A 72,089-nucleotide genomic window follows, 5' to 3' on the forward strand; every position below is an offset into this window, starting at 1 on the left:
AGACTAAATACTTTACCTCTGAAATCAAAGCTAAAGAATTCCTAGATAGCCTCTCTTAATGACATGCTAGTGAAAATACGAGAATACATGATTCTATCAGTAGATACTGAGGGGGGAAAAAGAGGAAATGGAGAAGTCTGATATTCGTTGGTGGCTAACCCAGAGGAATATAGAAACTATATGGGACTATTCTGAAACTATATATATATAATTTCTCTTATTCTTGTCTTTCTTGTCTTTCTTTCTTTTCATTATTATCTCTTTTCCTCTCTTTCTTTTCTTTTTTCTCTCTTGTCTTTAATGACTTTATTTTGAATTTGAACCAGGCTTGGGAGTGTCTCTCCATCACCAAAGACTCTGATAGAGTCTAATTGCCTCACATCGTGGGGGGAGGGGGGGTGGGTTGCAGGGAGTTGGAGGGAGTGGGAGGGGGAGGGGGAGGGTAAAAGGGAGGGGGAAAAAAATGAAAAAAAAGTGTGATCTGTAGAGCGATTTGTAGTTCCAAAAATTGTGAAGAATATTTTGTGTTTGTGAGTAACCGAAGTAATGTATGCTATATCATGACTAACCTAAATTGGGAGAGAAATGGCAATCTAAGGTATTGGTCTAAAATGAACTATAGAGATGACACAGGTTTAATTGGTTTATATATTAAATGGGGAGAGTAAAATTGAGATGAAAAAAAAGATTTAAAAAAAAGAAGAGAAAAGAAAGAAAAAAAAAAAAAGAAAAAAAAAAAAAAACAGGTCTTTCTCTCATAAAAATGAAAGTCGGAGTGAAGAAAAAAAGTGGGACTTTCATCATTTGGGAAAATAAAATGTTGTAAACCAATGAAAAGTGAATATTTTACGTCATATGATCAAACGTTCCATCATTAGGAAACTAAAAGTAAAATGAACCAATGAAAAGTTTTATGAACTAGTCACATGACCTGTTATGCTTACGTTACGTGCTCCGCGCCGCGCCTCGGATCGTTTCCGGGGCTCTGCGTTTCGCGCCTTGGTTCGCGTTCCAGAGCGCTTCCGGGTGCGCTAACGAAGGGTGTCATAAGGCGCATTACGCACTAACGCGATACGTTGTGATTACGCGACGCGTCACGATGTGGCTTTCTAACGTGGTCAGTGGGGGCTGTTTGAGGATCTGACTGCATTGGAAAGCAATGTGATGCTGTGCGTCGCCCCCAAGATGGAGGTTCCTCGGCTGCAGTGGGGCGCCCCTTGGTGTTTCACTCGCTATGCAGCTGAGTTGCGTGCGCACTTGCGGCGAATAGGCCGAAGGCAGCACAACGCGCCGAGATCTGGATGGCACCGAGGTGGTGTCCAGCAAGTTGCCGCACTGGTGTGGCCATCCTACAATGCTGCGCCGAAAGTCGGCGTGGGGTGCCCCATTGGCCTGTGAGGTGGCGTCAGTAGCGGACCGATGTGTGAATAGGCCGGAACCAGCACAAGGCGCCAAGATCCGGATGGCACCGAGGTGGTGTCATAGTTGAGAGTTCTGAGCAGCGCTTGTAACACTGTCTGAAGCTTATTTGCACCTGCTGCAGCTTCACTATTGCCCTGGTGTGGCCTAAGATCGCCCATGACATAGGCGGCCGCCTCCCGGGGTCCGGCGAAACTTTTTTCCTTTTCCTTTGTGCATCTTGTCCCACAATCCGTTTGACCTGAAGACACAACTAGGTCCCTGAATGTGTGCAGGGGGACGCTATTGATTGAATCAAAATGGCGGCTTCACACAAAGCTGACTCAAGCGTTGCTGCTGATGCTATACAGACAAAAACTGGTTTTCAGTTTGTACATTCTTCAGGATTTTTCCATCCAAGGCTGGTTGAGAGTTTGTAGAACAATGGCTTCAGATTTTCAACATACTACTCTTCAACATTCTTCCTAAATGTAACAATGTGAGACTCACTAGGAGAACGGTGTAGTGAGGGCCACAAACGGCTGTTTATCTTTCCTTTCAAAATGCTGCCAACAATATTTTCGGAATGGAAGACACCACAAGGCGCTGAGATTCGGTTGGCACCGAGGTGGTGTCCAGCAAGTTGCCGCACTGGTGTGGCCATCCTACAATGCTGCGCCGAAAGTCGGCGTGGGGTGCCCGAAGGGGGGGGGGGAGGCGGCGCAAACGAGCCTCTCCCGCCTCTCCAGGTTGAGGCACTTCATCTGCAGTGGAGCGCCGTCTAGCTGAGTTTCGCCCGCTCTTGCTGCTACAGCGACAGGCGGCTGCAACAGGACTCTCAAAATGGCGGCCTGTTCTTTGGATTTGGGCCTGGTCCACTAAAATGGCCCTGGGACACCTTAGAACTCGGACGCTCGAATTTTTTTTCCTTTCCTCTACATGCAGAAAAGGTAAATGCCCGGTACGTTACCTGCCTCATCTGCCACGATGTACTCTCCAGAGGAACCGAAAAAATATATAGTTATGGTAATTATACCATGCATCGTCATATGGCGAGGTGGCACCGATTAATTATAGTGCTGCACAAAAGAGAGATTTGGAGGACAACCCCCGACCTGCCAGTACATTCACCAAAGAAGTGGCACTGACAGCATCAGAGGCAAGGGAAACGGTCCCAAATATTCTGGAGAACTTTGGAAAGATTAAAATGACATGTTTAGATTGTGGCAAATTAATTTCATGTGGACAGATGAGTGTTACTTTAATAAATACAGCATATGAACATCATCATAGTCGATGGTTGGTGGAGACATTTTGACTATATCCTGGACCTGCCCGTCCTCGCCCAAAATGGCGCCGGAATAAATGGGACTCGTAACTCCTTGTTGTGTACTGGTTGCACAACCTTGATATCACGAGATACGTATGCAGTTTTGAAGCACATGGCGGGCGGGGACGAGAATTGATTGAATATTTCGACATCCCTATTGATATTAAGTTCTGATGTGTTATTGATTACTGTACTATTGAAAGTTTGAATTAACGTCACCCATGGTACTTGCCCGCAAATGTATATCTAGATAATTTTATTGTAACTGGCCCTGTCGTATTTTAATTATAAAATGTACGTCCACCGATTCCGCAACTGTTAGACACCTTAGTTCTTGCAACCTAATGGCCCGCCCGTTACGTTCCTCTACAGTGTAAATGTCTCCTCATCATATACGATTACAGTTTGCTCCGTGGCCGGCCCACGTGGTTATAGGCCCGTATTTGTATACTGACATTTTCACAATAAAGGTTTTTAAAAGAAAACATGGTAGTAGTATTTACATTGGTAAAGTTTTTAATAATAGTCACTGTTTTCGAATCAGTAAAAGGCAAGTGAAATAAAGCAGTCCAATTACATGAAGGGTAAAAGGTATAATATGCAGGAACGCAGTAAAGATAAATGGTCAAGGGCGGTTGTGTTTTCTACTCCTGCAACATAAAGTGATCGATAAGAATCTGATAGTCAGGCGTATCGGCGACTAAGACAGCAGGCCGAGCCTCTTTTGCTCAACGGCTCCGTCATGGGACGAAGAAACGCCCTTTTTCTCGAAAAAGGAATATATTTTACTTGCAGGACAGTTGTAAATTTTCCGGGAAAGTACATTAGCCTGGAACATCATAACATATATGTTTTAGAAAAAATAATGTTCGAAAGTAATAAAAAGTGTAATTTTTAGGTCATATGACCAAGCCTTTCATCATTAGAATAAGAAAAGTAAAATGAACCAATGAAAAGTTTTATTAACAAGTCACATGACCTGTTATGCTTACGTTACGCGCTGCGCGCCGCGCCCCGCGCCCCGGATCGCTTCCGGGAAGCTGCGCTTCGCGCACCGGAGCACTTCCGGATGCGCTAACGCGGCGCGTCATATGACGCATTACGCGACAACGCAGGTCCAGAATATAGTCAAAATGTCTCCACCAACCAGCGGTCGGAACACAACCCCTTTCAGCAGGCTAAATAGTTCTGTTAAATGACAACAAAAGGGACAGGCAACAAGAACCATCAGTCAAAGAGGGGAGGGCAAGTTCTTCTCTACCGGGTCACGTTGGGGCGCTACCGGAACTGATCGAATTGGTAGTCTACAGTGTTTCTGGATGTTTCAGACTGAAGCTGGCGTCAGCATGAGAGCACCACCATCTCGTAGCTCCGTCGTGGCCATTCCACGAGCAATCATGGCAGCCGCTCCCCACCAGAAGCCTGCGGGAGTCGGGGGCCCCAAGACTTTTGTAGAATCTTCAAGGCTGAGGGGACGCTTTCGAGAATGGAGCCCAACCCCTAGCAGACAAGCGTCCGAGTTCCAAGGTGTCGCAGGGCCATTTTAGTGGACCACGCCCAAATCTGAAGAGCCGGCCGCCATTTTGAGAGTCCTGTGGCAGACGCCTATCGCCGCATCGCAAGAGCGGGAGCAACTCAACTACATGGTGAGCGAGACGCTGTAGTCGCAAGAGCGGGCGGTAAACAGCTGAATAGCGGAAGAGGCACAGTGTAGCAAAAGCGGGCGGAATGGCAACTGAAACGTTAAAGGGGCGCCCCACTACAGCGTGTCTTTAGGTCAAACGGATTGTGGGACAAGGTCAAGAATGGAAGAGTCACCAAAAGGCAAAAAGTTCCGCTTGACCCCGGGAGCCGGCCACCTATGTCGGGGGCGATCTCAGGCCACACCAGGGCAACACGACTTGGGGAGGGGGCCGGAGCCAAGCGCCCCCTCCGAGTCCGCGCCATCACACCGTCCCTCGGGGGCCTCCGTCAAGCGGTTCAGGGAGGCACCGCATCACATTGTTTTCAAATGCAGTCACGTCCTCAAACAGCCCCCACTTACATTGAGAATAGTGAAGCTGTAGCAGGTGCAAATAAGCTTCAGACAGTCTAACAAGCACTCCTCAAAACTTTGAACTATCAGAGTGCATGATTTTCATGCTCGATCGATTGAGCTAGCCGGATCGGGCAACAAAAAGTATAAAATAGTTATGTAAATAGTTATTTAATAAAATGTTTTACCCTGTTACTTTGCTGGTGTGTTGTATATATTTGTAATATTTGCATAGAGTTTATCGTTATTTTGGGCGGGGTGGGTGGCGGAGCCGAGCTGTCTTGCAGCCATCATGGTGTGGAGCTCAGTTCATCTCACTAGTTTCGTATTTCTCATGAGGGGTTGTTCCTAATGTTTCTATTTTAGCGAGGTCAAAAAGAGATCCCATTAGTGGCCTACTGATTTTGCTCGATTCCTTTTGTTTTTTTACACGATTTTTCGCTATCTGCAAAGACTAAACAGAGTATTGCGACTCTGTGCTTGTTTGTAAATAGAGAATGAACCAAAGAGAACAATCAATCAAATGGAGAGAGAAGCAGGCACGACGGATTACAACGGGGGCAAAGGCCTGAGTTAACTACCCTTCACTATCTGCAAAGAGAGAGTACTCCTAATAGAAATGAGGGGTGGGGGGCAGCATTCAATGCAGATCAGTGTGCATAAACACGAAAATGTTTTTACTTACCACGTACTTGACATTCGACAGCTTATGATATTTGCTATTAAAAAACCATTGAAATTCACTGAAAAAAACCATAGGTTAGAGACCATATATAGTTAGGAATTAGCATTTACAAAACCTTGAAAATTCACTGGAAAAACCATGGGTTATAGACCATATATAGTTAGGAATTAGCATTTAGAAAACCTTATTTTACTCACACAAAACCATTGAAATTCCATATATAGTTAGTTGCACTAACTATATATCGCGCACCCGCAATCCACTGCTGATGATGTCACATATTACATCATTCATGACATGGTCAGTGACATCACTGATGACATCACTGATGACATCTCAAATGACATCACTGATGACATCAATGATGACATCTCATTTGACATCATTCTTGTGCTAATACGATAAACCTCTTCAGACTCTAATATAACCTTAGATACACTCAGTGTATACAGACACTCACACACTGTCACTCATCCATGGAGTTACTCACACACCTAGTCAGTCATGCAAAGAAACAATCTCACCTCCATTTCTTCAACTATACGGTTATACACACCTTACTTATTCAAACATATACTAACACATATTTACTCTCTTATACAATCCCTGATACAAGTTCACAATGATCCATACAACCACTCACACATTCAGTGGCTCTCATGCACAGTTATTTATATATGCCAACTCTCACATGTACTGTGTTTTACATATGTACTTACTATGACATGTAGCATTGAGATATCCATTCACTCATCAATACACTCATGCACACAGTCAACTGCCCATGTAGCTGTTTCCACATGCACTCTTGAACTCATACACCTAGTGAATCAACTGCTCACACATCTATGCACAGAGTCACACACCTCCCAGCCACCCCTACACAAACTCAATCTCCCATACAAATACTTGGGCAACCAATCAATAACACATATAGCCTCTCGTATAGCTAATGATCAACACATGCAGCAGTTTACATCACAACAGACATAATGATGCACAAATTAAGACAGTTTAGTCACTAACCCATGCATTCAGTGAGACACATTTAATCACTCACTCATACAGTCAGTCACGCACCTACTAAATCCTTCATCCAGACACTTATACATCCACTCATTCTTCAATATGTAAGACATATTTTAACTTTACAGAAACATACAGTCACTGGATGTTGTCATCAGTGATGTCATCAGTGATGTCACTGACCATGTCATGAATGATGTAATATGTGACATGATCAGCAGTGGATTGCGGGTGCGCGATATTTAGTTAGTGCAACTAACTATATATGGAATTTCAATGGTTTTGTGTGAGTAAAATAAGGTTTTTTAAATGCTAATTCCTAACTATATATGGTCTATAACCTATGGTTTTTTCAGTGAATATATATATATATATAAAGGAGCACATCTATCATACGGTTGCATCACTTTTGCACCACCCAATGGAGTGCAAATGTAACATTACCTACTGGCGGTCGCCAGTAGGTATATATAGTTAGGATTTTTTCCCTATGGGATTTTTGAAAATTCTATGTCTAATAACTTTGGCGTTTGTGGACGGAATTGGCTGAAATATTCTGGAAAATATTCTGGAAAATGGAACATTTTGTTTCTGAGCAGCCCCTGAAAATTTGGGGGGGGTTCGTCCAAGGGGGGCCGAGAAAAAAGGGGGGTCCCAAAACGTGTTTTTAACATTGAGTTTTCCATAGGGCGGTTGGCCTCACTTTTAGCCCGAACGGCTGAATGGATTTGCATGAAACTTGGCAAAATTGTAGGGACTGGTAGCCCGATGTGCCTTTTGTAGGTCTCAATATATGTGCTCCAGTGGATTTTGAGAAATTAACGTTTAAAAAAAGATATATATCTGTAACAGCGGACCGGGCAGCTCCCCGGTTCGCGGAAAGGGGCGCGTACCAGAACTTCGCGTAGCGAAGCTGATTGGTTCTCCTGCGTCTGTCAACATTCTAAACAGTCCGGAGCGGCCGCCATCTTGTCTCTCGGTAGGATCGAGAGACAAGAGGAGGCCAAAACAAAGGGGGAAATAACCATAAGGGGGCATAGTAGATCCTCCCTGACCCCCTAGGTTTAATGTGGAGGCTTTGTTTTTTTGCGTGGGTAGCGCCCGGTCCGCGAACCGGGAAGCGTTCTGGGGAGCGTACTACAATGAAAAATGAATGATAGACTTTTCAAATGCTGTATGTTAATTGATTGTTGGTTTTGTTGATTATTTTTTATTTTCTTTATTTTTTAAGCATTTTTTTTTATTGTGATTGTGTTTCATAATTTATTAAACTTTCTAACATTTCATTGTCAGAAATTTCATAATTATCATGGAATATACATTGTAGTCTCCGAGGGTGTAAAATGTCCTCATTTGCAAGGAGGTTATCTACTGCTTGTACACATTGCAGTAGTTCATTGTCCCAAGTTTCATCGAAAAATTCAATGTCAATTTGATCAATTGTATCAATCAATTCTTGGCTGCTCTCTTGCAGGTCCATTTCAAAAGAAACTTGGTTTTCGCCTTCCATTTTGCCTGAAATTTGGATTAAAAAAATATATATTAGTAGAGATAGGGCAATGTTGGGAATAATTTTAGATAGGTATTTTTTATCAGTGAATTTATCTTTGGGCAGTGTATAGTATCAATTAAAGTAGGAATATAAAAAAGTGTATGTGATTTAACGTAAGTAAATTCATAATTATACAAGAGAAGCCTAACTCCATCCATAACTATAACAGAGAAGTCTCTCTAAATCTATAACTACTACAGAGGGATAGTATATATCTATCAGAAAAAGTTTACCATATTAACTTATAGTGTACAATATACTTCAGTTTTAAAAATAAAAACTTACCTTTAGAAAGAAGTTGAAGGAATTAGTGAAAATACTATTGAAATGTACAGCAAGAAGTAGTAGTCAAAATGGCTGTGTTTTCTTCTCTTCCTTTATATATATTCAGGTATATAACCAATGAAATGTCAGGTAAAAAAAGTAGAAAATGAAAGTAACATATTAATTGGTTGTCAATTCCAACACTTCAGATGTGTTTTGTGAAGTAATTTACCTCAGGGTATTTAGAGAGGTCTACAGGCTAAATGACTAAATGGAATTCCAATCAAATTTGTGAAAATGGTAGGGATTGGTATGTAGTATGAGCTAATCTATATTTGGTGAAATTGTCTCCAGTGGCTTTTCTGTGAACTACTTTCCCACCTTTTTTGATGGTGCGCTTCCCAGGGAGCGACCCGGTACGCGAACCGTTGAGCGCCTCGGTTCGCGGACCTTAAGCGTTCCGGGAGTCCACCATTTTGTGTTTCGGTCGAATTAAGATACAAGATGGAGGGCAAATAATGTTCAGAATGGGTAGAAGGGGGCACGGTAGAGTTATCTTGACCCCCTAGGTTTTGTGAGGGTGGCTGAGGAGGCTTATATGTGCGAAAAAAAAACATTTTTTTAAAAAATTTCGCGAGGTTAGCTCCCGGTTCGCGTACCGGGTAGCGCCCCAGGGAGCGTACTTTGTTGAAAATTAGTGAAAAATGTTAGAGTAAAATAATAATTGTGAGTGATTAGATGTAGGGTAGCTCTGAGAAGAGCTTTTGGGTTTATGGTACATTTAGGTACTTATAAGTAGGTACCAATGCACATTCTTAAATTCAGAGTGAAAATTCTGTTGCCCTCATCTGAGAAGTGAAGTCCATCTCCTCTGTAGATATCTTGCATGTAGTAACACAAGTTATTGTTGTACAGGGAGCCCATTCCATGGTCTCTCATGTAAGCTGAAACAGATTTGTTTACATGCTTCCTCGACTTCTCAATTTGTGGACAAAATTGGTTTGACCACCTCCATTTCTGTCTTTGGCATATATTTGAATATACCAAGGCAGTCTGAGGAAAAAGTGCCATTAATTGCTCAAAGGTGTCCTTTAAAAGCATTTCCAGACCTACACCAGTCAAAGTGCCCAAGTCATTACCTCCACAGTGCACAATTAACAGGTCAGGTTTGAGCAAATGCATAAAGGTTTTCACCAATGGTATCAATTGGTGACATTTTAATCCTCTGTGGCCAAACCACTTAATTTCCACATCTTGTAAATTGAGGTTAGGTAAATTCCTGTTTTCAACGTACCTTTGAGCCCAGTGAATATAACTATGTCCAACAATCCAGACAGAAAACCTGGTGAGAGAAGGTTCTCCTGCAGTCAGATGAAGTGTGGCAATGAAATGGCAGTTGAAAAAATGAGAGTGTAAAATGAAAAAAAACTGTGGAGTTTCTGTGTTCATGAAGCAGTAACAGTGAATGGTGGATTTTGATTGCTGAAAACAGAAAGTTAGGGTGCACGGATGTGTTCTTTGAAAGATGTATTTTGAGTGGTCAATAAAAAATCATTAAATGAAAGAATGCACTGGATATGCAGGTGCACTGAGAGTTCAGAGTTCAATTGCAACATTGTTGTGTGAACTTGCAAACAACAGAGGTCTTCCAAGAGGTGGTTGCCATGCAGATAAGGCAGAAAGGGCAGAGGGGGGATGGGTTTTCATTTGAAAAAAAGTGAGGGAAGACTTTTGATTGGGTGACATGAGAGATATGTGTGAAGAATTACAGCATTTCTGAGCTTTTGATAGCTGCAGACTCTGGAGTGCATACCTTTTGCTCTGCTGAAGACAAATTGGTGTGTTTCTGAGACTGTTTTCAAACTCAAAGTATTTGCTAAGGTGAGAAAATATTTCTTTAATTTAGATAGAGAATAGTGTGCTTTAAGGAGAAAATTATGAATTATGTGGCGCAAATTGCTTGTAAATATGCTCCCACCTGTGCATGGAAAATTTAGATTTTGAATGTTTGTGTTACATAGCCATGTTAAAAGTGATACAAACATGCTGCAAAGGCAATCAAAAAACGCTTTTATGTGTCTTAAGGACATTTTAAGTAATTTTCCCATGTGCAGTGTTTTGAAATTATGATTTGAAAATCGTTTTTGGGGAAAAGGAATTGTTTTTAAATTTATGACAAGGACATAATGGTGTATGCTTCTTTATAAGGCAATTGACTGTCCCTGATGTTATTTTTCCCATTTTAATGTAAGACCTTTCTCTGTGGCGCAAATTGCTTGTAAATATGCTCCCACCTGTGCATGGTAAATTTAGATTTTAAATGTTTGTGTTACATAGCCATGTTAAAAGTGACCCAACCATGCTGGAAAGGCAATCAAAAAACGCTTTCATGTGTCTTAAGGACATTTTAAGTCATTTTCCCATGTGCAGTGTTTTGAAATTATGATTTGAAAATCGTTTTTGGGGAAAAGGAATTGTTTTTAAATTTATGACAAGGACATAATGGTGTATGCTTCTTTATAAGGCAATTGACTGTCCCTGATGGTATTATTCCCATTTTAATGTAAGACCTTTCTCTGTGGCGCAAATTGCTTGTAAATATGCTCCCACATGTGCATGGCAAATTTAGATTTTGAATGTTTGTGTTACATAGCCATGTTAAAACTGATACAAACATGCTGCAAAGGCAATCAAAAAACGCTTTTATGTGTCTTAAGGACATTTTAAGTAATTTTCCCATGTGCAGTGTTTTGAAATTATGATTTGAAAATCGTTTTTGAGGTAAAGGAATGTTGTTAAAATTTATGTGCGCCATATGCCCCCAAATTTCTTTTTCAGCGGTGCAACAGGGTGTTATTGAGACACCCCTGCACCTTTGGAAAAATTCCTATTTTGTGATGAGCTAATTGCTAATCGCAAATTGCAACCTTCATTCCTATGAGCCTCCTAGCCCATGGAAATGAATGGGTAATTTGCAATTAGCAATTTGCTCATCGCAAATTTGGAATGGTAAAGAATCGCTATTTATTCCTTAAAATTCGCTATTTTGGAAATGCAAAATAGTTATATGATACATATGGCGGTTGATGTCTAACAAGATAAGAAGCTTAGGGATACATTTATGATGACTGGCGCAATGAAGTGGACATCACTTTCTTCATTGGTAGAGCTTTACATGTATTATGTCCTCTGTATTCTTCATCAAGCGTAACTTTAATCTGCAATCCTGAGTAGGCCTCACCTTAAACAAACCTCTGGATAGGCCACATCTTATTGTCATCCTGAATTAATCATTTAAAATGCTAGGGACAGATTTATGATAGGTGTATGCCTCTTTTGCGCCACTTAGAAAACACTGTCCATGGGGAAATGACTTAAAATGTCCTTAAGACACATGAATGTGTTTTTTTAAAACGTTTGCAATTTTTTTGGGTCACTTTTAACATGGCTATGTGACTCAAACAGTCAAAATCTAAATTCGCCATGCACAGGTGGGAGCATATTTACAAGGAATGTGCTCCATGGGGAAAGGTCTTATAATGTAATATGGGAAAAATGACGTCAGAGACACTGAAATGCCTTATAGAGAAGCATACACCATTATGTCCTTGTCATAAATTTGCAAACTATTATTTTTCCCGAAAAACGATTTTCAAATCATAGTTTGAAAACACTGCACATGTGGAAATGACTTAAAATGTCCTTAATTTAAAATTTGCTATTCCTTATTTTGCGATTGCACTGAAGGATTTGCAAATTTTGCGATTCCTTAAATGCAATGTATCAAACAAAAAATATGTAAAAAATGATATTAAGGATTTGGAAACTACCACCAACTTCTAGTTTGTGGTAATTTGCGAATTCTTTTCAAAAAGCATTTTTTTCCAAAAAACAAAAGGTCCCATATGACGCCCATACATGCCCTTGGGGCATGTATGTGTGCCATATGCCCCCAAATTTCTTTTTCAGGGGTGCAGCAGGGTGTTCTTGAGATACCCCTGCACGCTTGAAAAAATTCCTATTTTGTGATGAGCTAATTGCTAATCGCAAATTGCAACCTTCATTCCTATGAGCCTCCTAGCCCATGGAAATGAATGGGTAATTTGCAATTAGCAATTTGCTCATTGCAAATTAGGAATGGTAAAGAATTGCTATTTATTCCTTAAAATTTGCTATTTAGGAAATGCAAAATAGTTTGATGGTACATATGGTGGTTCATCTGTAACAAGATAAGAAGCTTAGGGATACATTTATGATGACTGGCGCAATAAAGTGGACATTACTTACTTCATTGGTAGGCCTTTACATGTATTATCTCCTCTGTATTCTTCATCAAGCGTAACTTTAATCTGCAATCCTGAGTAGGCCTCACCTTAAACAAACCTTTGGATAGGGCACACTTTATCGTCATCCTGGATTAATCATTTAAAATGCTAGGGACAGATTTATGATAGGTGTATGCCTCTTTTGTGCCACTGTGCGTCACTTTTATGATGCAGCGGCGGTGCTAATTTGCAATTAGCAATTTGCTCATTGCAAATTAGGAATGGTAAAGAATTGCTATTTATTCCTTAAAATTAGCTATTTAGGAAATGCAAAATAGTTTGATGGTACATATGGTGGTTCATCTGTAACAAGATAAGAAGCTTAGGGATACATTTATGATGACTGGCGCAATAAAGTGCACATTACTTACTTCATTGGTAGGCCTTTACATGTATTATCTCCTCTGTATTCTTCATCAAGCGTAACTTTAATCTGCAATCCTGAGTAGGCCTCACCTTAAACAAACCTCTGGATAGGCCACACTTTATCGTCATCCTGGATTAATCATTTAAAATGCTAGGGACAGATTTATGATAGGTGTATGCCTCTTTTGTGCCTCTGTGCGTCACTTTTATGATGCAGCGGCGGTGCAAAAGATTTGCTATGAGGCGACAACATTACAAATTTATGCATTTAGGCAGATATGTCATGGTGTAAAAAAAACGTACCACATGAAACCGATGCAGCAGTGATGCAAAAGATGCACCATGTCGCAAGACAGGCCTCACTTGGGGCCATATGTATCAAGCTAATTAGCATTCGCAAAGATCAAAATTCTACGAATTTCGGCCTTTGCGAATGTTAAGTAGACAAATGGTATGTATCAAACAAGTTTGATGCAAAATAAGGAGTAGCAAAATTTGCTATTCCTTATTTTGCAATTGCACTGAAGGATTTGCAAATTTTGTGACTACTTAAATGCAATGTATCAAACAAAAAATATGTAAAAAATGACATTAAGGATTTGGAAACTATTGTGGTAAATTGGTGGTAATTTGTGAATTCTTTTCAAAAAGCTTTTTTTCAAAAAAACAAAAGGTCCCATATGACGCCAATACATGCCCTTAGGGCATGTATGTGTGCCATATGCCCCCAAATTTCTTTTTCAGGGGTGCAGCAGGGTGTTCTTGAGACACCCCTGCACCCTTGGAAAAATTCCTAATTTGTGATGAGCAAATTGCTAATCGCAAATTAAACCTTCATTCCTATGAGCCTCCTAGCCCATGGAAATGAATGGGTAACTTGCAATTAGCAATTTGCTCATTGCAAATTAGGAATGGTAAAGAATTGCTATTTATTCCTTAAAATTCACTATTTAGGAAATGCAAAATAGTTTCATGCTACATATGGCGGTTCATCTGTAACAAGATAAGAAGCTTAGGGATAGATTTATGATGACTGGTGCATCACCAGTGATGTGTCAGTCATCCTGCGCCGCTGTTCCGCCACCCATGGTGTGCTGCATTTAGAATGCGGGGCATCATGGGGCAAAAATGACACAGATGCGTGACGTATCTGTGCTGTAAAGGTAGTGATTGCTGGAGTTGTATCGCAAGTGCGATGCAGCTCAAGCAAGGCTCAGGGGTGCCCCATCTCCACAATGTTGCGTCAAGACCTATGCCTGCTTAAAGCAGGCGCAGGGTTTTGACGAAGCTTTCTCCTATCTGATTGTAAATACGGCACACCATGGGTGGCAGAGTAGTGGTGCACGTTAACTGGTGCATGCCTGGGGATGTGCCATTTAACATAAATCTGCCCCTTTACATTTAAGTATGTGCAGGACACACAGAGTCGGTGAGGCTTATCCAAGGTTAAGAAGAGATGAGTCCTGTTCACTGAAAATTTAGACATAGTCTTCACCTGCTCAGCATTGTTGGACATGGCTAAATAATAGCTGCAAAATATTACTCTTGTTAAACAATTTTACTATTATAATCTCTGAGATTTGTCTCTTACTCTGCAACATCTCATTGTTGTTATCTTTCTTTAAAGATAAAGACAACCTCAACATGAGCGACAATCTGCAATCAGTTGATTTTGACCTCATCATTGAACTTGTAATTGAAACATCAGTGAATGTTGATCCCTTGGATGATTTAAATCCTGAGGATGAAGAAGAGCGTGATGAGGATGCAGATTTGTCCGAATTATATGACATAGGATGGGAAGCTGACCTGCTTGAGCCTATGGAAATATAAACATTTATTTTTAAAATTTATAATTAATAAAAAGTAAAAAGGTAAACCGTTTAATTTAAAAATAAAGACACCTTCAAAAGCAGGTTATGTGTAGTGTCTTCAATAAAATAATAAAATATGCTCATAAAATTAGATCAGATTCACATATAAAATAGCATAGGTAACATAAATATAAATGTCATTTCTTTTCTGCTATTTCTGTATTGTAAATTTGCAAGGACTAAAAAATCTTCTATTTAAAATGTCAAGTAGTGTGTTAAGTTTTTGATCACTGTTTTTGTTTTACTGTTTGGTAATAATGGTTAATAACATTTTTTATTATATTTTACCACAGATTCAACTGCAGATCATTTCAAGATTTCACCATGCCAACAATAGAAAGACAGAGAAAGGCTGCAAAACGTCAAAGACAGCAGGTGAAAGAAAATAAGCAGCAGTCCTCTAACAAAAAGATTTGTCAAGTCACGAAGAAAGCACCGGGTAAGAGCAGAAAATATTTCATAAGAAATATGTGTAGTAAAAAAAATATTACTACAGAAAATGTTTCAGTCCATAAAACGAGAAGGAATTCAAATGGAAAGGAAAGGCCAATCAAAAATGTTAGTGCTAGAGCAAGAGATAACTCTGTGCATGATAGTAGAAGGAAACAACAGTTTAGGGAGATTCGTAAACGAATGTTCTGCAACAGGATAATTGGCAATTTGTTAAAAAATATTAAGAAAGGTGAACAGAAATTGGTTTTTTATAAGAGAAAAGAAAAAGTTGAGAAAGTTATTGATCAGGCATTTGAAATTAAACGTAAGTTATTCATTTTGATAATCAATAGAATTAGGAAGCTAAACAAGGCAATTTATGATTTCAAAAGAAATAGTAGATGGAGGAGAATAGTTAATCGTAGTAATTTTTGTGAAGTTTTTTCTGGAGAATGGATGCATAGTTCAAGCTGTGAGGCATTTTTTAATGAGGAGAGTTATTTCCAGGATAATGATTTGGTGCATGCAGTTGACACCAGTGGTCGTGCTTATGAAGTGAAAGATGGTTGTCCAGTTGAAAAAGAAAAACTTGTGACAACAGAGGCAGAAGAGGTGTTAGGTAATGAGGTTTTAGGAAGACGTGCTAAGGGTCCTGTGTACACCTGGAAGTGTAGTAGTATTTGCAGTGTGCGACAGGATTCCATCAATTTGCTTTGTGATTTTGTACGGTCATTTAATAAGAAAAGTTTGAAGCAGAAAATAAGGTTGTTGCAAGAATTAGATCCTTGCAGAGTAAGAGAAGTGACAGGTTTGCATGGTCATTCACTGGCTTGTCTTTCCAGGAGAGTATGCCAGAGTGTTTTTCATCATTTCAGGATGCTAGCAGTGCATCATAATAAAGTGAGGAAATTAGTTAGAATGTTGTATTATGCTAAGAGTCCAGCAATTATGTTTAAACAATTATGCGCTGCTCTTTTGCATGGTTCTGAAATAGATGTGAAGAATATATGTGAAGAAATTGAGTTTTGTTACTTTGGAAGTAAAGAGGAGAATGTTGAAATTGAGCAAGAAGAAGAGGGTCATGTGGAAGATAGTGTACAGGTTTCCAGTACAGATAATTTCCAGAGGGAAATTGCGACGTTTGAGGTGAAATCAAGTGAGAGGCCTAATTTCACTTGTGTGTGTTGTCGACGCACTTATTATAAGAATCACACTAAGTTAGTGGATTTATATGCAAAAAGTGAAAGGGAAAATAATAGTGAATGGAAGGATTTCGCAACATACTTGATGGTAGAAAATTGTTTTGATTTGGGATTGGATCAACGTGTGTGTAGTTATTGTTGTTGCAAATTAAATCAAAACTAGATGCCTGCTAGAGCAGTTCATAATAATCTGGAATTGGTTGCGATTCCTTCTGAATTGAAGGATTTTAATACTTATGAATCTATTTTGATTCAAAGTATCCATCCCTTTCAGGCTATTGTAAGAATGGAGCCAAAGACAGGGAAATTGCCTCCATCAGATTTACAGAGAGGATTAAAGGGAAGAGTTGTTTATTTGCCTCTAGATTTGAAGAAAAACATTAACACAATTGGAGTAGAAAAAGTGGAAGAGGAACCTCTGGTTATCTTAGTTAATGGGGTTCCGACAAAGAATAAGAAAATATGGCAAGATTTAGTAGATGTTAGGAAAGTTAAAAAGGCAACATTGTATTTGAAGAAAAATAATAAATACTATAAGAATGTATATGTTGCAGAAGAGGAAGTAAGTGAGGAAGAGGATAGCGATTTGTGTGCTGGTCAAATTGAGAAAGTAGAACCCTCTACTAGTGAAGAAATATATGAACATTATAGTGTTCATCCTTTGCATTCCAAGGAAGTCATGGGGAATGCTATTGAGTTGTTTCAAATGAAACAAGCCAAAGGGAGTCCCATTAGTGTTTGGGAGGAAAGTTTGGAAGCTCGGTGTTTCCCACAGCTTTTTCCAACAGGTCAGGGAGGAAGATATGATGAGCGACCTCATCAAATTCCTGCTTCTGAATACCGGACTTTGCGATTGTATGCAGGAGATGCTAGGTTTCGACAATGCATTCCTTATTTGTTTCATCTCCTGTTTGAAAGCGATCTGTCTGGACTGTCATATGCAGTGAACCATATCTTGAAAAGTGGTATACACATGCAAAACATCTCGGCAAGTGACTTTATGGATAAAGTCAATGTCCAAGACAGTATTTTGGATTCTCACCTGATTAATCTCATGGCGTGTCAGCGTGGTACTAATGAGTACTGGTACCGTCGTCATGGTGATTTAAAATGTATGCTGAGGAACTTAGGTACTCCCACATGGTTCCTCACTCTGAGCTGTGCCGAGTATGGCTGGGAAGACTTACTTGAATTTCTACGAGAGGCAAATGCTAACGTAGATAACATCGAATTCAAGACACCCGGAGAACTGTGCTCTTTGGATCCAGTCAATGTATGTAGGTACTTCAATCATAGATTTGAAGCTATGATGTCTTTCATCATGAATAAGAAGAATCCACCTCTTGGAGAGGTGTTGGATTTCTTCTGGAGAAAGGAGTACCAAGCAAGAGGTGCTCCTCATATACATATGTTGCTGTGGATCAAGGATGCACCTAAATTTGGAACGGATGCAGAAGACTCAGTGATGAGTTTCATCCAACAGTATTCTACGTGTGCTGTTCCAAACGCAAAGGAGAAGAAAAGCCTAAGAGAAAAAGTTCTGCGTTTCCAAAGCCATCGATGTGGAAAGTACTGCCGTCGTAAATTCCGAAACAAGGACAAGTTCTACACCAAATGTCGTTTCGGCTTTCCACGACTGGTGATTTCTAAAGGAAGAGTAAACAGTTTGATGTCTTCGCTGCGACACAATGTCATGAAGAAATCACCTAAAAACACTTACAATTTGAAGAGGAACGAAGAGTCCAAGTACATCAACGACTACAACCCGGTGATTTTGTCCATGTGGAATGCTAACATGGATATACAGTTTGTGGCTGATAACTGTATGGCTGTGGCTCGGTATGTGACGTCTTACATTACCAAAAAAGAGAAGACAGAATTGAAGGATATGTGGGAGGACATTTCCCATGAAAAGAGCCTCAGCAAGAAGTTGTACAGTTTCAGTCTGAAGATGTTGTCGCATCGAGAAATCGGAGCGTACGAATGTTCTGACCGGTTGTCTTCAGCAAGTCTCTATGTCAAGTCCAGGAGTATCGTTTGGGCGAGTCTTGGTCTTGCTGCAACGCGTAATCGAGTTCTCAAACCTGTGCGGGAAATTGAGTATTTGGCGGAAAAGGAGCCAAACAGTACCGACATTTTGAAGACCAACATGTTGGATACATATTATCCAAATCGAAGCATTCACCTCGACAATGTTTGTCTGTATGAGGTTCTTCAAAATTACATATTCAAGAGGAACATCAAAGAAGATACTGAGAAAGGAGTGTATGCTGTAATAGGAAGTGAGGGATGTCTGGTCAAGCAAAGAAAATGCCACTTGGTAAACCATCGAAAATTGAGTGGCGAATCTCCTGAAAAAAAGGAGTTTTTCTATTTAGCACTTTTGCAACTTTTCAAGCCTTGGCGTGCAGAAGAGGAACTGCGTCTCTGTTACGAAGACTCTTTCAATGCCGCCAAGGAGACCATAGAATGTCCTGCTTTTCCCAAATATGTAGAAATGTTGAATGCGGAAATTGAGCAGGAAGCAACGATTGCAGCCGAGATTGCCAGAGACAGTTCTCAGGACAGTCAGAGTTCTGCTTCATTGAGTCAGGATCCACTAGGAGGACCTGTTATTGAAAATGAAGCTGCCACTGCTATGAATGAAGTGGAAAGAGCCATGGCACATGCTCAAGAGGATGCGGTTAACTTAGAAGAGTTGGAAAGACAACTCAACGTTGAGCAGAGGAAAATATATGACGAAGTTACCATGCAAATTGATCATGGATTAAGTCATGATAAGAAAGAGTGCTCATGTACGTCGTTGAAGCCTGTCCGACTGTACGTGAGTGGAGAAGCGGGAACTGGAAAAAGTTTCCTCATTAAAGCAATTTCATGCTATTTGCAGGAAAGGACAGAGTCATCGCTGTCTTGTGTTGTCACTGCTCCAACTGGACTGGCAGCACATAATATTAAAGGGATTACTTTACATCGTTTACTGATGCTGCCAGTGGAGCATGACAATAAATTACAATATCACAAGCTATCTGGAGATGCTTGTTTTGAAGTTTCAAGAATCTTGAGGAAAATGAAACTTCTTATCATTGACGAAGTAAGCATGGTTTCCAATGTCATGCTTGCCTTTGTGCATTTAAGGATGCAAGAAGTTCTCAAAACAGAGTATGATGTGTTATTTGGTGGCAAACACATCATTGTTTTTGGAGATCTTCTGCAGCTGACACCAGTGAAAGGGCAACCTGTGTTCAAAATGCTCACGCATGAAGATACCAGGAAGTGCCTAGGCAGCATTGGCAACGTCAATATATGGTTAAACTTCAATTATGCTGAACTGCATGAAAATATGCGTCAGGCAAAGGATGAAGTTTACAAGACTATTCTACAAGATGTTAGAATTGGAAAAGTGACCGAGCATGGGAAAGAAGCTTTACATGCACGATTACTGTCAAATTTATATCCAGAACAAGATGTTGTGCCTGAGAATATTTTTCAGAAAATTACTGAGAAGAAATCTGGAATATGTTTGATGCCAACTCTTGCAGAATGTGCCAAATTTAACAACAAAATTTTGCATTTAGAAAAGCAAGAGATTGTGAAACTGGAAGCTATTGATAGAGTAGAGCATATGGGATCAACAATTATTTTGTCTGAGAATCTGAAAACAAAATTGGATTCATTAGAGAAGAGTATATCTAAAACTGCAGGTTTTGAAAAGACTCTGAATGTGTGCTTGAACTGCCGTATAATTTTAAGAAGGAATTTACATGTTGAAAGAGGTCTGGTAAATGGATCAATGGGTAATGTTGTTGATTTTGTGAAATACAGAAATAGAGATGGAATTGAATTTTTAAAAATTAAATTTGATGGCATTGAGGAAGTACAGCTAATTGGTCGTTGTTCTGCTAGATTTTTGCTTGTAAAAGACTTATATGTTCGCCGTAAGCAGTTTCCTGTTTGCTTGGCATATGCGGTGACAATTCATAAATCGCAAGGTTTAAGTGTAGACAGTGCATTGGTGAATATTGGCAGTTCTGTGTTCAAGGAGGGTATGGCATATGTGGCATTGTCACGAGTTAGAACTTTATCGGGATTGTACTTGATTGAGTGTGATGTCACAAACATTTGTGCGGATCTAGATTGTGTTAAGGAATACAATAGGTTAAGAAGAGAGTATGCTCCACATTTGCCTCAGTATCCTTTGTTTGAGAAACGTGTGGTAGGCCGGAAACGAAGAAATGAGAACAATACTGGGGAGGTTGTAGCAAAAAGACAAAAAGTCAATGAACCTAAAATTACAAGCAGAAACAAAAAGGATTCTGTTGAAGATGTTGTTGGTTTTCAGTTTGAAAACAGTTCTGGTGTCAACTGCTATGCTAATGTAGTGGTTAATGTTTTGTTTTCTCTAGAAAACGTAAAAGAAGAGATTGTGGTCAATTCTGATCAAAGATTTTGCAGTTTGTTAAATTCTGTGTTAGAGAAATGTAGCACTGATAGAAGAAACATAGAAAGTGTGTCTGAAATTCGAAATCTGTTAGACAGATGTTCAGGCCAAACACACTTCTCTCAAAATATTCAGCAAGATTGTCAGGAGTTTTTAATGTATATGCTTGATGTATTACATGCTGAAGGTGTAGATGTAGATCAGCTGTTTGGGCTTTCTTATCAATGGCAGCATGACTGCGAGAACTGTATGGTATCAAGTACTACTAGTGTAGACTCAGAAAGATTTATATATTTAACTTTGCCAGACAGTAAATCAGTCTCCTTTAATAAGCTAGTAAAAGCAGCTGATCACAACATGGAGTGTAGCCAATGTAAATCTGAAATGATGTCCACATTATTTATACGAACATATGGCCAGTATGTCATTTTAATGTTCCAACGATGTAGGCCTGATGGAACAAAATTGACAACTTTAATTAAAAATTTTGTAGCTTCGCAGTTGTCAATATCAGGAAGGACTTTTGTAACTGCAGCAATTATATATCATGACGGCCCTTCAATAACATCAGGACATTACACAGCTTATTTAAAGTCTAGAAATGGCTGGTCATTCTGCAATGATTCTGTTTTAATTTTCAAAAAAAAATTGCCGTATGACCTTAAAAACTCTTACCTGGTGTTTTTAAAACCAAAATTTTAGGGAAATAATCTCGGGATGTGCTCTGTGGAATTTCAAGAAGTTCTAATGGCTCCTACACAATTTGGCCTTGAGGATAAGTGTAGTTCAGAGACATAACTTCTAACCATAGGACTGGACGTCATGGAGAAATACGTGCACTTTGAATGAGTTCAGAAAAACTGTTTCTTTTTATAAGCTAATTGAAGCAGCCAATCAAAACATGGAGTAGAGGGAATGTAAGTCTGCAATGCTGTCTACTGTTTTACATTGCTTTGTGATTAAAAGTGATGTAGAGAATTAAATAATTGTAGTAGTCATAGAGGTAGTGTAAGTCTGCTTCATAGTAAGCAGTATCAGTGTCATAGGAAATGTAGAACATGACTGAGCAATAAGGGGAAGATATTACTATTCCAGGATTGTGAAAATGATCTTCAACATTTTAATTCTGAAAGTTGCGGAAATGCCAAATGACGGGATTGGCTTACAAGAAATCCAAGAGTTATAAATGGCTCTGACCAGATTTGGCCTTGTGGAAAATTGTGGTAGAGAGCAAGAAGTCATTTATTGCATGTAACGTGTTTTTAAAAACGATGGAGATTTTCTTTCAGAAAGTGGTGGGCTGAAAGTAATAACAGCACAAAAGAGTGTAAGCTGTTCATAGGACATCCTTGGACGTCATGGAAAGTAAGTTAACTTTAAGGAGTTCTGAATTTTGATTTCTGATGTTGTATGGGTTTTTTAAACACAATCATTTTGATTGTGTTTTTTTTTCCCCGCTGTTACATGATGAATACCTTCAAGTCACTGTTTTTAGTGAATTTTGATACATTCTGAGAACAGCAAAAATAAACCATTTAACATGTATAATTAATTCTGTACTGTTTGCATTTATGATGTATATGTAGAACTGTGTAGGAGGCATGGAGAAGGTGAGGCTTCAGTAAGTGTCAAAGTTGTTGCATGCAGTTCTGCACTTCTGCGTATTCTTTCATATGCTAGACTACATCTGCACAATGAGATACCTAAGCAAAGGAAACACAAGTGATGTGATTGTGAAATGAGCAAAATAAATTGCACGTATTTCAATTACATCACCTGTGTTTCCTATCATTACGAATCACATTGTGCAGATCAAGTTTAGGTCTGTCCAGGGAAACATAGGAGGTTTGGACTTTGTTGAAGAGTGCAGTGGACATGACTCACTTCATTGGTAGACCTTCACATGTATTATCTCCTCTGTACTCTTCAACAAGTGTAAATGTCATCTGCAACCCTGAGTAGGCCTCACCTGAAACAAACCTCTGGATAGTAGACATCTTATTGGCATCCTGAAGCAATTATTTAAAATTTTAGTGTCTTGCGACACTTTTCTGAAACAACAGCAATGCAAAAGATGCACCATGTTTTAAGATAGGCCTCACTTCATCTGCATCAAGATACTGTTAGTTTAAAATGTATATCTTTTATGACTGTGTAGGGGGCCTGGAGAAGCAGAAGCTTCTGTAAGTGTCAAAGTTGTTGAAAAACTGTTTGTCCTTCAATCTTTTCCCTTGTCTTTTCTAATTTTTAAATACATGTTTTAATATTTTTCAAATGTTTGTTCTCTCTTTCACAGATTGAAAGTATAAAAACAAAAAGTGAGTAATTTAACGACAATTGTAAGGTAAATATTTTGTACTGTTTTCGTTACATTTCTATCACATTTAACTACTATTAGTTCCACTGCTTCATTTCTTTAACCCTCAGTTTCCTGCCTTTGCTACTTCCCTCATTCCTTTCTCTATTACCTACTTACTCAACTCCTTCCACTCTTTTTCTCAGTCCCTCTCTTCTCATAGTTCCTCACTCTTGTTCACTCACTGCGTCTCTATTACTCTTAGTGTCTTTGACTGATCACTCTATCACTGCTTGTTCATAATGCTTTCTCTGTGTAGTTGAAGCACACTAAGGGGAATATTATGAACACAGCCAATAAAATTATTGCTCTTTTTATTGGCAGAAAACTGGTGCAAAAGTGGTTTTAGTGGCAGTTTTCTGCCACAAAAGCAGCTTTAGCGACACATTTCTGCCAATAAAAGCTACAAAACTTTTATTGCCTATGTTGATGATATGGCTCTATGTTAATTACATTTCTTTGCTGTTTCAATTAATCTTTTTCTGTTATTTTTTGTTTTCTGTTTTCTATTTTTTCTCTCTGTTATTCCTCATGTTTTAATCTTATTTTGAACATTCACTCACATTCTCCAAGAAACTCTTCTTTGTTAATGTTATACTCTCTTTTTTTTTCTTTCACTTCGTTATCTATTTTGTTTTTCACAATTATACCCTCTTCTGTCTTTTCTTCGGTAAATAGATCTATTAAACAGTATCTCTTCTTTACTCCCTATAGCTGTCTTTCTTTTAACATCACTCTCTGTTTCCTTTCCTTATACTTACACTTTTTTTTTTTTTAATTTTTTTTGGTTAGCTCCCGGTCCGCGTACCGGGAAGCTAACCCGGAAGCGAACCAAAAGAAATAGAGCTTGCCAGAGTGCTAAACATTCTAGCAATTTTTTTGGAAAGGGAAGGTAGTTCTGAAAAGAACTTTTTTTTTTTATATTTTTGTTGTTTTATTTATTTATTTATTTTTTTGAACATTTTTTTTTTTTTTGTATTTTTTGAACGATTTTATATTTTTTTGGGTTTTTTTGGGGGGGGAAAACAACAAAAAACAGGCGTTGAAAAGGGCTCAACAGGAGCAAAAAAAAATTACTGGGGGCGGGTAGGGCAATCATGGTGTTCATACGCCAGGTTTAGTGCATTGATGCTCATGTTGCCACAAGCTAATAATGCACGACAGTGCATACATAAGTGAATCATGTGCCCAAAATTTTCTTGAATATTTGGCACAGTTTCCCGTGCCTCTTCTGGTGTTAGAGAAACCGGTATTGTTGGTCTGGCCACAGGAGTTGGTCTTGGATTGTCGTGCATATCCCTTAATTCCGCCCGGCTGTAATTTAGGGGATGTTTCCTCGTCATGTGCCTGTGCATTGTGTGATTTCCAAAGCTATATTTTTTGTCCGTCCCTCTGGACAATTGTTCCTTGCATATGAGGCAGGTGACATACCTCGCATTGACTTTTTTTTGGCCACGAGGTATTGAAAAAAACTGCCAGATGAAACTGGCTTTCTTTCTGGAAACCCGGGGCAACTCTTCTAAAAATTGTGGTTCTTCTCCCTCCTCATCCATTTCTTCCTCTTCCTCCTCAGTGTTGGTCAGGACCTGGGGAGGTGGTCCTCTCTTCCCATAAGGAGGTGGTGGTGGTGGTGGGGGTCCACCAGCTGAAGCTACCAATGAAGCCATTTTCCAACAAGCAAAAAAGGTCTTCCTCTCACAATGATGAAAGTCAGAGTGAGGAAAGAAGGAGGGGTTTTCATCATTTGGGAAAAAACAATACTTCTCAACCAATGAAAAGTGTTATTTTTAAGTCACCTGACCTAGCCTTCCATCATTATGAAACCAAAAGTGAAATGAACCAATGAAAAGTTTTATTAACAAGTCACATGACCTCTCACGCTCATGTTACGCGCTGCGGAACGCTCCCCGGTTAGCTTCCGGGTCGCTCCGCTTCGCGCCTCGGTCCGCCCCCGGGACACTTCCGGGTGCGCTAACGCGATACGTCACAAGACGCATTTCGCGGCAACGCGATACGTCGCGCTTTCGCGCCGCGGATCGCTTCCGGGGAGCTGCGTTTCGTGCCTCGGTCCGCGCCCCGGGGCACTTCCGGGTGCGCTAACGCAGTACGTCATAAGACGCATTACGCGGCAACGCGATACCGTCACTATGTTGATTTCTTACCGGTTCGCGGACCGGGTCGCGGAATCAAATTGAGCTAACGGGAAGCTTCCCGGTTCGCGGACCGGGAGCGAAACAAAAAAAATATTTAAAAAAAATTATTAATAAACATATAAAATATATTTTTGGATTTAAAGAAGAATACATTTTACAGCTATAGATATTAGCTTTTAAAAAACCAATGAAATTCACTGAAAAAACCATAGGTTATAGACCATATATAGTTAGGAATTAGCATTTACAAAACCTTGAAAATTCACTGAAAAAACCATAGGTTATAGACCATATATAGTTAGGAATTAGCATTTAAAAAACCTTATTTTACTCACACAAAACCATTGAAATTCCATATATAGTTAGTTGTACTAACTATATATCGCGCACCCGCAATCCACTGCTGATCATGTCACATATTACATCATTCATGACATGGTCAGTGACATCACTGATGACATCACTGATGACATCTCAAATGACATCACTGATGACATCACTGATGACATCTCAAATGACATCACTGATGACATCACTGATGACATCTCAAATGCCATCACTGATGACATCACTGATAACATCTCAAATGACATCACTGATGACATCTCAAATGACATCACTGATGACATCTCAAATGACATCACTGATGATATCACTGATGACATCTCAAATGACATCACTGATGACATCACTGATAACCTCTCAAATGACATCACTGATAACATCTCAAATGACATCACTGATGACATCTCATTTGACATCAATGGTCACATCACTGATGATATCATTCATGTGACAATACAATGCATCTCCTCACACTTTAATATAACCTCTGTTACACCCAGTGTTAAATACAGAATATATTTTTTTAAACAATTGACACACCAATACTAGTTACTACATACGCACTCACTGATTCCTACGTCTACACACACATTCACTCATTCACCCATACAATCATTCATACATACAATCACTCATCTTTACAACACTATCATATGCACTCATACACCCTATACAGACACTCACACTCTGCCACTCATCCTTGGAGTTACTCACACACCTAGTCAGTCCTGTAAAGAATCAATCACACTTCCATTTTCTAATCTATACAGTTAAACATAGAGTACCTTACATTTTCAAACATATTCTAACACATACTTACTCTCTTATAAATCATTGATACAAGAACACATTGATCTGCACAGAGTCACACATCTCCCAGCCAGCCACACACACACTCAGTCTCCCATACAAATACTTGGACAATCAATCAATAACCCATATAGTTACTCATATAGCTACTGATCAACACATGCAGCAGTTTACAGAATACCAGACATAATGATGCACAAATTAAGACAGTTTAGTCACGAACCTATGCATTCAGTGAGACACATTTAATCACTCACTCATACAGTCAGTCACGCACCTACTAAAACCTTCATTCAGACACTTATACATCCACTCATTCACTTGTGATGTGATGTCATCAGTGATGTCATTTGAGATGTCATCAGTGATGTCATCAGTGATGTCATTTGAGATGTCATCAGTGATGTCATCAGTGATGTCACTGACCATGTCATGAATGATGTAATATGTGACATGATCAGCAGTGGATTGCGGGTGCGCGATATATAGTTAGTACAACTAACTATATATGGAATTTCAATGGTTTTGTGTGAGTAAAATAAGGTTTTTTAAATGCTAATTCCTAACTATATATGGTCTATAACCTATGGTTTTTTCAGTGAATATATATATATATATACTATCCAAGAAACGATCCCGAACCTCCAGCCAGTGGCGAACAGAGACCAGTGAATCCCAAAGTAAGGCAAGATGTTTATTTTAATGCACCAATTTTCAAAGCACGCAGCGGACTGACACATTTCGGGCGGATGCCCTTGATCACAAATCGCGGTCGCCAGTAGGTAGTTATAGTTAAAACCTAGTTATATTCTATTTAGAATAACTTTGGCGCCGGTGGATGAATCTTCGCGAATTTCTCCAATAAAATGGCCTGCTCCGCTACGCTCCTTCCCTGAAAGTTTGGGGGTGATTCGTGCAGCGGAGGCTGAGAAAAAAAGGGGTTCCAAAACGGGTTTTCCCTATGCAATTTTCCATAGGACCTTTAGCCGGGGCTACAGCCCGAACGGCTGAACGGAATTACACGAAATTTGTCAGAGAGGTAGAGTTCGGTGTAAATCCGTTCAGTAGTTCCTGAGAAAATCAAAAGTAAAATCACACGTATATCTAGAGGTGCATACGGTAAGCTTAATGCTAATTGGCTGTCAACTGTCTGTCAGCACTCTAAACCAGAAAGTGTTGGCAGCCATCTTGTGCCTCGGTAGACTGAGGCACAAGAAAGCAGAAAAACAAACATATAGAACGCAAAAATGGGGCAGGGTAGAAACTCCCTGAGCCCCTAGGCCTGCTCAGGGGGTCCCACAAGGACCCCCAAGGCCCCCCCCAATTTTTTTTATTGACAAAAATCACGGGGTACGAGTACCGTACGCGTACCTTTCCGAGTACGAGCTGAATGCTCATTGGCTGTGAACACTCCAAACCAGGAAGCGTCGGTAGCCGTCTTGTGCTCGGTAGACCGAGGCACAAGAAAGCAGAAAAACAAACGTGTAGAATGCAAAAAGGGGGCACGGTAGAAACACCCTGACCCCCCTAGGACTGCTCAGGGAGTCCCACAAGGACCCCCAAGACCCCCCCAAATTTGTTTTTTTTTTACAAAAAACGCAGGGTACGAGTACCGTACGAGTACCGTACGCATACCTTTCCGAATATGAGCTGCATGCTCATAGGCTATGAACACTCCAAAAGTGTAGAACGCAAAAAGGGGGCAGGGTAGAAACAGCTTGACCCCCTAGGCCTGCTCAGGTGGTCTCACAAGGACCCCCAAGACCCCAATTTTTTTTTTTTTTAAACCCGGTCTCCTTTTTTTCAAATTACCCTCCAGGGGGACCAAATCCCGGGGGCATAGTGAAAAAGAAGTGTGGGGGGCCCCAAACCCCCCCCTCACACTGCCCCGGGGACCACCACCCCCCGGGGCAAAGCAACGCAGCCCCCTGGCGCCTACTGTAGGTTCCAGGTGGGCTAGTTGGCCCCCATTGACCCCCAGTATGCAAGGGGAATTGGTTTCCCCTCCGTAAACGCGCCAGGGGGCTGCGTTGCAGAGAGGTGTAAAATGGAGGGTGGCCTCATTACACCTCTCTGCAATGCAGCCCCCTGGCGCATACTGGAGATTCTTGGTGGGCTAGTTTGCCCCAGGGACCCCCAGTATGCAAGGGGAATTAGTTCCCCCTCTGCAAACGCGCCCGGGGGCTGCGTTGCTGAGAGGTGTAAAAAGGGGCGTTGCCTCATTACACGTCTCTGCAATGCAGCCTCCTGGCAGGTTCCCGGTGGGCTTGTTGGGCCCCAGGGACCCCCAGTATGCAAGGGGACTTAATCCCCCAACTTAGAACACTCTACAGGGCGCGTTAGCAAAGTGGTGAAGGTAGGGGGGGGGCTTGAGGTGATGTGAGTGCAAACATGCCCTGAGGCGCGTTTTAAGTTGGGGAATTAATTCCGAAGAACAGCCCGATGGTAAACAATAATTGGAGGGGAGCGAAAAAAGCGGCATCCACTATGGACTATAAACTTTGCTGGGTACTACACTAACCACAGTGCTTCACTGCTGCCACGCCCGTAGGGGCGGGATTTATCAACACCTGCAGAACGCTGCATAAAGACCCTGCTGCTTTCATTTCCCACCTGCCAGCACCATGCCATGATTAAGGGAGATTGCAAAAAACACAGTTGATGGACATAATGTAGAACAATGTCATACATTCACCCCAGTACAAGGATCTGGGCCTAAATCCATCGGTTTTTTTGCACTCCACACCACCCTGGGTTAGACACTGGCTATATGCAAATCAGCTCTGACCCTGTGCCTCATGGGAACAGTCCAGTCCGAACTACCAAGCCATGTCTTTCCCAGACTGGACTCAAGCATCCAAGGACCGGTTTCTGGCTATCAGCCTTCATTCAGCCTGGATAGCTTGACTCCAGTGGTGTGGAGAGCCTGGGACTCACGTCTGAGCATACCCTGCCCACTCGGGGGGAAAATTGCAAAAAACACAGTTGATGGACAGAATGTAGAACAATGTCATACATTCACCCCAGTACAAGGCTCTGGGCCTAAATCCATCGTTTTTTTGCACTTAAGGGAGAACACTTAAGGGAGTACACTTTCCGAAATGCGTAAGCACATATGGTGAAATTTTGCTAAAAAGGAACATGTGGTTCTGCTGCTGCTGTCCTGCCATTAAAAGGTTGAAACTGACGATGCATGGGTGTCTTCAATTGCAGAGCGCAACTATTTAGAATATTTTATGGCCGGCTCGGGTCACGAGGACTACCCCACCGCTTCTGGCGGGTTCGTGTGTTTCAGTGGAAACACGTCAAAATGGAGTAACATGCCTGGCAGTAACCAGCGAAAATAGAGCAGCCGATCTGGGTGTATCCGAAGAACAACCCGATGGTAAACAATAATTGGAGGGGAGCGAAGAAAGCGGCATCCACTATGGACTATAAACATTGCTGGGTACTACACTAACCACAGTGCTTCACTGCTGCCACGCCCGTAGGGGCGGGATTTATCAACACCTGCACAACGCTGCATAACGACCCTGCTGCTTCCATTTCCCACCTACCAGCACCATGCCATGATTAAGGGAGAACACTTTCCGAAACGCGTAGGCACAGATGGTGAAATTTTGCTCGAAGGAACACGTGGTTCTGCTGCTGCTGTCCTGCCATTAAAAGGATGAAACTGACGATGCGTGGGTGTCTTCAATTGCAGAGCGCAACTATTTATAATATATATATATATATATATATATATATATCCACACGCTGGTTCACAGGCTCCCGACCCTTAAGCGCTCATCACGGGTGCTGGCACCTACGGCGGAACCATGCCATTTTATAACATCACACTCTCCCCCAGCAAGAGGGATAAATGGGCGCACTCCCTTAGATTTGCCACAATATTCGTTTATTTAAGATTTAGGCACTGGAAAGCATTAGATCTAATGCTTTCCAGTGCCTAAATCTTAAATAAACGAAAATTGTGGCAAATCTAAGGGAGTGCGCCCATTTATCCCTCTTGCTGGGGGAGAGTGTGATGATATATATATATATATATCCATACTAATATAATAAAGAGAGAGCCCAAACCTTTGAGGCGGGTAATCTCAGGAACCACAGCACCAATCACAACACCCAATACGGCGTTGGAAAGGGCAGTTGCATCAGAAGGACATAGGCTATGCAGACGCCCACCATATACATTTAAAAGGTAAAAGAACCGTGCCAGCAAAGTAGTCCCTTGTGGGCGTGTCTGCTTTGCGCTGTGGGCGTGTGCTGGGGCGTGACAAACGCTGGGGGCGTGTGGTATGTTCCGCCCTTCATGCCATGTCTCATATCGTGTGCTAATCCCACCCTGCTTCCTTTAAATACCCCTGCACCCCATAATCATAACCCACCCTTACTCCTTAAAATACCCCAACACCCTTAAACATTAACCCATCTTAACCCTATAAATATACCCTGTACCCCAAAACCCAAACCTATCCCTAAACCCTCAAAATACCCCTGTACCCCAAAACCCAAACCTAGCCCTGAACCCTATAAATACCCCTGTACCTCAAAACCCAAACCTACCCCTGAACCCTAAAAATACCCCTGTACCCCAAAACCCAAACCTAGCCCTGCACCCTAAAAATACCACTGTACCCCAAACCCAAACCTACCCCTGAACCCTAAAATACCCCTGTACCCAAAAACCCAAACCTAGCCATGAACCCTTAAAATACCCCTGCACCTCAAAACCCAAACCTACCCCTGAACCCTAAAAATACCCCTGTACCCCAAAACACAAACCTAGCCCTGAACCCTAAAAATAACCCTGTACCCCAAAACCCAAACCTACCCCTGAACCCTAAAATACCCCTGTACTCCAAAACCCAAACCTAGCCCTGAACCCTAAAAATACCCCTGTACCCCAAAACCCAAACCTAGCCCTGAACCCTTAAAATACCCCTGTACCCCAAAACCCTAACCTACCCCTGAACCCTAAAAACACCCCTATACACCCCAAAACATATACCTCAGTACCCCAAAATATATACCCCTATACCCATACTTACCTTATCCAAACATTAAAAAAACATGCTTTTACCATTCATGCATTTACAACGAATTTCGTTGTAAATGTATGCGTGGTAAAAGCATATAAAATGTAATGCCATGCGTTATAATGGCATTGCGGAGTCACGGTACTTTCGTAATGAAAGTATGCGGAGTGATGGTATGCGGAAAGAAAGTTGCAGAATAATGGGTGTTTACCCTCCCCCGGTAAGTACATTGGTGGCACGGCGGCCCACATCTCCAGCAACATACTCATATTTTTTCACCACCCATTTGAAAAATGCACAGGTCTCTCTCATTGATGGCCAGCACCGACATACACTTTTAGACACACCTCCCGCCACAAGTTCTAGAATTGCGAACTTTAGAGCTGGGGAGCTACGTTCGAATCGCGGCATCAGCTCAACATCCTGTGATTCCAGGCAAATCGCTTTGTCTCCCCGTGCCTACCACAAATGAATGTGTTCTTCTGTAATGTAAATTGTGCTCATGCCAGGTTGTCGAGTTCGCGCTATATAATATTGCAAGGAAAAATAAAATAGGGAAACTCGAGTTCACACACTACTGAACACGCACTCTTGAGTGCATCAGCAGTGCACTGTGAATCGGAGCGTTTCACAGGCCTGTCACAGATAAGAAATGCTATCTAAACGAAATCCTACAAAACAATATACTACTGGCCGGCAGCAATTCATACCTGGACAACGTCGGGATGGGCTGCTAGTATATATATATATATGTATATATTCATATATCATCATGGTTTACAGATGAAGATTTAAATATAGTAAAGCTGTAGTTTCCAATATAATCTAGCCTTCTTGATATTTTGGTTTTAATATTTTTGACACGATCTTCTGATACCATAAATTTTCACACTCGATATTAAGGTGGAGTACCACAGCAACAGTTTTCCATCATTTTATTAGTTCAGAGAATACCTAAAACATCTTTGTAAATTGTTTACATGAATACATCATTTACATGGCCTGTAACAATATGCCCCATTTCCTGACTCTAAGCCTAAACTGATGATGCCGGAAAATCCACCATGACAACAGATCTTTAATTGCCATAAGCGAAATTGATAGCGCAAATGATACTTTGTATTTGTAAATTACACTAAGAGGCAAAGAACATGTGTAAATAGGCTCAAACATAGTATGCTGTATAGCTACATATAGGTAAGCTACAAGATTCATAAATGTTAGTTGCAATGAAGATTTGCGCATCAAGTTGAATAAAATGTCTCAAATATATTCAACTAGCATTTATTGTCAAGGCTACTATTTAAGGGCAAAAGTTAAGCTACTTATTGATAAACTTCATTTTCTCTTTTTGTATCTAGGCTCCATCATGGCATCAGGGTCACATTACAATAATCAAGAGAGCGACATGTTGTCTGTCAATAAAACTGGATTCATGCCTTCAACACTCATCCTAAGTGGCATCCCTGGCCTGGAATACTACCACATCTGGTTTTCTGTTCCCTTGTGCCTAGCATATATAGTCACTGTTTTGGGAAACTGTACTCTTCTATTGGTCATTAAGAGTCTGCTGAATCTTCACAAGCCCATGTATCTCTTCATTTCTCAGCTGGCCATCACTGATCTAACTATGTCCTCTTGTATCCTCCCAAAAATTCTCTCCATCCTCTGGTTTAATGACACAGAAATCCTTTTTTCTTCCTGTCTCATTCAAATGTTCATCAATTTGTGTTGTTTGGGACAGGAAACCTCCATTCTTTCAGTCATGGCATTTGATCGCTATGTTGCTGTGTGCAATCCCCTGAGATATTACACTATCCTAACAAATTCACTAATTGCAAAAATAACAGCTGCATCATTAGCCAGATCTATTGCACTGACTGGCCCAATCCCACTTCTTATCCTGCGACTGCCATTTTGTAGCCGTCATGTGGCTTATTCCTTTTGTGACAACATGACTGTTGTAAAGTTATCTTGTGCTGACATCACAATCAATAACATATATTCTATTGTTGTTTCTATTTTAATAACCCCAGTGGACATTGTGTGTATTACATTGTCTTACATTTTGATTCTTAGGGTTATTCTTCGTCTTCCTCATAGAGAAGACCGTTTTAAAACCTTCAGCACCTGCGGCTCCCATATTTGTGTCATGTCAGCATTCTATGTACCATTGCTTTTAATTACCCTGTTGCACAGAGTGAATCATTCTGTTCCGCTATATGTTCAAGCAATTGTGGCAAATTTATGTGCCATTGTTTCCCCCATGATGAATCCCATAATTTATGGGGCATCAGTTAAGGAATTACGGCAAGGGGTGAATCATGCTTTTCAGAAGTTATGGATACGCTTCAAATTGATGAACTTATCATGGAGTTAGCCAGTTAAATCCCCCCTTTGACTCTGTAGTTTGTTAATGGTCTTTTGTACGAAAACACATTTAAATATGTCAAATACCCCAGTGCAAATAGCCCTTTTAAGAGGCGGGCACTCAGGATATTCAACACAATGCTTCAGTAAATTTATTTACTCTTATTATAGAAAAATTGTGGTGGACCCAAATGTGAAAAACTGTTCTTGCTTTGATTTATGCCTTAGCAGGTTATCTCTGATTTAGGTGCTGAGTACGATGTCGGTCGGAAAGCCTTCGACCGCTAGTCGAAAGCTTTACAACTACGGTCGGAGGCTTTCCGGCCGACATGATCAGTTTGTGGTCCATCCAAAATACAATGGTTATTCCTACATGGTTCTGACCGGCTCTCGAAGTCTTCCAGCCGGTCGGAGCTGCACCGTAATCCCTTATGGACGGCATTTCCGCCGTCGGGTTTACAATGTTGATTTTCCACAGCATTTGAATTCCTGTCTTTCCGACATGGGAAGGCTTTTGGAAAGCAACTTTGGGGGCACCCTAGCAGAGCCCCCTTGCCTCAGTGGCCTACGGTTGGTGGGCGAGAGGGTCCCTAGGGTGTCCCCCTGTAAATCCCTGCACTGTGTGGCAGGCACCATGGGGTTTCTGCCACAACGTGCAGGGTTTTACACACACACCCATATCTCTATGGAAGCCTGTATTACGTCCGGTTTATCGCCATAACACAAGCTTCTATAGAAAATGGGTGTATACAACTGAACAGTGATTGGTTGCATCGTAATCAGGCGGTGGAAACCACAGAACGGAGGCAACTCTGAATGACATTATAATAAGCCCCTTAATGTCTAAATCAGAGGTATTCAAACTGCGGCAGACCCCCCTAGGGGTGCCTCAATTGATTCCATGTGGGGTGCCAGGCTCTGGCCAAAAAAAGCATAATGCTGAAAGCAGTGCTTTTTTTTAAGCAAAAACAAATGAGTGATAGCAAGCAACTCTGTTATGAGCCATTTGTAATTTATATCTGAGCGAGGAGTATGTGTCAAAAGGGAAGAAACTACAAATGTACTTCAAAAAACCCTCCCCCATATCTAATAATCACACTGTGGATACGTGTACAAGCTAGTAAGGTCTGCTTAACCAGAAACTGGTTGGCAATCATGTGTCTGATTGCAATTTTCAAATGGTATCAGAATTTCACTGTAATGTTTAAATAAGTCTAGATATTTTTAAACTTTGGCAATTTAATAGAATAATTGTGAAAAATTCAGAGGTCAGCCTGATAATTGTTTTTTCAACAGGGTAACAAAATGAAACAGTTTGAAAACCACTGTTCAAAAATGTTAGCTTTGTTTTATTTGGTGTTTTTTGTAAACAAGAGCACATGGCAGTCACAGCTACTAAGTGCTATGAAGGCTATGTAGGGGAAGAAAAACTCAATCGATAGAGAGTAAAAAGGATTTCAAAGAGAGAATATTTGACATTGCCTATGAGGAACACATTTGGAGGGAGGGTAAGGTCTAAAACCCTATTGTGTTTTCCCCAAAATGCATCGAAAGAGAAAGGTAACAGGTAATTTACAAATTGTGGTGCATTGTGAATTAAGGTCTTGCGTGTGAAATGGCTTACAACTTGCATCATTGTGTGTGGTAGATTAACCCTGGTAACCAGGTGTAGTAGTAAGGAAGCACAATTCCCATTAGCTAGCTAAGAGTGAGACTATCCCATCCCTCTTCTACAAGTCTTTTGTCTAGTGGCCCCTTCTAATATAGATGCTCTCTGCAATTTGCAACCTTTAAGAACATGTCATAAACCAAGTGTGTTTAATAATACCCTTATTTACTTATTATTGTATTATTCCATTGGTTGCCTCACGATTATTGTTGTCCTTCGGCCTAGTGGTTGAATGGAGCTTATCTCACAATTGTTGTTGGCCACCAATAGCTATGAAATTGCTGGGATTCGATTAAATGAAGCTAAGAACAAGATGATTTAAGCAACTCACGCAATTTACATTGGCAGGTAACAAAGGGCCTGATTAATAGTTTGGCTGGCCAGTGCATCATCACAAAGGTGATGGACATGCAGGCAATCTTATTACAAGTGCACTACATCGTCAGGTTATCAATCACATTTTGATGAGCAACCTCTCTGCCAAACTTTGAATCAAGCCCTAAGACTGAATATTGTGCACAAAAAAAGTGTCATTTGAAGCAGTTGATAAGCAATACTTCTGCATAGACAATTGTTATTATGGATTTTCTTTAAAGTGGATAAAATATAGTGTATCTTACCTGAATGTAATGTATTTGTATCTGATGTATAATGATACTGTGATTAATCCTAAATTATTTCTATGAAAAATGTTGGACCACTTCAGCATTAGATTGTCAAATGATATTGTTAGTTAAGAAGTCATACAAACAGTAATTCCTCCTTTTGGTGCAGGGAAGATACTTGACTATGCAGAGTGGAACTATAACTCTAGAAAGATGAGAGGATTAAACAATGCAAACAAATTAGATAAGAGCCTTGAAGCCATACAAAAAGGGACATCAACGGGTGTACAAACTTGCTTTCAAACATTTACTCTGAAGACCTAGATATAGCAATAATAATGAGCACTGAATTTTCAGCAGTGACATGTAAGGAAGAGAGTATGCAACTATTCTAGAAGGACAAGGTTTGCTTCCTTTCAAAATTAGATCCTCTTCCAATCTTACTAAATTTGATAAAAGAGTGCTGGAGTGTTGAATTTATTACTGGAGAAAATACAAAATATTGTCTGTGCATATTGATTTAGAGAAGAATATGAGATTATGATTGAAAGGTTTGAGTTAATAAAATATTGAAAACTTTTGACTCTGCCTCTGTATTCATTTAGGAAAATATGTATTCATTTTTATTGAAACCAATTCCGTAGCCCAAATCTTGCTTTAGGGACAATAGAGTGATTTATGGATATCATAACTATCATAAAACCATAAAATGCTAATAAAATGTTGAGGAAATAATAATGGCAGGACAATAGCTACTGTAAATCAGAGAAGTGCAATCTGAAGAGGTGATTTCAGAATGTTGAGAAATAGGTACTCAATCTTATGCAATGTTCTATAAACGTTGAGCTAACCGTAGGAACCTTTCATTATATGGTTTGCTTCAACAAGCGTTAGGAATTTTCAAAGTTAGAAAACATTAGTTTCTGGTATTTTTCTGACTGCCTATGAAATGGAGATTGTTATTCAGGTAGATCAGTAGATTGTTTTATGAGAGGTGCATGTTATTCTGAAATCTATTCTAGTTTGTGAACTAAGTGAGCAGAGGTGTTTTATGATGTTCCCAATCTGGCCAATAGTTTGGTTCCTGTCCCCAGTCGAGCAGATACATGCTGGATGGTCTTTAGTGGAGCAGTAATAGATTTTGCAAGACCTGCTAGAATTTAATTATATATGTGAAGAATGGCAAGAACAATTGTTATTCCTGAAAAGTTGAAATCATTATGAAGAAAGACTTCTTTGAGATTCCTGAGCAGATGAAATTGGCAGGAGGCATGTTTGCCAATGTGGTTATGTGATCAGAAAGATTGAAACATTTGATAAAGCTGAGAGTCTTGGTCTGCAGATCCCCTGTGGGGTGAAACTCCACAGGGTGAATGGCATTGAGACATTGTTGGAGAGGCAGGAAGAACCACTGGAAAAGAAGAGTCAGCAGCATGGGCACCTCTGGATTTGATACCACACCATATAATCCATAGCTGTGTTGAGTGAACATTGTATTCCATTGACTTAGTAATCTTCACTAACCACTCTGTAGTAACAAACCCATTTCTCTTACTAATTAACCTACATGTGCTGCTATTTCTGGGAGTGACAGGCCCAGAGATGATTGAGGCCGATAATGAAAAATCTGCTAAGCAAAGCAGATGCTCAGTCTACCCCTTTTAGAAGGTCAGCTGTGAAGCTCTCAAGACAGCATACATCACAAAATGCCAACAAATGTCCTGGAGACACACCATCAGCATTCTGCCACCCAACTGAAGCACTCTAATGTATGAATCTTTAATGTTTACCCCACCAGTGGCCTGCCAAACCCCTATCATGTCAGAATGCAGAGGCCGTAATCACTAGCCAATTCAATCATAGTGAAGCACAGATGAAAGCTAGTGGTGGCAAAAGAGTTCTGCTTTGCTAAGTGCTCAGTTGCGACCCATGGCTCCATTAATTGCTAGGGTGTCAGCAAATATCCAGATATTTCCATAGCCTGCTGTGCATGAAATCTAAGTAGGACCTAGGCCTCATCAAATATTGTGTGATTTCAGGAATTTGCCATGATGCTTGTTAAATCAAGTCATTACACCATGTTACCTAATTACATGTCATTAGTAGGAAAAACATTTTGCATATTGGCCTGTCATAGTAAAAATGTATCACAAATGCACAGGAACATCATAACGCAAACAGCTCTTCTTACCTATCTTTTTGTTCTTTTGCATTACGTTTCTGTGCGAAATGCATCCTTGTATCAAAAATTGACATGAGGATGCATTGTGCCTTAAATATATTGCAAAATCATGGATTTGCATTTGTGTAATTATTTTGAGAAATGTCATATAATTACTCTAAATAAAATTGTGTACCTGACATTTGCTGAAGAGGAGCATGCACATCCTGTCAACCCTAAATATTGATGCTCTTCGGCTTTCATCCAAAGAAAAGGGTACATCCATGGATTTTCTTTTTGCCTGTTGCTGTTTACATACTAGGAAAGGATTTGTAAATATTATTGTGGGAGAACACCAGGGTGATTCCTTGGGATTTTCTTCTGAACTGTTTGGCATGCATTAAAATGCAATGGGTCCTGAGGTTGCTCCACATTCATGGATGATGCTAGACATGATGTGATGTCTAACAAAAAACAGGAATACCCCTTGGGCAGTGTAATTCTGAAATTCTAAGGATTCTCCTAATGTAAAGTATTGTTTGAACCAACGATACAGAGGCACAGTCATACCGGATATGTCTCACTGAGAATCACAAATTGCCAATGAAGAAGCAAAAGCAATGATCATTTTTCACTTACTTATTTGCTGCCCTTTATGACGACTGCAATGTAGGGCAGCAATGAATAGCCTCCACTTCTGTCTTTCATGGGCAAGTTTCCGAATGTTTCCCCAAGCTGTGGTTTAGGGTCTTCATATATGTTTTCATAAGTGATTGGTGGCCTGCCTTGAGTTTCTGTTTACCTTCTGGGATCCAGTAGACAGATGTTCTTATAATGGAGTATTGTATTCTTCTGCTTGTGTGTCCTATCCATCTACTCTTTTCTCATAATGATGTTGTCCATGCTCTCTTGCTTGCATCTGGTGAGAAGTTCCGGGTTGGAGATGGCTTCTGGCAAGAAAACTTACAAGATGCTTCAGATTTTACTGGTGAGAAAGGTTGACAGCTTGGTGATATCACTTCCTGTCATCCTCCAGCATTTGTATCCATACAAAAGAGTGGACAGAACTCAGCTTAGGTAAAGTCTCAGCTTAAGGGCTTTACCTGTAGTGAGATAACCTCCACACACTGTTCAGGATCCTGAATGTATTCCTGGCCTTGTTCCCTCTGCTCTTGATGTCACTGCCTTCCCTTCCACCTTTTGATACAGCTGCCTAGATAGGTGAACTAATCAGTCATAGTCAGATCAACTCTAAGAAGAGGGAAGAGGTGTGGCGCCGCGGCCAGGGCAACTGACGCTGGACGCTGGTGATCACGGTTCGATCCCCGACCCAGTGGCAGGGTCTGCCCAGCACCATACGACTCTGGGCAATAACTCGCGTAATCTTCCCAACGGCCCCCAAGATCTTTTTGGTATCACGTATCCAGCCTATTTTCCCCACAGTATCAAGCCTAATAACCTCAGTAATGTAAAGTCCACATTTGTAAAGCGCACAATCACCCGTAAGGGTCTCTAGGCGCTGGGGGCCGTCGGGAAGATTAAGCGAGCTATTGCCCAGAGTCACATGGTGCTGGGCTAACCTGCCGCCGGAGCCGGGGATCGAACCGTGGTCCCCAGATTCCAGCGTCAGTCGCCCTGGCCGCGGCGCCAGTGAGTGCCTCTGCGTATGTTGAGAGCTCAGGTGTCCTCCTAATGCGGGCCCAGAATAGTAGAGGGCGCAGACGCCTTAAAAATCAATTTTCTGCTATGGAAAGCTCATCCAGTTTATCGTATCCCCAACCTTTGGCACCTTATAGGGCAGCACTGACCACCTTTGCATTATATATCTGGAGGGCGTGGACTACAGGTCTTGTGTGGGAAAGGTGGTGTTCTTTAGCCACTGCACCTGCTGTACGCTTGTGGACCATCACAACTTGCACAGGTGCGGCCTCCAAGACATTTTATCGGAGAACCTTACTTCTAAGTAATCAAAGGTATCAACCTTTTCAAGAGGAATCCCTCCTAAAAGTGGGCCCTTCCTGCATGCCCTATGAGGGTTGAAGGCCATAAATTTGGTTTTGCTGGCATTTATGATAAGGCCCCGGGTTCCGCAGAAAAGATGAAATCTGTCAACTAGACGCTTTAGCCCTGCCGGGGTCTTAGATATCAACAGCGTGTCGTCCGCAAACAACAAGGTTGGTATCTTTTCCCCCCCCAGGGTCGGTGAATCCGCTGGCTCCTCTAAGAGGAAGTCCACTCCTCCATTTAAATATAGGGAGAACAGGGTTGGTGCCAAGACGCAGCCCTGTCTTACACCTTGCTTGACAGGGATGTGCTCGGTAAGTCCCCTCGAGCAACCGGACTAATAAGTTGAGGACAAAGGGAGGCATACCCAATTGTCCGAGCGTGTCCCATAGCCTGGATCTAGGCACTAGGTCAAAGGCAGTCTTCAGATCAATAAATGCTAAGTAAAGATTGCCATTGCCTAGTATCACAACCTTCCAGTAAATCAGAAGGAATCTGAAATCTTGAGCCATTGTCCCAGTCTTTGCTTTAAAACCCGCTTGAAACTGGGAAATAATGTCCGCTTCTTTGGATCATGCCTGGATCCTTTGCAATAGCATCTGACCAAATACCTTCTGCATGGCATCGATCAAGCTTATTGGTCGATAATTAGTGGGGTCATCCCTGTTTCCTTTTTTGTATATTGGGACTATTTCAGCGGACTTCCATGTCACTGGGACAGGTACACCTTTTGCTATGGCGTTGGATGATATTAAGATATAGCGTGTCCATTGTACACGATAAGCCAGAAAAAGGTGGCCTGGTAGGCCATCCGGGCCTGCAGCCTTTGCAGGTGCTATTTTGCTTATGGCCGTTTCAGCTTCCCTGAACGTAAAGAGTTCCTCCTCTAATGTATGCCCAATTTGCCCTATTGGTACACCCTCTTGGTTATCTCCTGCGATGCAATAAAGCCCCTCAAAATGTTTGAACCAGACGTGACTGGTGATATAATTCACGGGACGGCGTGGGCCTGATCTACTGCCCCAGGTAACCAGTTTCCAAAAGAGATTGTTATCCTTAGATATGCATGCAGCATTCAACTGTTCCCAGCGGGAAACATCCCAAGATATCTTAGCCTTACGTTGGGCAACTTTGTAGGATGTTCTAGCAGCTTTTATTTGTATTTTATTCTTCCCCTTGATTGCCTTGATTAAGGCTGACCTATTTTCCCTGCAGTCCCTGTTAAACCAGGAATAAGGGTCCTTGGCAGAATCACTTACTTTCACCTTTTTTGGCGTGGTCAAAAAGTATGCATTAATTTTAGCGATTGTATGCTCATGGATCCCAGACACTTCTAGATCACCTGTAGCACTATCTACTACGGTTTGGAGCTTAACCATGCCGATAGCTAGTTCTTGTTTCATACCGGCAATCTTGCTCTCACTAAATGCTACTTTTTCCCACTTCAAGGTCATTTTAGAATTTGATGGGATTACATTTCTGGTGGCTGCCAGGAGTTGTATGTTCATGCACTCCAAGGAGTTTACAACCCAGAGGGGTTTCAGGGTTAGGCACAAGGGGTTATGATCGCTGTCTGTTGTTAAGCCCACTCGCATGTCGATAAAATGGCCCCTTAATCTAATATCCAAAAGGATATAGTCAATCCTTGATGGTCCACTAGTTATATTAAAGGTATTGGCCCCTCCCTTATCAGATTGTGTCCTACCATTAGTAGCTCTTAGGCCATACTCCATAGTAATAACATTCAATTGGAGAACCTGTTGGGTATATCTTTTAACTGGTCATACCCACAAATTACCTCAATGTACTTTTTTAAAAATTATTAACATCTTTATTGGGTTTTATACAAAAGTAAAACAGAGGTGTTGAAGTGTGTCAAACCGTGAAACAGCAGCAGTCAGGTCACAGCATTAAACAAAATCTAATAAGAAAGCAGTGCATGAAGATAGTTTAATTAAACTGTGACTCAGCATTGCTGAATACTCACCTCAAAAGAAAGGCAGTGTTACCTGGCGGCATACATACAGCAGGTAGATATATTTTAAGCTGCATACAAATTCTGGTTAAGGGGAGAGGACAGGGAGGAAGGGTAGGGAGGGAGAAACGAGGCGGTCAGATGGAGGTTGGGAAAGGTGTGTAAACAGAAATAGGGTCACATTTTGTCTCGACACAAGGAGATCTGCCCCTCAGAGGGGGTATTCCTGAGATCTAAAATTTCTTGTAGTGATGGCGTTACACCGCAAGTGGTGTAACACCATAGGGCAGTCTTGCGTGCTATGGTATATGGTTGGTCTTGCAAAGCTTGGCAGTGGGAGCTAGCCATCTATCTGATTCAGTGGTCTTTGATAAAGGCTCTTCATGTCTCCAGAAATATGTCCATTTGGTCTTTCAGCCTAGTGATAATGCCTTATAGATCTCCTGGAGCCAGGTATTGAGAGAGGGGCCGGCATTACTCCTCCGTAATGACAGCCTGGAGTGGCTGCTGTTGTGTTCGGATGGGCCTTGGGAGTTCATGATGAGTTAAGAACAATTTGGTCTGAGCTTGAGCATCTGCAACCTCAGAGATTCATAGTGTTTCATAATATGTTTTAAATGTCTCAAGCATATCCATTTGTGAGTTTGAGGCATACCATCTAGGTAGTTAATGGTTGTGATGGTATAGGAGGACTCTTGTCGGTGTGCCTGTAAAGCCAAGAGTTGTCTGGTCTTCTCACCCTGTCCATAGCGGTTATGTTTCATGAAGAATAGGGCAATTTCAGCTCTGGTGTTGTATAGTGTATTAATGTTGTGTTTTTCCTGTAATAAGGCCCTCATGGTGTCTAAGTGAGGAAGAGTAGCGGGAGGAGAGTTGTTGGACTTCAAGCTCTAATCTATGTTTCGTCTACATTAAATCCCCTCTTATAGTTGCCTTGCCTGGTGTGCGTAGAGTATCTGGGGAGTCTACAGTCTCTGTGTTGCGGACCGGGAAAATGTGAAGTTAGGAGCGTACGTGTGCCTTGTTGTCTGGAAACTTGTAGTGAGATAAGTTCAGCCACCATTGAGTCGGGGACGGATTTAGTCCCAAAGATCCAGCCACACCTGGATGTCATCATATTCTGAAACTCCTGTTGCTTTAATGGCGGCATTGTGTAAGCGAGCTAGTGACGTCAGGTTTAGGAGAAAGGAATCAATCTGTGTGTGAGTTACATGTAAACCTGAGGTGTAGGTATAGTCCCAATCACTGGGGTGTAGTAATCCGGAGAAACCATCTTTCTGAGAGCACCTGAGATAGGGGGTAGTTTGACTTGCCAATGTATGGGTCTTGCACCAAACTAGTCTCCCCATTATGGTTTTGCAGAACATGGGTCACAGTTGTAACGGTGTCGCAGTTGGATGAATCGGGGTGCACATAGAGATGATCAATAAGGTTTTGTCGTAGACTGAACCCTTGAGAAGGACATAGTTGCCATGGGGATCTCGCCAGACTTCATGGATCATGTATCACCAGTTGAAGGTGTTTTGCAAGAGTATGGTGACCCCTAGCTTGTAGTCTTACTTGTCAGAGTGAAATTTCGTATGTCCCAGAGCAACCTTGCTAGTGGAGTATTATCATCCCATCCATTCACAGGGAAGTTTCTGCCTCTCTGTGTCTGCAATGTGGGATTTTTGTAAGATAACTAAATCAGGCTGAAGGGATCATGTGTAGTCTAATATCTTCTTCTGATTGAGACAGCTGCAGAGACCATTAACGTTCAGTGAAACTATGGATAGAAAGGACGTCTGTTTCTCTCGGCATTGAATGGAATGTGCCATTGGGTGAATGCAATCAAGGGTTTATACCTGGAGGAGGTCCAGGTGTGTATCCAGTGATATAGTTTAAGCTCTGCAAGGGTATTATTGTGTCGGTGCAAATAGTGTATGTTTTGGCAGTGGGGTATCCAAGTGAGAAATGGTAAGCAGTATGTTCCCAATCAATCAACAACATTTGTAGAGCGCTGGGGGGGGGAGGGGGTGCTACTGATCGAACAGCCAGGTCTTGAGTAGCCTCCTGAAGGTTAGCAGTGTGTGTGACCTGGGCCGTATACTGAAGTCTCTCAGAATGGGGCCACCAACTATAGGGCCACAGTGAGGAGTTTATGAGGGGAGCTGGGGTAGGGAACAGGTGAGGAGGATGAGAACCACATTGGCTTGAAATAAATCTTCTGTGGATGGGAAGATGGATATGTTTTGGGGCCCAACAAGACTCCGAATTAGGGTCTCCAAGGATGAAGAGTGCAAACAAAAGTTGGGTCTGTCAACGAACAGGGAGGTAAAGAAAAGAGTGGGTCCCAATATGTGGTGCAAGTAGCATAAATTCTCCGGTGGCTCGGCCAGGGTAATGCCAGGGTAGTCACGGGTTTGGGCTGGTTAAGGAGCTGAAGTTTGTTTTAGAGGGGAACAGAATGTCATTTACCTGAATGGCTTTATGAGGAGAGTGGGATTTTGGTCCATCAGGCTATTGTTTCATGATTTCTTCCAGCCAGATGCGAAAAAAACAGATGTTGGACACAATGCTGAATTAATCAAACATTCACCCCCAGTCACAGATCTCGGTTAAATCCATAGTTTTTTTGCATGCCACGGCATTCCAGTTTAGACCGAGCCGTATTCAAATCAGTCGGACCCTGTTCCCCATGGGAACCCAGCCAGAACTGCCAGGCCAGAACTTCCCTGGACCAGAAACAAGCATCCTGGGGCAGGTTTCGGGGTAACACCCCCTCATCAGCCAAGCTAGCATGAATCTGGTTGCGTAGTGAGTATAGGATCCATATGTGGGCTTACCCTGCCCACTAAAGGCATTCCTCTTCCAGGGCAAATATATGGGCAGATCGAAGCTGATCTGGTCGCACAACAGAAAAAATGGTGCTTACCTAGATCTCAATTCCAGTGTTTTCTTTTGCACATTGAACCTGGAATACTGCATGTATTTCCAAATATCACATTATATGAAAAAATGATACACTATCTATAATGAAGAACTGTTATATTGTGAGTATATATAAATGAAACATTTAAGAACATTATGCCCGATAAAATACATATGCACAAGAAAAAAATTATATAAAAAGGGTTCATTAAGCAGGAAAAGTGCAAAGCATACAATTATTGATGGTATCTTTCATTATTGGGTGTCTGGCATACACATTTAGACACCCATTCACAACAAGCAATGCTGTTATATCTGCAAAACTATTTTTTAGTTATAAAACATTCTAAATAAGTTGCAACTAGAATTTAAACATGCCTCTTCAGTTAAAGGAGTAGAAATTTTTTTTATTTTTCATTTGCCTAACATGGCAACAGTTTTGCTTTGATGCCCACATTGTAAAAGATAATCCACTGATGCTGTCACATTTTGCATACATTGGCGGATTCAAAATAAAGTTGCACTTTTCATAAGGGCACCTTTTTTTATGAAAATACGTTTAACCAACTCCAATTACTTTTTACAGGATTTCGGAAATGATTACATATGTGTTTGAACATTTACTGATCTGCTGTTGTTATTAGTGTCTAGTAGATTCTAGAAGATTCAGTTGATATTCGTATTTAATTAATGTAGTTTTTCTTTTTTGCCTGTTACCCGAGAGGCTCACTTTACAACATTTTTACTACATCTAACTACAACTTCAGAATCCACAACATTTTGTCTTTGTGCTCCTGTGTGTTGTGTGACTGTAAGTGAATTTTAAAGACATGTAGTTTACAGCCTTTAGATGTGGGAAGCGTCAGCTCTGTATAAATCATGTAAACAATAATTATAACATTGAGAAAAAGACGAAGAAGAAGAAGATGAAGAAGAAGAGGGAGAAGAGGAAGAAGAGGAAGAAGAAGAAGAAGAAGAGGAAGAGAAGGAAGAAGAAGAAGAGGAAGAAGAAGAAGCCGAATATCATTATTATTATTATTATTATTATTAGTAGTAGTAGTAGTAGTAGTAGTAGTCTTAGTAGTAGTAGTAGTAGTACTAGTAGTACTGTTAACAATCATAATATTTCATCATAATGATTATAAATATAATAGTGATAACTGATGTGATAAAGTACCCCCTGCCATACATTCTATGGATATAGCAAGTTCCCGAGGAGTTCGAGTGGAGAAGTGTGGCTCAGGGGTTAGAGGCAGAAAACCCGGAAGCTGAGATCGGTCCTGGACCAGGGTTCAATTCCCCGCCTCGGCGGGTCTTGGGCTCAAAAAATTCCACGGACTCAATAATTCTCGTTCCGGTGCCTACTCGACTCACGGGTTCACACTCTGCAACTCTGGGCAATAGCTTGCTTAATCTCCACTACGGCCCCTCGTGGCGGGATGCCTGGCTTTCACCTTGTGGATACCCTGCTGGGGATCTCACAGGGGAGTACCAGGACGGGTTCCCAAGGCAAGCGCCTTGATGGCTTCGGGTGATACGTGCGCTATATAAATCGCAATACATTCCATGGCCTTATAGAGGAATAAAGGTCCTTTATAAGGTTATGGAACTCCGCTGTGACTTGCAATATCCTTATTGTGTGCAGCAAGGGGAACTTTATTCCTTATAATACGTGATCATACAATCACCTTTCCCACAAACCACTTAAACCCTTGGTGCGTTGCTCGTTTATATGAACTAGAGCAGGTCTGCAATATAAATAGATTTAAACACATCAAAAATTCTGTTCGAAATTGTTTGCAAAAATATATTAGTATCAGGCTAATACAACTCATTTAAAGAAAAAAAATGTGCAGTAGCTGCAAGTGTGTAGAAACAATGGAAATATTCTAACGTTTCTATATTTATGAAAGGAGTGAAAGAAAACATGTTGCCATAAATGTCTCCTTTCTCCTTGTCACTATAAACTAGAAAAACAGAGCAAAGCAAAGAAAAGCAACATTTAATATTGTTCCGTAAACAGCTGCCTCACATATGCTCTATGACTTGTTCCAACATTCACCTTGGCTGCTGGCTCTGGTAGCAGACACTGCAAGATCAAAAGTAAAGTGTAATACATTATTACAGCAGAGATATGACATCATCTCTTTATAATAGGGTTACTGTGTGCCTCACAAGTCTCTTGTTATGTATAGAATTATAGATAGGTAACAGTGAATTAGGGGGATGTTTTTTTACTGAGGGCTTTTGAGTGACATCAAATAGACAACGGTAGCACAGCTTGAGCTTTCTATGATAACACTGAACCTCAGGGTGAAAAACATCCCCCTAATGAATTTTTTACCTATCTATAATTTTATGTTATGTATGGGTCCCAAAATCATATTCTCCTGCTCTCATCTACTATGCAGTGACAGTGGAGTAATGGAAACGCCATACATGACATGGCTTCTCTTATATATCTTCCTCCCAAAAGAAAGAAAATGTACCTGCCATCCTTGAACAGACCCCAGAACTTTTGCTGCCTTCCTTGCCCCGCCAGTAGCTGTGCTTTCTGCTTTCAGTCAAGGCAGACAAGCAGTGAGCCCTGTCAGGATGGCATAGAAGGCCTTTTTGACATAGCAACAGTGGGTAACAGGTTTTGCTAACAAATGTTGCTCCATCATGCAGTGGGTTATGAGATTTAGAAACTGAAATAAATGATAAAGGCTTTCTGAGAATGAAAGCAGAAAGCACAGCTGGAGGGGAGGGAAGGAAGGAAGGCAGGGAAGGTGGTCGGGTTGGTTAGGGATCACAGGGAAGGGTTTTTTGTTATTTATGACAGGGAGGAGAGGCTGTGTTATGTAAGACGATCCTATTAAGCCTTTGCCCCTGTGTAGCAGTTGAAAGCATAAATGAAATGACAATATAGATGATTAAAAATTTAATAACTGGGATGTTTTTTCACCTAGGGGTTCTCAGTGACAACATAGACAACTTGAACTTCGCTCTTGTTGTCTATTTGATGTCATTCAGAACCCCTCAGTGAAAAGCAACTCTGTAATTCACTGTTACCCATCTCTAATGCTATTTATTACATATATTTAGAAGGTCAGTATTAACAGTTATGGTCTGTGGACATTTACTCCAGTAGATGGAACTTACAGCAGTGATTTTTTGTAGTAGTGATTTTAAGGATAGGGAGGGAGCTTTTCTTTTTTCAGGGAAGGGGTAGGGATTAAGGCCATTGTTAAATGTGCCTACCATTATTTTTACTTCCCCTTCTATGCATACAGATTTTCTTAGTGTGAATTAATGTTTTTGCCATGAAAGCATTCATCAGGTTGGATGTATCTGTGCCAATGCATATTCCTGCCACACTTCTCTCACATACAATCTCTAATGGTGTATTGAATGAGAATAAATCATGAAAGTCTACAAGTTTCATAGATTTCCAATCTTACTCTTGGAGATTTTAGTTAATCAATCTATAAAAAGGTAGAAAATGTATTGATATCACAGGAGAAACATTCTGATGGTTTCATATACCATTGCTAATACACTCCAATTATCCACACTCCTGTGTGCATTTATTCTGCCTAACCCCTTTTGTTGTGCAGGAACATCGCGGGGGTGCTTTGACTCACCCGTTCTTCTTTAAAAGCCTCTCCTGGCCCCTTCCACCGCGGCTGCTGTTCCGGTCGTGTGGAGGGTGGGCGGCCATTTTGAGAGTAGTCCTTCTCCCCAGCTGAACTGGTGGCAGCGTTCTAGCTGGGGGAGAGAGGACACAGCATAAAATTAGCATGCCGCCGTCAGCGCGCAGCGGTCGCGCATGGCGGGCGCGCCTTAGGTGTGCCGAAGGTAAGCCAAAGGTTAGCCCGTCTGCGCCCGTCCGCACCTCGGATGCGACGGACGCAGGAAGGGTTACCTTACAGGTTTGGAGTCCAGATAAAACAGCGATGGTGTATACTCGAGAGAGTCTGCTGGCGCTTCGCCCTCCGGCTGAGGTGGGACTGAGGTGTGTAACAGTAGATCCAGTTAGCCTTAATTCCTGCTCTGCTTGCGGTTTCTATTGCAGTATCAATCAGATTACTTCGTCAGGTTCTATTTTAGGTCCAGGCTCTATTTTTGCTGCCTTAATTAATGCTCGCTCAATGAGTAAACACACAGCAGAGATTTTTTCGCTATTGGAAGATGGTACACTGGATTTGCTGTTTATAACAGAAACTTGGCTGAATAGCTCGTGTGCCCCTGACATTGAGCTGGCCATCCCCAGAGGGTTTAAGATCCAGGGGAAAGATAGAACCAGCGGTAGGGGTGGGGGACTAGCCATTATCTTTAGGGAATCATGGGTCCTCAATATTGAAATTACAGATGAGATAGTTGAGGGGGAGATTGTGAATTTTTCTTTGGTTCTGTCTCCACATTTTACATTGGGAGGTTCCCTTATCTATCGACCACCAGGCCCCTCGGGTCCTTTCCTTAAAGCTCTCTTGGAAACTCTGGTTCCCCGTGCAGTGAGGTTTCCGCATTTTTTACTGCTTGGTGACCTGAATATTCATGTTGATCGTTCTGAACTTCAGGAAAGCAAGATTTTGCATGATTCTTTTCAACTGGCCTCTCTTACCCAATGGGTCTCTTCCCCCACGCATACAGGTGGGCATACTCCGGACGTTATTTGTTCTAACTTTCCCCTGAAGGTCGAGGCCCCGCAAATTCTTACTTGGACTGATCATCGGCTGATTAGATTTACATGGTCGGCCATGAAAGACACGTCCAAGTCTTGCAGGAACATGTGCCCCCCGAAGATCAACATAGGCAATTTTATTGCCTGGCTTGATCAAAACAAGCCTACTCTGGGGACTGAGTTAGATTCTGCACGCCAATCATTTGATGGGTGGGTGGGAGCTGGGGTGTCCGCCTCGTCGAAAGGGTCCAATCTGAGTAGAGATAGGTTGACCCCCTCGCAACCTTGGTATTCGCCCCAATTACGCATACTTAAGCTTCCTTGTAAAAAATTGGAGCGGGTGTGGCGGGCGGCTTACTGCCCACAAGCCAAGGTGGCATACCGCACGGCACAGCGGGAGTATTATGCCAGTATTAAACTGGCTAAATCTGAATACTTTGTCAATAGAATTGAGAAGGCCAACAATAACAGTCATGACATTTTTTCTATTGTCAAGAGTTTTCTCTCCCCCTGTGCAGAACAAGTGTCGGTGAAGCCTTCTACTGAGTGGTGTGAGATTCTTTCTTCCTTCTTCTTAAAGAAAATTGCCACAATACAGCAGAGTCTCAGATCTGTTAATGGTGGAGTAGGATTTTTGATAATGTTCGATCTATAGTGCCTCCCACCCATACGATGGAGATATTTAACCCCCCCTCAGTGGAAGACACTTTGGTAGCGATTAAGTCTTTGAGATCTGGCGCCCCTGGTGATACTTGCCCGGCCCGTGTGTTGGCTGTAGTGGCAGAATCAGTGGCAAAGGAGGTTTTGAAAATAATGGGCCTGTCCTTTAAGACATCTAAGGTTCCCGAGGAATGGAAACAGGCAAAGCTTCTTCCCTTGCTGAAAAAAACTGGAGCTGATCCTGCTGTGCCGGGCAATTATCGACCAATTTCCCTGCAACCAGCCATGGCCAAAATTGGAGAGAAACTTGCTTTTGAATGCCTTTGTTGAATCTTCTGAGGCTCTCCACCCTGCTCAGTCCGGTTTTCGTGCAGCACATAGCCTAGATCACAGAGGCTATTAGGGAGTGTCTGGACAGTGGCGGCAGAGCGGTTCTAATTCTATTGGACCTCTCTGCCGCGTTTGACACTGTCCCGCACTCTCTCCTTCTGACTCGATTGGCTGAGATAGGTGTGGTGGGTTCAGCACTGGAATGGGTGAGATCTTTTTTGTCCGACAGGTCCCAGCAGGTTTGGCTCCCACCCTTTTCCTCCTCTGCCAAGCCTCTTACAACCGGGGTACCCCAGGGGTCTACATTGAGCCCCCTGCTTTTTAATGTTTATCTTACCCCGCTTATAGTGATGGCTGAACAAATGGGAGCCAAAATTATAGCGTACGCAGATGATACGCAATTATTATTTACCTGGCCTGGCACAGCACTAGGCATTGAGGTTACTCGTTCCTGTCTTTCTTCGGTTTTCAGCTGGTTAGCAGCGGCACAGCTGAAATGTAACGAAGATAAGACAGAAATTTTGTTGTATGGCCAATTCTCGCCTAATTTTAGAGAACTCCTGTGGCCTCCGGATTTTCCCCAGCCAAGTTCAGTTATCATCCCTGCAAAGAACTTGGGAGTATGGTTTAGGGAGGATCTGAGGTTCGAGGCACACATAAAGAAACTTACAGGGGTGTGCTTCGGGTCTCTTAAGGCTATGAGAAAGTTCTTTCCATATCTCTCCTCTTCGGCAAGAGAGTCTGTCGCGAGGGCTTTAATACTATCACGGCTCGACTATGCCAACTCTCTTCTTAGCGGAACCCCAGCCTTTCTAGTCGTCCGATTACAGATCATTCAAAATGCGACGGCGAGACTCCTCTGCAATGTGCCCAGTAGAGAGAGTGTACGAATCCATCTGAAAGAACTACATTGGCTGCCAGTATCACGAAGGATTACTTTTAAAATCCTGACACTAGCATTTAAAGCAGTCAATGACCTTGGGCCTTCTTATCTGAAGAAAAGATTTAGCCGCTACGCCCCCACTCGATCTCTACGCTCAGCTGATCATAATTTGTTGAGCGTACCTCGCTTTCGGCGAGTGCGTCTTGGAGGCCAGTCAATTGCTGTCCTTGCGGCTTCTGCTTGGAACACTCTGCCATTGTTTTTGAGATCAATCCAGAATTTTGCACCTTTTAAGAAGGCACTGAAAACTCATCTTTTTAGATTTGCTTATTAGACTAATTTGAATTTTTTTAGTTTTTTTCTTTGGCCACCTGCTTGCTTTCTCCTTTCGCGCCAGGATACTCTGGTAGTAACAGAGCGCGTTATAAAACAGCTAAAATAAAATAAAATAGATTAGTCGAACATCCAGAGACGTGTATGCCATCACTGGGTCATGCAGAACCCAATGGTAACTGGAATTCCCCCACTAGCTATGTTAACTGTAGGGGGAGTTGGAACAAAATGTACTGGTCATGCACTAAGCAAACGTGTGAGATTCGCCCTTCGGAATATTTGCAACGCACCACGTTGAATCTCCTTCATTTTCACCCCATAGATCAAGGGATTTATAATGGGAGGGATGAGGTGGTAAATGTTGACAATAATGATGTGAACATAAAGAGGTATGTCATGCTGGAACCTGTGCATGAGGAGAGAACAGAGAATAGGAAGATAGAACACAAACATGACACAGATATGGGCACCACACATGCTGAAGGCTTTGATGCGGTCTTGGTGCAGAAGATGTAGCACAGCCCTGAGGATCAAAACATAACAAAAAGCAATACAGAAGATATCTACAGCCCCAGTTAAAAGCAAAGTGGCCAAACCATAGAGGTTGTTCACAGTGATGTCATCGCAGGAGAGCTTCGCCACAGCTATGTGCTCACAGAACGTATGGGCAATGTACCTTTTACAGAATGGCAGCCTCATCGTGAGAAGCGGCAGCGGGATCAGCACTGTTATGGCTCGAGTCAGGGAAGCCACAACTAGTTTAACAATGACTGAATTAGTTACAAGAGAGTAATATCTCAAGGGGTTGCAAATAGCAACATAGCGGTCAAAGGCCATGGTTGCAAGAATGGCACTCTCCATTGATGCAAAGAGATGGATCAGGAACATCTGAATGAGGCAAGAAACAAAATGTATTTCACCACCTTTAGACCAAAAAATTGCCAGCAGTTTTGGAAGAATGCTAGAAGATAGACACAGGTCCGAGCAGGATAGAAACGCAATTAATAAATACATAGGCTTCTGTAAGCTCAGAACTGTGAGGATGATCGATACGAGAGTCAAGTTTCCCAGAACAGTAGTGGTGTACATGGCACACAATGGGGCAACAAACCAGACGTGGAAATCCTCCAATCCAGGGAGGCCCACCAGGATGAATGTCAGAGGTCTGCATCTGGTACAGTTGTTAGACGCCAGGGTGATCCTTCCTTGTGATCTGACAAGCCTCTTCAATCCTGTAAAAGGAAGAACCATATCAGTGGTTACAGTTTTCTTCTATTCTTTCAGCCATGCTTGTGATGTCATTTGTGATTTGAGCTGCACACATGAAAAGCCAAGTATTAAGGCAACCAATCATACCCTCATAGGAACAAATCTTGCTATGGTATTTTATCACAACTTCAAATGAAGCTTTTGTATTCTTTGTACTATGTGTGCCCTGAAAGATATTATACAGCTCGAGGTTCCAAATCTTTAAAAGCTATTTTTCATTAGGACCAAATAAAAACTAGTTTAGATATCATCCTTGTATTTTTGTAACATTTGACCATCTGTTCAACAATCCTATCTACTAATTCACTGACCTACTTATAAATAATAAGCACTCTTAGGGGCCAATCAGGAGTCTGGCGGTCCACAGACCGCCAGGCTTGTTGAGGTGCAATGGTGGCAGTCTCCTGACTGCCCTATTATAATTGGTGTAATAGGAGAGCAATTTCCCTGCTGCAGCTGCCAGGGAACCAAGATTCTCTGCTGGTGCTGTGGTGGTCAGGAGGAAGGTATATGGGGCGGTCCTGCCAAGCATATTTCAAGTTACCTCTCTGCTATGGTTTTCAGGGCAGTTCCACTGCTATGAATACTGTGGCAGAGAGGAAGCAAAGGGGGCCCTACAGGGCTCACTGGCACCTCATGCCATGTGGATGTACACAGGGGGCACAACATGCACACCATTTCCTCAACGACATGTTCTGCAGGAACTGTCTTTGGCATTTCCATGATTGTGCCCCTTTTCTGAGGCACTGCCGTGGGAACACCAAAAACCAGCCCGCCAGACAAGAGGAAACTCTGGTTTGGCAGTGCGGCAGTGAGGCAAAACTCCAACAAAAGTCAAATTAAAGAAACAAATAGTAATATTGCATAGATGTAAACAATTATAAACATATAGTAAACTCTGTAAACAGCAGACATACTATTTCCGCTGGAGTCTGTGCAACAGTAGAAGCACTGGACTCCTGAGGGGGTAAAATGTACTATTCCCACTCCACTATGTGCAACAGTAGGGAAAGCGTTGGACAGCAGAGGGGTAAAATTTACTATTCCTATTCCAGTCTGTGCAACAGCAGAGAAAGCACAGGATGCTGGGGGGGGTAAAATGTAATATTCCCACTCCAGTCTGTGCAACAGTAGGGTACAAGTTAGACACCTTTGGTGTTAAAATTACTCTTCCCACTCCATTCTGTGCAACAGGAGGGAAAATGTTGGACTCCAGAGGGATAAAGTTATTATTCCCCCTCAAGTGTGTGCAACAGTAGAAAAAGTACAATGCAGAATTGGTAACTGTTTTAAGAAATGAGGGCACAGCTAGTAAAGGAGAGTATCAAAGTAAAGTACAATAATGGTGCTCCAGATGATGGCAGGTCGGTTACCACGACGAGATCAATGTGCTATATAAATAGCTCAAACAATTAAATATAATCATCGAGCACTCAAAGTCCAACTAATGTTATCAAGTAGTGTAGTTATTTTAATTGAATCTTGACATATTTCAATTCATATCTTCATTGAAACAATCTTCATACGCAAACTCCAACAAAGGTGCAGCCAACACGTGTTTCGTCCGGTCTAATCTGGCCACGGACTTCCTCAGGGCTGCAACCCAAACAAAGTATAACAAACCATTATATCTTAGTACAAACAAATTATGCCTAAATGTGGCAGCAAATTGAGTTAAAATCAGATAACTAGGGGAAAAATCCCATAAGCATATTTGTGCCAAAAGTAGAAACATCTAAATATTATAGGCTCACCACCAAGTTCATAAGCCTGAAACACCCAGTGAAGTACTGTAATTTGGAGACATATGTAGCCTCCACCTAATTAATAAATTAAAGAGAAAAATAATAGTTGTGAAATGAGGTATAGAACAGAGTCACACGATGTGGCTTAGACAGCAAAGCATCCTACCTATGTTCCTCCACGTAGGTAATTCAACTTGTTATTGGCCTCATAAGATCCAATTGTCTATTCCAAACAGAGTCTGTAATAATATTATCAAAACGTATTTACAATCTACACTCATTATTCACTATCACATAATAAGTAACTCGAAGTCATGTGCCTGATTCGTTCTCATACCTTAATGAGCGAATATATTCATCCAGAAGTGTAGCACGATGTATTCTAAACGTCTCTTTCAATCACCTGTGAAGCCAGGGATTGATGTTAGAAATGACTTAATATTTAATCACAAGATTACTCATAACGGATGTCATTAATGCCTATAAATGCGGAATCTCACCATTTATGTAGTATCTCGAGCATCGGATCGCGTATCACCGTGTCAGCGTCCTGCTCGTGCGCCATCTTTGTTAATCTATTTATATATGCATGAGGGTGCGGTACGCCATCTTGCTAAAGTACGTAATATCGGCAAAGTTGTTATTGTACTAACCAAAGTGTCAAAAGCAGCTAAATCACTCCACATAGCTTATGAGTAATGCTACTGTAATTATGATAAAAAGTATTAGGTATATAAAGAATAAAATTATAAACGTCAATTTCGCCGAATTTCACCAGGCAGAATTAATTATAGTTGTTCCACATGGAAATGTTTATTGAATATTGCTATCTTGAAGCAGCTATCGTCGTATATTACAAAGTAATAAGTACCTCCGTAAATAACAGTCGCCATCTTTAGATGGTCCCAATCACAGCATTCTCTATACAGACCACGATATTCTATAGTTACGTAGCTCTCACAGATTAACTAAAACCCATATTAATCCAGATATTATTCCGGTTACGTTTAATAGCTACGTGAATTTCCGTTTTATAGGTAATGTTTCTTTATCCTAATTAAAGTGAAACCTTTCACCGATAAGACACGTAATTTTTAAATCTTACACTGAGTATTAATGTTCGCAGTAAATTGATACGTCTATCACTACAGGACTTAAGGTAATTTATGCATAAGTAAGTAACTATATTGTTGATTGCCCTATGAGTAAGGACACTAGCAGTCTGCTCCGCTGGCCAGCCACAAAGGAAACCGTTCAAAAGATGTAGATAAGTGCTCAAGAAAGGCAGGTATAAGGGGTAACGAGTTTTACATTACATACTATTCACAATATCTCACATTATATATATATCTTAGTTGCGTTAAAGGTTACATAGCAATATGTGAACATCATATATTCAACCAAGTGTTACATATGAATAATTTGAAACCATCCTAATATACAGTTAAACACCAATTATTAATCTGTCACATAACCATTTCAGTTTGTTTAGCAATTATGCAAAATACTGAAGTTTTCTAACAAAATCAACAAACAATGTACTTGCATAAGTTGATACATTAAATCTTAGTTCCTTCCACGTTATGTATAACAATCACATACATGCTATGATAGAATGTACCAGTGATTATAGAGATATTTTGTAGTTTAAGTCATCTAGTAAATGCATACTTTCATTCCTTCCCTAGAAAGAATTCATATTCATGATCAACATTTAAACCCATTTCTACAGCTTTCAATTTAATGAGCCAGGTGACTTCCTTCCTTCTAAGTCTAAGTGTCCTATTACCCCCTCTGGGATCAGCTTCAAGATGATCTATACCATGATAGCTAAAAGTGTGATTCATGCTGTCTTGAGAATTTCCTATTATGTCTGCTGCGTTTGGATACCTAGTATCTCCTTGTATGATGTCTCTAAAGTGTTCCGCCATCCTGTCTCTAAGTTTCCTTTTGGTACTTCCAATGTAAATCATTCCGCAGCTGCACACAATAGCATAGACCACAAAGGTTGTATCACAGTTAATAAACATGTCTATGGTGTTCTCCCCTGTACCATTGTAGTTGAAACTTACTACCTTTTTCTTTGCCCATCTACATGACGAGCATCTTCCACATTTGTGGAAGCCTTTGAATTTGGATAGCCAATCCTTATTCACAGATTTCTTGGGGTAGCTGGGGCTGAGTAAATTAGACAGTGTCAGTCCTTTCTTAAACATTAAGGAAGGATATTGGGTAACATATGGGATAATGTCTTGATCTAACTTCAGTAGATGCCAATGTTTTTTAAGAATGGAGTACAGTTTAGTACTCTTTGTACTGTAATGTGTTATCATTCTGACTTTGGTTCCTCCATCTTTCTTCCTTTAGTCTGATTTAGCTTTCAATGTATCCTTACGCTTAAGTTTTCTCACTCTAGTTAAAGCTGTATCTATAACTTTGTTATCATAACCTCTCCTCTTGAATCTCTTAGATATATCTAACAGATTCTCTTAGAAGTCACGGTCTAAGGAGCAGTTACGCCGGGCTCTCACCATCTCGCCATATGGGTTTGCTTTGATTTGACTAGTTGGGTGACAGCTCTTGGCGTGTAATACTGTGTTACAGCTTGTCGTTTTCCTATACATTCTACTTCTTAGATGACCTGTTTCTACAAATAGCGTTATATCAAGGAAAGTAATTCTATTGTAATCGTACTGAGTTGTAAATTGTAGGTTGTATGTATTGTCATTGAGATAATCAAGGAATCCTTTTAATTGTTCAACCGATCCTGTCCAGATTAGGAGGCAGTCATCGATGAATCGGCCCCAGTAATGAATATACTGGATCCATTCACTGTTACTCGGGCCCCAGATTCGCTCCGCCTCATACCACCCCAAGAATAGGTTGGCAAAAGACGGAGCAAATCTGGCTCCCATCGCAGTCCCGAGTTCTTGTCGGTACCGTTTTCCATCAAAAAGAAAAACATTATTTTTCAATACCAGTTCTGTCATTTGGAGAAGCATTTGTGAATGATCATAAAGTTCAGCAGCTCTTTTGCTAAGAAAAAAGTCAAGTGCTTTAATTCCCTGGTCATGGTCAATATTAGAGTAAAGGGAGACCACATCTAGTGTGTCTAAAATCATCCCTTCCTCCCATAATATGCATTGAGTACATTAAGTATGATCTTGGTGTCCTCCACAAAGGACGGTAGATTATGAACAAATTCTCTTAAAAAGATGTCAATGTATTCAGAAAGATGTTCTGTAGGTCCACCTATGCCTGAGACGATCGGCCTACCTGGCGGTCTGTCTCGGCATTTATGGACCTTGGGTAAAGTATAAAGACATGGTGATTTAGGAAAAGTAGTTTGGAGGTAGAGGTATTCATCACGATCTATTAATGATAGGTCATACCACTCCTTAACCCTGTTATTAACAGTTACCATTAAATCCTTAATGGGATTAGTCTCTAATCTGACGTAATTTCGTCTATAATTCAATTGCGATAAGACTTCATTGTTATAATCAGTCGTGTTTTGTATTACAAGGTTACCACCTTTATCAGCTCTCTGAATTGTAATATCCTTATTACTTAGAAGCTCCTTAAGAGCTTTTCTTTCTCCTGTAGTCAAATTATCTTCTCTAGGGTTAAGGTAACTGAGTTGTTTACGATCAAGTTCCTTATCTATATCTTGACTAACTGCCTTGAAGAACACATCTATTGCATTGCCTTGTGTAAGTCTGGGAGTCCATTTAGATCCCAATTTGAGACCACTTCCTTCAGTCAGGAAGCGTTCCACTTCAAGATCTTCCATAATTTTAACTAAAGTTACAGGATCCTCTTCAGTTTCTGTCAGGGACAGTGGAAGCTGCGTCTCTGTTAATTCCTGTATAGTGAGGTTACTCAGTCCTCTGGTTTCCAGTGTTCCCCTTTTCTCTGGTACAGTTGTAAAAAATGTCTTAAGTTTCAGCCTCCTAGTAAATGTAAGTAGGTCTATTTTGGTCATCACCCAGTCTTGTCTCCTAGCTGGACAGAAACCTATACCTTTTTTAAGTATATGAGTCATATCAGTAGATAAATGTTGGTCTGATAAATTTATTATTTCAATATCACTTACTTCACTTGTATCTCTTAAGGTTGTGGCTTCCAAGATCTCAGACTCCTTTTTTCTTGACCCTGGATCTCCCGCTTCCTCTCCTGCCTCTCCTGGTCCTCTTGTAATTGTGTTCCGATTCCTGCCCGTGTCTCGATTCCCCCTCCATAAACGTTGAACCTCTTCTAAGAAATTGGTTTCTGATGTGGGATTAGTTGCAGTTGTCACTGGTGCTTCATCACTATCGTCACTAGATATGTTACTAGAAGATGCTTCTGTCTCACTAAGTGGTGTTGTGCTGCCTGTCTGTCTATTACTTGGTGTTGCTTTCATAAGATAGTCAAATCTCTTTGCATAAGTGTAGACTCTCCCTGAACGGTAATCTTTTTCATCTCTTTTAATTTTGTGAGCCTTCCTCCTTTTAATATCTAGTTGTGCCTCATTCAAAATCTCATCCATGATAGTATAATTTTTAATGGTTGCCTCAGGAAGATTTAAAGCTTTAATTTCATCTTCAACTTTCTGGATCTCGATAAGGAGTTTAGCCATCTTCCTATCTGCATTATCAATCAATATTTTCATAAGATTACGTGAGCTATCACTAAGCTCCTTTTCCCAGATAACATATAAGTCAGGTTCTAAATCTTCATAGGCTGGTATGATTTGAGAGCGTAAGCCTCTCGGTATCCTGTTCATCGTCAAGTACTGCTTTAAGGTGGCAGCGTCCCACCACTTATTCAGCTCTTGCCTTTTGAGTGTTTCAAGTTTCCTAAACTTGGCGCTAAGTCCCTCCTTCTTAGTACTTCCAGATGGTCTAACCGATGATCCTATAGAACCACCTGCCATTAGATTACTGAAAAGTTCTTCCGCTTCTTTGTCTCTATTCATTTTAACCTTTGCGGCAGCTCAAAAAAACAACTTAATACAATGCAGAATTGGTAACTGTTTTTAGAAATGAGCGCACAGCTAGTAAAGGCGAGTATCAAAGTAAAGTACAATATTGGTGCTCCAGATGATGGCAGGTCGGTTACCACGACGAGATCAATGTGCTATATAAATAGCTCAAACAATTAAATATAATCATCGAGCACTCAAAGTCCAACTAATGTTATCAAGTAGTGTGGTTATTTTAATTGAATCCTGACATATTTCAATTCATATCTTCATTGAAACAATCTTCATACGCAAACTCCAACAAACGTGCAGCCAACATGTGTTTCGTCCGGTCTAATCTGACCACGGACTTCCTCAGGGCTGCAACCCAAACAAAGTATAACAAACCATTATATCTTAGTACAAACAAATTATGCCTAAATGTGGCAGCAAATTGAGTTAAAATCAGATAACTAGGGGAAAAATCCCATAAGCATATTTGTGCCAAAAGTAGAAACATCTAAATAATATAGGCTCACCACCAAGTTCATACGCCTGAAACACCCAGTGAAGTACTGTAATTTGGAGACATATGTAGCCTCCACCGAATTAATAAATTAAAGAGAAAAATAATAGTAGTGAAATGAGGTATAGAACAGAGTCACACGATGTGGCTTAGACAGCAAAGCATCCTACCTATGTTCCTCCACGTAGGTAATTCAACTTGTTATTATGGCCTCATAAGATCCAATTCTCTATTCCAAACAGAGTCTGTAATAATATTATCAAAACGTATTTACAATCTACACTCATTATTCACTATCACATAATAAGTAACTCGAAGTCATGTGCCTGATTCGTTCTCATACCTTAATGAGCGAATATATTCACCCAGAAGTGTAGCACGATGTATTCTAAACGTCTCTTTCAATCACCTGTGAAGCCAGGGATTGATGTTAGAAAGAACTTAATATTTAATCACAAAATTACTAATAACGGATGTCATTAATGCCTATAAATGCGGAATCTCACCATTTATGTAGTATCTCGAGCATCGGATCCCGTATCACCGTGTCAGCGTCCTGCTCGTGCGCCATCTTTGTTAATCTATTTATATATGCATGAGGTCCACGGTACGCCATGTTGCTAAAGTACGTAATATCGGCAAAGTTGTTATTGTACTAACCAAAGTGTCAAAAGCAGCTAAATCACTCCACATAGCTTATGAGTAATGCTACTGTAATTATGATAAAAAGTATTAGGTATATAAAGAATAAAATTATAAACGTCAATTTCGCCGAATTTCACCAGGCAGAATTAATTATAGTTGTTCCACATGGAAATGTTTATTGAATATTGCTATCTTGAAGCAGCTATCGTCGTATATTACAAAGTAAAAAGTACCTCCGTAAATAACAGTCGCCATCTTTAGATGGTCCCAATCACAGTATTCCCTATACAGACCACGATATTCTATAGTTACGTAGCTCTCACAGATTAACTAAAACCCATATTAATCCAGATATTATTCTGGGTACGTTTAATAGCTACATGAATTTCCGTTTTATAGGTAAGGTTTCTTTATCCTAATTAAAGTGAAACCTTTCACCGATAAGACACGTAATTTTTAAATCTTACACTGAGTATTAATATTCGCAGTAAATTGATACGTCTATCACTACAGGACTTAAGGTAATTTATGCATAAGTAAGTAACTATAATGTTAATTGCCCTATGAGTAAGGACACTAGCAGTCTGCTCCGCTGGCCAGCCACAAAGGAAACCGTTCAAAAGATGTAGATAAGTGCTCAAGAAAGGCAGGTATAAGGGGCAACGAGTTTTACATTACATACTATTCACAATATCTCACATTATATATATATCTTAGTTGCGTTAAAGGTTACATAGCAATATGTGAACATCATATATTCAACCAAGTGTTACATATGAATAATTTGGATCCATCCTAATATACAGTTAAACACCAATTATTAATCTGTCACATAACCATTTCAGTTTGTTTAGCAATTATGCAAAATACTGAAGTTTTCTAACAAAATCAACTAACAATGTACTTGCATAAGTTGATACATTAAATCTTAGTTCCTTCCACGTTATGTATAACGATCACATACATGCTATGATAGAATGTACCAGTTTTTATAGAGATATTTTGTAGTTTAAGTCATCTAGTAAATGCATTCCTTCCCTAGAAAGAATTCATATTCATGATCAACATTTAAACCCATTTCTACAGCTTTCAATTTAATGAGCCAGGTGACTTCCTTCCTAATCCGATTCATCGATGACTGCCTCCTAATCTGGACAGGATCGGTTGAACAATTAAAAGGATTCCTTGATTATCTCAATGACAATACATACAACCTACAATTTACAACTCAGTACGATTACAATAGAATTACTTTCCTTGATATAACGCTATTTGTAGAAACAGGTCATCTAAGAAGTAGAATGTATAGGAAACCGACAAGCTGTAACGCGGTATTACACGCCAAGAGCTGTCACCCAACTGGTCAAATCAAAGCAATCCCATATGGCAAGATGGTGAGAGCCCGGCGTAACTGCTCCTTAGACCGTGACTTCGAAGAGAATCTGTTAGATATATCTAAGAGATTCAAGAGGAGAGGTTATGATAACAAAGTTATAGATACAGATTTAACTAGAGTGAGAAAACTTAAGCGTAAGGATACATTGAAAGCTAAATCAGATCAAAGGAAGAAAGATGGAGAAACCAAAGTCAGAATGATAACACATTACAGTACAGAGAGTACTAAACTGTACTCCATTCTTAAAAAACATTGGCATCTACTGAAGTTAGATCAAGACATTATCCCATATGTTACCCAATATCCTTCCTTAATGTTTAAGAAAGGACTGACACTGTCTAATTTACTCAGCCCCAGCTACCCCAAGAAATCTGTGAATAAGGATTGGCTATCCAAATTCAAAGGCTTCCACAAATGTGGAAGATGCTCGTCATGTAGATGGGCAAAGAAAAAGGTAGTAAGTTTCAACTACAATGGTACAGGGGAGAACACCATAGACAAGTTTATTAACTGTGATACAACCTTTGTGGTCTATGCTATTGTGTGCAGCTGCGGAATGATTTACATTGGAAGTACCAAAAGGAAACTTAGAGACAGGATGGCGGAACACTTTAGAGCCATCATACAAGGAGATACTAGGTATCCAACTGCAGCACACATAATAAGAAATTCTCAAGACAGCATGAATCACACTTTTAGCTATCATGGTATAGATCATCTTGAAGCTGATCCCAGAGGGGGTAATAGGACACTTAGACTTAGAAGGAAGGAAGTCACCTGGCTCATTAAATTGAAAGCTGTAGAAATGGGTTTAAATGTTGATCATGAATATGAATTCTTTCTAGGGAAGGAATGAAAGTATGCATTTACTAGATGACTTAAACTACAAAATATCTCTATAATCACTGGTACATTCTATCATAGCATGTATGTGATCATTATACATAACGTGGAAGGAACTAAGATTTAATGTATCAACTTATGCAAGTACATTGTTAGTTGATTTTGTTAGAAAACTTCAGTATTTTGCATAATTGCTAAACAAACTGAAATGGTTATGTGACAGATTAATAATTGGTGTTTAACTGTATATTAGGATGGATTCAAATTATTCATATGTAACACTTGGTTGAATATATGATGTTCACATATTGCTATGTAACCTTTAACGCAACTAAGATATATATATAATGTGAGATATTGTGAATAGTATGTAATGTAAAACTCGTTACCCTTATACCTGCCTTTCTTGAGCACTTATCTACATCTTTTGAACGGTTTCCTTTGTGGCTGGCCAGCGGAGCAGACTGCTAGTGTCCTTACTCATAGGGCAATCAACAATATAGTTACTTACCTATGCATAAATTACCTTAAATGCTGTAGTGATAGACGTATCAATTTACTGCGAATATTAATACTCAGTGTAAGATTTAAAAATTACGTGTCTTATCGGTGAAAGGTTTCACTTTAATTAGGATAAAGAAACATTACCTATAAAACGGAAATTCATGTAGCTATTAAACGTAACCGGAATAATATCTGGATTAATATGGGTTTTAGTTAATCTGTGAGAGCTACGTAACTATAGAATATCGTGGTCTGTATAGGGAATGCTGTGATTGGGACCATCTAAAGATGGCGACTGTTATTTACGGAGGTACTTATTACTTTGTAATATACGACGATAGCTGCTTCAAGATAGCAATATTCAATAAACATTTCCATGTGGAACAACTATATTTAATTCTGCCTGGTGAAATTCGGCGAAATTGACGTTTATAATTTTATTCTTTATATACCTAATACTTTTTATCATAATTACAGTAGCATTACTCATAAGCTATGTGGAGTGATTTAGCTGCTTTTGACACTTTGGTTAGTACAATAACAACTTTGCCGATATTACGTACTTTAGCAAGATGGCGTAGCGCGCCCTCATGCATATATAAATAGATTAACAAAGATGGCGTACGAGCAGGGCGCTGACACGGTGATACGCGATCCGATGCTCGAGATACTACATAAATGGTGAGATTCCGCATTTATAGGCATTAATGACATCCGTTATGAGTAATTTTGTGATTAAATATTAAGTCATTTCTAACATCAATCCCTGGCTTCACAGGTGATTGAAAGAGACGTTTAGAATACATCGTGCTACACTTCTGGATGAATATATTCGCTCATTAAGGTATGAGTGTAGATTGTAAATACGTTTTGATAATATTATTACAGACTCTGTTTGGAATAGAGAATTGGATCTTATGAGGCCATAATAACAAGTTGAATTACCTACGTGGAGGAACATAGGTAGGATGCTTTGCTGTCTAAGCCACATCGTGTGACTCTGTTCTATACCTCATTTCACTACTATTATTTTTCTCTTTAATTTATTAATTAGGTGGAGGCTACATATGTCTCCAAATTACAGTACTTCACTGGGTGTTTCAGGCTTATGAACTTGGTGGTGAGCCTATATTATTTAGATGTTTCTACTTTTGGCACAAATATGCTTATGGGATTTTTCCCCTAGTTATCTGATTTTAACTCAATTTGCTGCCACATTTAGTCATAATTTGTTTGTACTAAGATATAATGGTTTGTTATACTTTGTTTGGGTTGCAGCCCTGAGGAAGTCCGTGGTCAGATTAGACCGGACTAAACACGTGTTGACTGCACGTTTGTTGGAGTTTGCGTATGAAGATTGTTTCAATGAAGATATGAATTGAAATATGTCTAGATTCAATTAAAATAACTACACTACTTGATAACATTAGTTGGACTTTGAGTGCTCGATGATTATATTTAACAGTAGAAAAAGTACTTCACTTCAAATACATCACATATTATAATAACTATTAATTGACAAAATATAAAACAATTATTATAAAATTATATGGATATATATTTAAAAAACAATTACATATTTTAAATACTTTTTCAAAATGTTATAATTTATTTCAAATTTTTAAAGTTGTTATTAATTGATCATATAATTTAATTAAAAACAAACATAATACTCCCACAAACATAGCAGTACACAATTAAAATATGATTTCAATAAAGAAGATAACTCAACATATTAATTAATATATAACATAATTATTAAAAAGTGATTACTTATGTGTTAATCAATTATTATTGAATAACTTCCCACCCTATTCCCCTACTAACACAACACAAATTGTAATTATTAAACAATGTAAATAATTATGAATTAATTAACAATTAATAATGAATTGCTTATGATTTAATTACCTTTCATCACTATACCCCTACAAACCCAACAACCTGTACCTAAAAAAATAGATATACAATTTCTTTAATGAATCCTCAATTAAATAATTATTAGTACATTAATAGTTAACAATAATTCAATTAATACTTAATTAACTTTAAACACTATGACCTGACAAACACCAAAACCCCCCAAATATCACTAAAATATAAAAAAAGTATAGAATTTACATCATTAATTATCAATAAACTAATCAATAATACATTATTAGGTAATAAATATTAAATGATTACTTATTTACCTTACCAACCTATACCCCTGCAAACAAAGCAACCTACACCTAAACTATCACGTATATACTAATGAAACAATTTGCATAATGAATTATCAATTACATAATTATTATTAATTAAAAAAAAGAAAATAATCTGTTATACTCAATTAACTTCCCACCCTATGAATCTTAAAACCTCACAACCAGCTATGACCCTATAAATTACTATTTATTATTAGATAAAACATTATAAATAACTTAAATTAAAAACTATATTTAAAAAATGTGATAATGATACAAACAATATATAACTAAAACACATTAAAAATGAAAAAACACAATGTTTACAACTATATTATTGCAATCAATATTAAATCCACAGATATTCTTGATAAAAATATTACTTACTTAAAAATGTACATTTATGTCCAGATAATTTCTGCATCATGATATGTGTCACGACAATAAAAACTTGATAATGGTGTGACTCAATAATAATTACTCAATAATATGTCCAAATCCCTCAGGAGTATGTCTATCACATACAATGTTATCGCATGTGTTCTTTCACATAGCGCGAGTCCCTGCTGTTGGCTATTACTGGGGCTCCATAGTGGGTGCAGATAGCAACTGAGATATGGGATAACCTTGTCTTGTGCCCCTGAAGACAGCAAACCGCACCGACAACAGCCTGTCTATTTAGATGCTAGAGGTGGGGCTATACAGAGTAAACATGTGAGCACAAGAACATGTTTGTCAAATCTGAATTAGTGTAGTTTCATGAATAGGTAATGTCAATCAAGAGTGTCAAAGCAGATTTCTCCAAGCTGACAGAGTAAGGAAATAATGGAAGAGCCCTTTCCATGCGATGATAGAGTTTTTGGCTATCAAGCAAAGTATTTACCCTGGGGACAAACCCATTCTGACCTGGGGTTTTAAGGTCCAGGAGCACCTGCATCTATCGGTCTGCTAGAATTGTTCTTAACATTTTGAAGTGATTCCCAAAATAGCCATGGATTGGTAAAAGCAAAGATTGGCAAGATTAGGCTTTGGGATGGAAATCATAGGAGGTTTTCTCAGCAAAGGGAGTATTTTGCTGCACTCTGCAGCTGAAGCATGTAATGTGTTGATTCATGGAATGAGCTGACTAGCATATGTCTTATAAATGCCCAGCAGGAATTCATCAGATCGCGTGGTTTATGATTTACTCAATGGATTTCTTGTTTGGTAATTCATGCATCAAGTGCTTGAACTTCATAACTAGGAATAAAGAGGAGGTCTCATGATGTAATGCCCTCTTGGGCAAGCTGAGGGCCACTGTATAATTCTGAATAGTAGTTGAAAAGGGCATTTAAAATGTCCTGTTGTGAATAAACAATAGTGTTGAACCGTATGGGAATAGATGTTATGTCATTGGAGGAGTCTCTTGGCGAACAAGCCATGCGAGCAATCAGCTCGCTCTGTCACCCTCCGGATGAGTATGTGTAGGATACATAAAAGAGGCAGCGCAGGTCCTCAAGTAATTGATTCTCCTGCTTAGTGGGATCACAGAACCATTCCCTTTCCAGTTGTGCTAAGCTTTCTTCAATATTCTTAATTGTGATCTGATGCAAATACTTCTTCTTACTACCTTGAGCACCTCCCACTCTATCCCAGGTGAGGCGGCTGTGCCCTGATTTTCCTCAAAGTAGTGAGAGATGTGATCTGCTATTTCACAGAGGAAAACAGAGTCAGTGTAGTAGCCACATATGAATTAGTGGGACAGTTTTACCCCACTGCAGCTCCGCTAACAGGGGGTTATGGTCCCAGATCACACTGCTTAAATATTTAACCCACTTTGTGAGCAGGTTAACGGAATATGTGCATACAATGTGGTCTGGTCAAACAAAGAGATTGCATGGGCTTGTGTAGTGTGAATTACACTTTTCAGTAGGATTGCAATGTCTCCAAATATCTAGGAGTGACTAATGCCTAAGACAATGGGTTAAGCCTTAAGGATTTTGAGTAGTTGAGGCTGTACAACATTTGGTGCATAAATGCTGCCAAGTAACATTTAGTCACCTTCCATCCTGCCTTCTACTAGGGCCTAACTTCTGTCTTTATCCAGGAGGGGTTTGAGTGGCTGAAAGGGGTTCCCAGCCCTCACCCATACCAATGACCTCGCGCATATGCTGAATAGCTGGTGGGATAACTTTGGCCATACCATTATTTTTGTAGCTTTATGGTCTCCACCTTAGTGAAATACTTTTCCTGTAAGTAAACAATGTGTAAGTTCTGCCGCTTTACATGTGGGTGAATAGTACAACTTTTACATGTGGTGTGCATTTCATGAATATTCTAGGATAGGAATGTAATATTGTTGGAGTAAGCCATATTCTAGTTAAAACGGTTGACCCATGATAGCCCCCCATATGTCCGCACCTTGTCCCTGGATAATGATGCTTTGTATAACAGATATGCATATGTGGGTAAATTGTCATGGTGCATTTGTACAACTATAACAAGCAATACCATTATTCGAGGGGCCTGCTGCAATTAGATGCACAGCTAAACTGCACCAAAAGTACCATGGAATAGCAAATAAGAAATATGAACTATGCAGTTCAGTAATAGTTATTACATATTCTATTATAGTGAAAGGCCAGTGATAAACATTGCCATCTTTTGCGTGGTATTCCCCCAGATGCTTGCCTTCCGTTGCTAAACCTGTTTTTGTTGGCAATAGAACTCTGCACACTTTACTCCTGCTAACCAATGGTAAAGTACTTGTGCCCACCCTACTGTCTTCCAACGAGGAAGATAGATCGGTGGAGGGTGTCATTCTCTCCTCACATTGATCAGAGAACAGGAAAGAGAATGTCACCAGTTGCTGGGATGATTCTTCCAACAACATCTCTGAATTCAGGGTTCACTGACTGGTGATTCCATGATATCAAAACAGAGAAAAGCATGCCTGTCAAAAATAAAACCTACAGGCTATCTGTTAAAGTGAGATTTAGCATCAAGTATGAGTTTTTCAATTTTTCAATTAGGTGTAATTGATCCCTGGATGGTCCACTCTAATGGTACATGTACACAAGGCTGATCCACCGGGAACCACCCACGAACTGGTATCTGTGTAGATTGTAGTTTACAGGGGTCTCAATGCAGTCAACAAGATTGATAATCACCCTATTCCCAGAGATGATGAGATCAAAGATCTTAAGATGCTGGTCCAAATCCCTACAGAGAATGGACTTCTTCATGGGATAGAACATTATTCTGAGACAGACCACACCAATGCTGGTGGTCTTTCCAGGTTTTTCCATCTTAACAATGAGAACTCTAATGAGGGTGGGTAGTTATCCCTGCCTTCTGGTAGGCGGAAAGGGCATGCAAGAAATTACTAGTGTTTGTATCGTATTCCCCCAGATTATTGCCTTCTTTTGTTCTTGTTTTGTCTTTGTTGCTTGTGGTCCCTCTTTGAAACAAGTTAAAACTAACAAACACCTGATTGCCAATTTTATTTTGCTTATTAGTCCCTAATATATGATACCACCTGTACCCAGGGCCTTCAAATTATATTATACTTGTAGACTGTGGCAATCATTGTGCCACCCAATCTAGTAGCACTGTAAAATATATCCCCAGGCTAACCACTGTAGCCCTGGTGTGCAGTTTTTTTACCTGCTATTCCAACCTGCAAATCTATCCTTTTTCCAGTCTTGCCACTATGGAAGGCCTTAAAAGCCCTTATGGCAGGGTGCCTGGTACTTACAAAGTAGGACCTGTATGTGTAATATTATAATTGTCCTAGCAGTGGAAAACCTCCCAAGTTTTTTCACTTTGACAAGGCTGGCACTCCCATAGGTTACTGCTGGTTTACACTAGTTCATTTAATAAGTACTAAATTCAGTTCAAGAATAGCCAAAGAAAATGCTCCAGGACTCATTTTAAAAGTAATTTGAAATCCAACTTAATGATCAAGCTGTATTTTACATTACTCTTTTGGAAATTACACTTTTGAAAAGTTTTCATTTTCCTGCTTGAAACTGACAGGCTTTCTTGCCAGTATCCAGTTGTCACCTGACCCCTGAAGGCTCCCCTATGGTGAGATATGTGTTGGATTCCTAAAGTGGACAAAGTGCTCAGAGTGTGGAAGGGTTCTCCTCCATTTACAGGATGGCCTGGTGGCTTTGCCCACCCCTCTGCTGAGCTTCGACGAATGCCTACCTTGTAGCTGGCAGATGAAACTCAGATCTAGGCCTGCCTCTCTTTTGTATTTTTAGTCAGACCGGCTCCAATCCCAGTGGAAGGGGAGGAACTGACCAATACTGCGTTAGAAGTGGACAAAGATTTGCCCTCCACCCACAGGCTGGCACTGGACATAGTAGTGGACCTCTTCTCAGAACACACCTAGACCTGTGAATAATCAGAAGAAAGACTGCCCTGCTGTCTGAATAGTGAATGAAGACTGGATCTGCTTGCCTTGAACCCAGGACCCCAGAAATTACTCCAAGTTTCAATTGGCTGTCTTGTTTGAGCGTCAAGGATGCACCAAGCTTCCAGAGTCCTCTCACCATGCAACTGCCAAGCTGGCCAGTTCTAACTGGTGAAAATGTATCTTTGACCTTGTTCATCATACACTCTATATGAATGATACACATACAAACTTATAATATATTGTGGTGCTTTTACTATATAGCCACACAGAGATTCATTTAAGTCCCTTGTTCCCTTCATCACAGTCAACCCTTAATCCATTATTAACACACAGTCTCTAAGGAGGAAAATATGGGAAGAAACCTCAATGAGTCAGATGAAAATAGGAGCCTGAAAGAACTATACAGGATTAAATTATACAATAATTTCTAAGGACTTGCCAACTAGTATTATTGGGTATTAAGTTGAAGTACGAGTTGAAAGTGATCACAACCCTCAAATAATAACTTTGGCGTCAAATGCCCTCGCCAACTGAAGCCCAATAATCTCCATCAAATGCCTACATCCTACAATTTGAAAAGATTGAAATGGCAGTCATCGAAACAGCCTGAAAGAATGAGTTTTGTTGAAAAAAAAATAAGATCCACTCATTATGAAACGCAAAAGTGAATATCTATGGTGAAGACTTGGCTTGATATATGTTCATCTTTATAAAAAAATGTCCCAACCAGATCAATATGAAGGGGGCTCCCCACTGTGTTAATTTACAATGAATGGTACTCGCACAAGCTACACCAACAAAAGAAGGCTCTAAATAGAGCAACAAAAATGCCTACCATCATGCAGATCAAGCCACAAACGCAGGACAAAAGTGGACATTAAAATCCATGAGAAGGGAATACAAGCAAGAGATTTGGAAGGCAAAACAGGAACACCATGACTTGATATAGGCTAAGCTACACTGCCAGTAAGACCAACAACATAAAGGCGCTTTGGGGAACTATTCATGAATTGGACAACAGTGGGTGTAGGGCCTATAGTGATGATATTCCTGAGTCTGGTTATCTTTGACCTGTATGGCAAGCATTCCGAATCCATTACAGATGATGATATACAGTGGGAAATACCAACCCTGGCTGCCCTAAACAACTCAAACCAACTTTCCCCAGGGATTCGAGCAAATAACTGAGTTATTGATTATTACCTCTTTAACCAGTACCAGATCAAACGGAGCTCCAGGTCCCAACTGACTACCCAGTGCTGTTTTTAAAGTGAATCCAGAATTGTGGGTGTCGGCATTGACTCCATTATATAATGAGATCTTATTGACAAGACTTATCCCTCTTTTAGGGCAAGGAAGTATCATGCAACCTATCAATAAGAACGGTCCTACAGAAAATTCAGCTCACTACTAGCTAATTGCCCTAACG

This window comes from Lissotriton helveticus, chromosome 8, assembly GCF_964261635.1.
Source record: "Lissotriton helveticus chromosome 8, aLisHel1.1, whole genome shotgun sequence".
NCBI classification, from domain to species: Eukaryota; Metazoa; Chordata; class Amphibia; order Caudata; family Salamandridae; genus Lissotriton; species Lissotriton helveticus.